The 72,089-nt window shown below is 41.0% G+C and overlaps 3 protein-coding genes and 1 long non-coding RNA gene across 4 annotated transcripts in view; all 4 read left to right on the top strand.

Moving 5' to 3' along the window:
* Window positions 1-56, top strand: part of LOC146220788 (uncharacterized) — a 1,984-nt gene extending 1,928 nt beyond the window's left edge. The window contains exon 5 of the long non-coding RNA XR_014750888.1: window positions 1-56. This exon is cut by the window's left edge and continues 67 nt beyond it. This is a non-coding gene — a long non-coding RNA (uncharacterized LOC146220788).
* Window positions 57-195: 139 nt separating this feature from the next.
* On the top strand, window positions 196-2,770 carry LOC146220787 (uncharacterized). Its single transcript, XM_084693217.1, has 8 exons — window positions 196-493; window positions 677-795; window positions 884-1,003; window positions 1,079-1,144; window positions 1,253-1,690; window positions 1,771-1,850; window positions 2,012-2,090; window positions 2,173-2,770. The coding sequence occupies exons 1-5, from the start codon at window positions 196-198 to the stop codon at window positions 1,361-1,363; spliced, it is 714 nt and encodes a 237-aa protein (XP_084549343.1). The 3' UTR covers window positions 1,364-1,690; window positions 1,771-1,850; window positions 2,012-2,090; window positions 2,173-2,770.
* A 20,076-nt stretch (window positions 2,771-22,846) lies between these two features.
* pofut3 (protein O-fucosyltransferase 3) lies at window positions 22,847-28,340 on the top strand. The gene is made up of 4 exons (XM_084694129.1): window positions 22,847-23,100; window positions 23,802-24,078; window positions 26,699-27,534; window positions 27,689-28,340. Exons 1-4 carry the CDS (start codon window positions 23,020-23,022, stop codon window positions 27,929-27,931), a joined length of 1,437 nt encoding a protein of 478 aa, XP_084550255.1. The 5' UTR covers window positions 22,847-23,019; the 3' UTR covers window positions 27,932-28,340.
* Window positions 28,341-37,171: 8,831 nt separating this feature from the next.
* Window positions 37,172-71,695, top strand: slc38a9 (solute carrier family 38 member 9). The gene is made up of 15 exons (XM_084693283.1): window positions 37,172-37,325; window positions 37,836-37,971; window positions 38,991-39,120; window positions 40,782-40,903; window positions 49,491-49,554; window positions 49,662-49,755; window positions 50,277-50,447; window positions 50,558-50,617; window positions 50,791-50,997; window positions 52,053-52,160; window positions 52,441-52,547; window positions 58,008-58,121; window positions 58,403-58,551; window positions 69,968-70,057; window positions 70,708-71,695. Exons 2-15 carry the CDS (start codon window positions 37,874-37,876, stop codon window positions 70,871-70,873), a joined length of 1,680 nt encoding a protein of 559 aa, XP_084549409.1. The 5' UTR covers window positions 37,172-37,325; window positions 37,836-37,873; the 3' UTR covers window positions 70,874-71,695.
* Window positions 71,696-72,089: the final 394 nt, after the last annotated feature.

The raw sequence follows: 72,089 nt of genomic DNA, 5'->3' as shown, positions 1-72,089 counted from the left end.
AAGATGTGTACCCTAGGGTGGAGGCGAACATCAAAGAGAGAAAAGACAAGGTGCGGAAGAGGAAGCTGTCAAAGGGGGAAGATTACAGCTTTATGGTGGGGGATAAAGTTCTGAGAAAGAACATTCGTCAGGAACAATGAAAGGGGGGTAAATTAGAGGCAGACTTGCTGGGTCCATTCACTATAACCCAAAGCAATGAAAAGTGTTGATCTAAAAAACGACAAAGGAAAGATCCTTGAAAAGATCAACATTGACCACCTGAAAAGGTATGTGGAACCACAGCCACGGATCCCATCAAAATGGATTGCCACCACTGCCACTCCACCTGCAGAACCACAGCCTAGCCCCTTCAGCTCCTCTACCGTTCCCCAATCCCCCACTTTCACTCCTGCAGAACCACAGCCTAGCCCCTTCAGCTCCTCTACCGTTCCCCAATCCCCCACTTTCACTCCTGCAGAACCACAGCCTAGCCCTTCAACGGTTCCCCAATCCCCCACCTCAGTGTCAGTCTCTCCAGAGGAATATAAGTATAGATGCAATTTATTTCTACCGACAACATACTGAATATATGCAGGACTGTCACATGCCACAGGGGCACTTGGGATTTTTCAGAAATCAATGCTGCATGCAATTACAATTTGAGGCTTTGTAAAGAACTCTGTCTTTTACTTTTCAGTAATAACTGACATCTGGTCAGGTCAACGGCAAGGTGTGCTGTGGAGCAAAATTGGCCCATATAAGATATTTTCTGCAGACCTGCAGAATCTGGCCCCCGGAAAGGAGGTAGAGAGTGAGGTAAATGCATGCTGCTTAAAGCTTTTTCATTGACATGCTTGGATATATTTGATGGCAAACATTCAACTCTACACAATTTCCACTGAAGGTTCTGAATGCATTCATTCATAACATCATTGGGATGCGAGATCCAACAGAGAAGGTCTATCTGGTTGACTCATTTCAAATGACTGCGATGTGGCAAGGAGCATACAGGGGACTAACCAAGGTGAGTATTTTCAAAATCGGTTGATGCATCATTACAATACACAAGTATTCATTGATTATGAGTGTTCATTTTCAGCTTGACCCAATGGCCTATGACATACTTATAGGACCAGTCTGTGACAAGCATCACTGGACTCTTGTGGTGAGAATTTACATGCGCTACCAAGGAGCAAAGTATAGAACCATGGGTGTTTCAAATAGGTGTGCTTGATTTTAAAGTTTCTAATCGTCCTCTTAACATCTTGTAAAGGTCATCTATCCAAAGGAGAAAAGGGTCATGTACATGGACCCCCTTGGTGAAACCCCTAACCACATGATAAAATGCAGGGATATAACAAGGCAAGTCATACACCAGTGGTAATATCATAACAAGTTGTAGGTTACAAGTAGCAACAATTTTGCTGTTCTATAGAGCTTTCATGAGACGCAAAAACATCCACGTCTCACAATGGGCTTGTGACAAAATAAGCCTCCGTGTCAGCAAGACTCTACATCCTGTGGGGTATTTGTCTGCAAGGTATGAGTACACCCATTTCTTGAATACAGCTATTGAACATTATTGATTATACTTTCCTTGTGTAGTTTGCAGAGCTAATTCTGTCTGGTGGGGGCCTGGATTTCCCAAATGATGAGGAGGCTGTCACTCGGTTGAGGAGAGAAGTAGCCTGTAGACTGATCACTGAATCAGGTTAAATTTACTTTATTGTCTAAAAAACATGTGCATTAAGGTATCATTGAGAAATTGACAAAGACGTGTGTTATATCTAGACAACTTGTCTGAGGTTTGCCGAGCATGTGGAAATTCATAGCAAAGTCCAGAAAGAAAAAAAGAGGACCATGATGACTGGGTAGGTACAAACTGAAAGTTATGTTACGTATTGTGTTGTATTACCAATATACTTCATGTTTCTCTTTAGATCCAGTGTACAGCATGCAGCCTCTGGTTTCATTGGCTTTGTGTCTGGTCCTTGTGCTAGCATGTTCTTGCTTCCCCCTGTCATCTATCCAGACTTCCGGGGGATCTGCTTGAGCTGCTGCTCCGCCGTGACCCACTACAGGACTCTGCCACACCCCGAGTTCAATGCCTGGTAAATTTGCATGCACCTTTCACATCATCATTCATTCCTGTGCATCCCAGTAATCACACTCTTTGCTTGGCTCTGCTACCAGGCTCCACCAACTGCTCCAGGCTCCAACAAACTGCATCAGGCTGGTGGACATAGGTCCCTTCCAGTCCATCTATCTACCTGGCTTCCCTGTTATGTTGCGCCGATCACATTGCACTAGCACTGTGGCTACATGGCTTAAACTGGCATTTGCCAACCTTTCTTTCACCAACCATCTATGGAGGAGGGGATCCCTCACTGAATTGTTCCTCATTTGTATTTTTGTAAGATTTGTATTTCTTGTATTTTTATATTGTAAATTACGGCAACTTATATTTTATTGTATATTTCATGTTAATTCTAATTCCACTTAGTAGTGCTAGTTTATGTACCCTTAGTATAGTTGGAGCACATATTTAAATTTAAGGTTCCTATATGTTTATTGTATGCACCTTCCTGACAAAGCAAATTCCTTGTCTGTGCAAACTTTCATGACAAATAAATCCCATTCAGATTCTCTGAAGGTTTCTTCCATGTTTTTAACCTCAAGTAGAGTTGTTCTTGATAATTGGTTGAGGGACAGTTCTATGGGCACGTGAAGTTTGTGACACAGCTTGTCAAAAGGGATATTCGAAGGAGATTTGATCATTGTTTATCGTACTTCACACAAACATGTGTAGTATCACATAATAAAGGAAATACGATGGCAATACATGTGTTGTGTGTTTGTTAGACACAAAATACAAATGTATGTATCATGGGAACCTCACAAAGTTACCTGGATGCTTTTGACAAATCCATGCGACACTAAAAAGCCTACTGTGTTGCGGGTAGAAGTTTACCCCATTTATAGACTACTACTCGGCAGTGTTCGCATTTAAACTGATTGTATTATCTGGGTTAACAGCAACGATTTAAGTATACTTTGCAATATGTGGTGTCATTACGGGGCTGTGATATCTTGGTAAATATGTCTATTGCCTCGAGTTAATCCCCGAATATGTTTTTAGTAGCCTACATTCGGGTAATGTGTCAACGGTAACAAGTTGTTTCAGAAGAAACCAAAACAAAATGTTTCCTAAATTTGTGACTGAATATTTCATTTTCTCATCAGCTTCAGAAGCTCGCTGTGTAAGGCAACGGACTTCAATGATGGATGTGTTTTTGCTCGTGGGATCGAATCCCACTCGAATCTTTTATTTTCTTAGCTTCCATTTATTTTGTTCTGGCGAATGGCTGTAATGTACGCTAGTGCTTGCTACATATACAACTATGAAATGAATTGATTTCAAAAGATACTGTAAAGAAACACTCAGCCATACACGAAATCGCATAGGAAACAAATGGACACATGTTATGTTTCAAAGGTTTACGCGTAGCCTATTTTGATCGTATTATCTGGGTCAGCAGCAACGTTCTTAGTATGAATTTTGAATAGGTGGTGTCAGAAGGAGCTGTGATGTTGTGGAAAATACGGCTATTGGCTTGAAACAACCCCAAATACGTGATTAGTAGCCTACATTCGGGTGCTGTCTATGGGAACCAGTTGTTTTAGAAGAAGCCAAAACAAGATGTTACCTAAAGGCCAACGTAGTTAATGAATACGTACTGATTTGGAAACATTTTGTGAGCTAAATAGCCCTCAGTGTAAGGCAACGGACTGCCATGACAAATGAGTTTTTGCTCTAGTGCGTTCGAATCTCAATTCATGCGAGCATGCAAATGTTTATTTTTGTCTCCATTTATTTTGTCGTGAATGGATGTAATGTAGTGCGCACGTAGCCTATACGTTCATACTTTCATATTCGCCACAGCAAATATGAGATCCGACTTGAAAATCGCCAGTAACATGTTTGTGAATTTGTGACAAATCTGGTGATGGAGGAAGACTGATGCGTGAATGCACAGCTGGGGAACCAGTTAGCGTGGTAACCAGTTGGGCGACAACACCGGCGCTGCATGAAGTGGAACACACCTATTGATAGCTACGTAAGAGCCCGCATGATCACAGTAGGACTACGTACAGCGTAGCGCAGACACTAGGTCAAAATTGGGGGATGGCTATGTTGGTCCCAACCAATAGCATGGAAGCATAGATGGTCCAAATGTGTAAAACGGCGTGTAAGACGTGTAACACTTTAAAAACGGCAGTGTACAGACATCAAAACGTGTACAGACATTAAAATGTAACTTCTGTACACAAATGACAATTCAGACGTTTTGGCACAGTTGGCGTTCAATACCCTCGGCTACTGTCTCGCCTGTACTAAAGTCACGCTCGATTTCCATGGGCTTCGTGCGCGGAGATCACACATTTAGTTCTGAGTTGGTCGGAGACTCCCTTTCGAGAATCCCCGCACCCAACCAACCACGGTGTTGTAAACGTCACTGGGCTTTCAATATAACATCAAGGAATCTTTATTGCAGCAAATGTTTTTGGCATTTTATGGCTTTTATCGGCGTGGGGTGCTTTGTGCGTCTCTCAGATCCGGGAGGAGGGCTCACGAGGGAGGACGGACAACGACTTTCTTTCAAATGTTTATTGTCAAATATAATAAAACTGAAAAATAGTGAAACTATCTGGTGGTTGGGTTAGTTCAAAACACTGTGGGGAGTCCGGTCAGAACTCCGTGTGGTCATGCAAGGTTCCAGTGATCAGACGTTGTATCCAGAAATGTATTCTTTATTTATTAACTGACAGGATTGGAGCTGGGATAGTAGTTTCTCTTAGATTATTTAGTATGTGGGTGTGTATGTGGTTTCTGAGAATACAAACTTAGATATATATATATATATATCTAAGTAATGCAGAATAAAATATGCACGTTCTCCTAAACCGAAAGTAAACAGCGCTAAGCTCCGTTAGTAGGCTAGCATTGAACTGTAAACCATACATTACATACAATTTACTTTACTTAGGCTAACACGTTTTGATAAACGGACAACACAGAGTCAACTTACATTTAGGTGGACGCACACGATTCGACGTATCCTACTAACTAACTTAAACTTAACAGCTCTATAATCCTGTCGAACTCTTTCTGATTTATTGCGGGCTCTAGTAAAATAACCGTCAGTAATCTCGTTGAACGCTCGCGCAGTCCTTCTTCTTTAAGGGGCAGGCACCCTTTTCAACAGCAGCCCCCAAATTCACCATGTGAATTCAAACACCTAAAAGAGAGAAAGGGCATTGATCACACCTCTTCAGGAAGAGCAGGGAGACTGATAAGTCTCACTACTGGCCGGTTGTATGTCCGATCCTTGACCAGCACTTCAGCTGACCGGACTCGACCATCAGTCCCGGGGAAGACTTGAACCACTTTCCCAACAGGCCAGAGGGCCTGAGGCAACTGCTGGTCTACAATCATGACAACATCGTCCACCTACAGGTCCGCTGCTTCAGTCCGCCATTTCTGCCGGGCCTGGAGTCCTGGAAGATAGTACCAAAGGAAATGTTTCCAGAAGTGATCAGCTAGTATCTGACTGTTGCCATCTTTTCCGACCCAACATCTTAGAGCTGTCATAAACGACCTGTGGTAGGGAGGCGTCCCGCCACCCCATAAGGAGACAATTGGGGGTGATCGGGTCAATTTCCGCCACATCTGACGAGGTGTACCCAAGAGGCTTGGAATTGAGGATCGCCTCAATCTCGATAAGGACAGTGTGTAGCCCCTCCTCGGTGACTGTTTGGGTCCCTATGGTAACTTGGAGTGCAGTTTTGAGAGAGCGGATGTCTCTTTCCCAACATCCTCCGAAGTGTGGCGATCCTGGCGGGTTGAAGCTGAACCTAATCTGTTGACCGGCCAGTTGATCTTGAAGCTTGGGATGTAGGTCCTCAAAGGATTGCTGGAGCTCTCTCTCTCCTCCTCTGAAGTTTATGCCTTGGTCGCACAGGATCTCGTGAGGCCTTTCACGTCGGGCTATAAAGCGTCTCAGAGCCAATAAGAACGCATCCGTGTCTATACGGGTTAGAAGGTTGACATGCACTGCTCCTCAGCGTCCTCCCGGATGATGGAACCCCCCTGATAGTCCTTGGGGACTTCAACATCCACCTCCAATGAAAGCAGGCCGTCGACTTCTTGTCTCTCCTGACGCTGCTGAGCACACCGGCGACCCACAAGGCAGGCAAACAGCTAGACCTTGTCCTGACACGTAACTGTATCACTGACTTAACCCCTGTAACCCCACTGCACATTTCTGATCACTACTTTATCCAATTCTGTCTCTCTCCCTCCAACCCCTCCTACCTCCCCTCCCCTCATAACTTTCCGGCGCAACTTCCGCTCCCTATCCCCCTCCCATTTTTCCTCTATTGTAACATCCTCCCTCCCTCCCATTGACAAGTTCTCGTCCCACCCCACTAACACTGCCACCGACATCCTGTTTACCACTTTAACTGCATCACTCGACTCTCTCTGTCCCCTGTCAACCAGGCCTGCACGATCTTCTCCCTCCTGCCCATGGCTTACGGATGTTATTCGTGAAGAACGGTCCACCCTTCGAGCAGCTGAGAGGAGATGGCGCAAGTCCAAAGACGGTCTGGACCTTGATAAGTTTCACTCCATCCTTAAATCCTTCTCTTCTCACATAACTGGTGCTAAAACCTTCTACTTTCTTAACAAAATTAACTCTGCCTCAAACCCCCACAAACTTTTCTCTACCTTCTCCACCCTTCTTTACCCACCTTCCCTACCCCCTCCCTCCACCCTGACAGCAGACGACTTCTCCTCCTTCTTTGAGAAAAAAGTTGCCGACATTAGCAGTCGGTTCCCTAAACCCACCTTTCCTACCCCCTCACCCTCCATGACTGACCCAACTAAATGTCTAAACTCTTTCTCTCCCCTGTCCGAGGCAGAGCTCTCTGACTTCATTCTCTCTCATCGCCCCACCTCCTGTCCCCTTGATCCTGTCCCCTCCCCTCTTTTTCAAACCATCTCCCCCTCTATCATAACTTTTCTGCTCCATGTCCTAAACTCCTCTCTTACCTCTGGCACCTTCCCCTCTGCCTTCAAACAGGCCAGAGTTACCCTTCAACTCAAAAAACCCTCCCTTAACCCTGCCGTCCTCCAGAACTACAGACCGGTATCACTGTTACCCTTCTTCTCTAAAACAATTCAACGTGCTGTATCTAACCAACTGTCTAACTTTCTTTTTTAGAACAACCTGCTTGACCCCAACCAATCGGGCTTCAAGACCGGCCACTCCACAGAGTCTGCCCTCCTTTCAGTCACCACCGCCCTCCAGTCTGCCAGAGCGGCTTCGAGGTCATCCGTCATCATTCTGCTGGACCTTTCTGCGGCGCTTGATACGGTTAACCACCATATCCTGCTCTCCAGACTTTCTGAGATGGGCATCACTGGCACTGCACTCCAGTGGATCTCATCCTACCTGTCGGGAAGATCCTACCAGGTCTCCTGGGGAGGCAAACTGTCAGACCCTCGCCAGCTGTCCACGGGTGTCCCACAGGGCTATGTCCTTGGACACCTCCTCTTCTCCCTGTACACCACCTCACTCGGACCAATCATCACCTCCCATGGCTTCTATTACCACTGCTACGCTGACGACACGCAGCTGTACCTGTCGTTTCCCCCGACCGATCCTGGGATCTCAGTTAGGATTGAGGTCTGCCTCGCAGACATCTCCGCCTGGATGACCGAGCACCACCTCCAAATGAACCTTGCCAAAACGGAACTTCTCATCATCCCGGCTAAACCCTCCATCTCCCACGACCTCTCAATCACCCTGGGATCTGCAACGGTGACCCCCTCATCCTCTGCCAGGAACCTTGGAGTTACCATGGATGACGAGCTCTCCCTCACGGCCCACATTGCTTCGGTCTCCCGGTCGTGTAGATTCACCCTCTACAACATCCGGAAGATCAGGAGATACCTGTCTGACCACTCCACCCAGCTGCTTGTCCTGTCCAAGTTGGACTACAGCAACTTGCTGCTTGCCGGTCTCCCAGTATGCGCAACCCGCCCTCTTCAGAGGATTCAGAACGCGGCGGCCCGCCTGGTCTACAATCTACCCAGGCGCTCCCACGTTACCCCGCTCCTCATCTCCCTCCACTGTCTACCCATAACGGCCCGCATCAGATTCAAGACCCTGGTACTGACCTTCCGAGCAATGAACGGGACTGCACCCGACTACATCAAGTCTCTCCTGCAGCCTTACACCCCACCCGCCACCTACGGTCTTCTTCAGACAACCGCCTGGTGGTCCCACCGCTCAAGACCGCCCGGTCCCAACACAAGCTCTTCTCCTGCCTGGCCCCCCAGTGGTGGAATCAACTCCCCACCTCCATCAGAGACGCAGACTGTCTCTCCACCTTCAAGAGAAGGCTCAAGACGCACTTGTTTCGGGAGTACAACGGTACTTAGGAATGGTTTGCTCAACCCAATGCTAGTTTCCTCAAGGATCTGAATGACTTGCTTAGACTGTTGCTCTTGTTGGTTAGTGGTAGCTGATTTAAACTGTTGTTTTCTATTTTAGTTAATCCTATTTTTATTGCTTTCCTACAGGTACACTGCACTTAAAGATTCATGTTGTTTAATTGTAACTTGCTTAACTACATGCTCTTATGGTTTCTTCCCTTTAGCACTTATTTTTTGGTTGTTCACAATATGTACTTCTTGTTTTGGCTACCCGCAATGCTATGGGGCTATCTTGTTGTTATTATCAGTGACCTGTGCACTTTGTAAAGCTCTCTCACAAATCTTTGACACCAAGATATTAAGGCAATGTGGACATTACATAAATACACCCCTTTCAGACATTTTGTATTGCATTTCTTATTCCATTTTACCCTCTATAAAGACACATCTGCCCTCACACTATCCCCATCCATGCTGTTTCCCTCTCCCAGCGCAAGTCACGCCAAAGCAGAAATGCAGTTGCAGCCGCATGAGGTTTAAATGTCAACCAAAAATTGCCTTCCACAATCAGAAGATTAACAGCAACACTTACTCAGAATTTCTCAAACACAGCTTGATAACCAAAGATATTTACTCTCTCAGTATGTTTTTCTAGGACCTCAGTCAATCCGCAACCCAGGATTTCCACGTTGGCACCTGGGCTAGGGCGCAGCCCACAAATGAGTCCATACAGGTGCAACACTGGTGGTTTTAAAGGCCGAGTCTCTGTTCCCATTAAACGACACAACATGCACACTCAGGGTGACCAACAAGATTATATTAACTAACAAACAATATCATTACAAACATCTAACTGAACGAACACAACAACTGAAATCCCTCGCATGGCTGTTGTAACTGAAATATTTTCCACAAGTCTTTGCGTTTTTTTACATGCCACACTGCATGGAGGGTACCCAAGAGTGCTGACGCTGATTATTTAGCTGTGCTCCGACTACGTGATATGATGAGATGCTAGTGGCGCAGTCTCCTGCAAAGTTCTGCCCGATTAGCAGGCTATTTTTACTAATGTTTTGTTGAATTGTAATGCAAGCTAGCTAAAAACAATGTTAGTTAGGTTGGCTAAACTGATTTTCATATCAACAGAAATCAACAAATCAGATCAGTCGAATTTTATTCAGAAAAGGGGGGATAGCGGGAACATTAAAAGTGTAGGGTACAGTAAAAGTGAAATGGAACGCGTCTTTCTGCCTTGAAGCTGCGTGCGCATCATCATCAAGACCCAATGTATATTGTCAAGATAACATCCAAGCTAACAATTTCACCAAATCTGACTGCAGCTTTGTATACCATATGTATTGTGTTATGATTGTTTGAGTTAAACAACTTGCTAATGAATTAAATGTCTGTTAAATGTCAAATCCAACTATACATATATAATAGAGAGAGTTCCAATCATATCTGATTCTTTTTAAACCTACAGGTTTAAAAGACTACCTTTGCCTAAACTGACATGCACCAACTCAGAGAACTGAGTTTCAACATTCATTTACACATTTAGTCTAGCTATTTTTTACTCTACTCTAAAGCCATGACTACTACTGTTTAACTTAATGTCTGCACCTCTCTGTCACCAACTGTCTCTGGAGTGTGGGGTGGGGGATTCACATGGTGTCAACAGGTATAAACAAGGTAAATTTGAGACTTTTCAATACCTTTTAATACCACTTTCAAATGAAATTAAAGACCAAACTATATCCTACCAGTGCATATTGCAGTCCCTTCTGCCTGGATCTGGAGGATATCGCGGAGGTATTACTCCAAAAATCATCCCTCACACTGACAACTATGGCGCTTATTCCTGTACTCGCTATGGCTTTTGGGTTGACAGTTCCGGGAATTGTGTCGGACGTAGAAAAAGTAACTTAGGGGGCGGGGCACTGGGGAACTGTCAATTGCACACGCTCCTTACACATTCAATTAGCCTTTGCACATTTAGAATTGCCATCATGTATATATTTTTACAGTTGTTATACGCATGTCTACCTCGGGGACCCTACGGTGGCAATCTCCGCATCCCGGTTGCCCATGCAACTTTTGCCTTCATTTGGCATCGACAATGTCACTTAGAATAACCATTTGCATATCTGTGTATTTCACTTGTAATATACATATACTTAATGTACTTAATACTTGTAAATACTATTTGGAATTCTGGTTAGATGCTAATTGGATTGTGTTGTACTGTAGCCTACCTTTTACTGTTCAATTACAAAGTTTAATCTAATCTTATAGCTAATGTGAAAGAAGTTCAAGGGAATGTTGAATCTGTAAGCACTATTAGTTGCTAACCATTTACAGCAACACCACCATACCTACAGGCCAATAAAAATGATAATTGCTGTGATCTTATAATATTACTAGTGCTGTCAAACAATTAAACTATTTAATTGCGGTTAATCGCATTAATGTCATAGTTAACTCACGATTAATCGCAATTAATCGCACATCTATGTATTTCGCGACCTTTTACAAGTACAGTCGTATGCAAAAGTTTGGGTACCCCTGATAATCTCCATTCCTTTCATCTATAAATTGTTGGGTGTTTGGATGAGGAACGTCTTTGTCATATATATACACACACATACGTCATGGACAGTGATATTTTAGCAGTGAAATAAGGTTTAGTTGATAAACACTAGTGCGAACGATTTAAATATTTAATCGCGATTAATCGCATTAATGTCATGGTTAAGTCACGATTAATCACAATTAATCGCACACTTTTATCTATTCTAAATGTCTCTTGATTTCTTTTGGTCCCATTTTTTTCAAATTGTAATGCTTTTATCAACATGGAAAAGTGGTTCCTATTGCTTAGGGCAAATATTTTTTTTACTGAAAACAACATTGCGATCGCCTGGCTTTGACGAGGGGGCGGAGAATTCGCATCAGCTGTGTGCTTGGCCATCAAGTTGTATTTCAGACTGGACGTGCTGCGATGATAGCTCAGTTTACAACGACAAAACACACAGATCACTTTGGTCTTGTCAATGGAACCATTTGGCAACTTTTTAAAAGTAAACCGTTCAGAATCTTATTGGCATCCATTTCGGCGTCTCGCGCTCGCCATCCACTCAAAATGTAACGTTAGCCTACTATCAGAGAATGTCTAATATCCGTAAACGGGCTCTGCTACTACTCTTTAGCCGGCTCGCCAGCCAAACAAGTGTGTGTGTCGTGCCTGTTGTTTTATTTCCGGTCTAGCTAGATCCGGTGTGGTGTTGTAGTTTTTCTAACTTCGGTAGTTGTTGCAACAGCATGTGAAAAAAAACGTTTGCTTGGCCAAAAAGAGCGTTAATCGCGCGCTAAAAAAATTGACGCCGTTAATTTGGGTTTGCGTTAACGCCGTTAATAACGCGTTAAACTGACAGCACTAATAAACACATAAGAGAATTAGACACGTGCATAAATTTGGGCACCCCAACAGAAAAATCACATTAATATGTACTAGAGCCTCCCTTTGCAAAAATAACAGCCTCTAGACGCTTCTTATAGCCTCTGATGAGGGTCTGGATTCTGGATTGAGGTAATTTGGACCATTCTTCCTTACAATACGTCTCCAATTCAGTAAGGTTTTATGGGTGCCTAGCGTGGACAGCCCGCTTCAAGTCACCCCATAGATTTTCAATAATATTCAAGTCTGGGGACTGGGATGGCCATTCCAGAACATTGTAGTTGTTCCTCTGCATAAATGCCTTAGTGGATTGGGAGCAATGTTTTGGGTTGTTGTCCTGCTGGAACACCCAACCCCGCCGTAACTTCAGCTTTGTTACAGATTCTTGAACATGTAACAAAGTGATGTCACATGTGATGTGAAAGTGTTTTTCTTGGAACGCTGTGTTCTTTTGCCTCCATGCGTAAGGCCTCTTGTTGTGACCAAATAACTCTCTGTCTCATCAGTCCACAGCACTTTGTTCCAAAATGAGCCTGGCTTGTTCAAATGTAGTTTGGCAAACCTAAAGCGAGCCTGTTTGTGCGCGTGTGCAGAAAAGGCTTCTTCCGCATCCCTCTCCCATACAGCTGTTCTCTGTGCAATGTGCGCTAAATAGTCGAGCAATGCACAGTGACACCATTTGCAGCAAGATGACCTTGCAGGTCTTTGGAGGTGGTTTGAGGGTTGTCCTTGACCATTCTGACCATTCTTCGCCTTTGCCTCTTTGTTATTTTTCCTGGCCTGCCACTTCTGGCCTTAACAAGAACTGTGCCTGTTGCCTTCCATTTCTTAATGACATTCCTCACAGTGGAAACCGATAGCTGAAACCTCCGGGATACTTTTTGTCTTTCCCCAAAACCATACTGCCGAACAATCTTTGTTTTTAGATCATTCGATAGCTGTTTTGATGCCCCCATTTTGCCACTGTTCAGAGGAGAATCAAAGAGAAGCACAACTTGCAATTGGCTAACTTAAATACCATTTCTAATGATTGAATGCACCTTTCTATGTAATTGAAGGCTTAACGAGTTAATCAGACTAATTATGTGTTGCAGTTAATCAGCATTTAGTAGACAGAGGTATTCAAATCAAATAAATGATTAGGGTGCCCAAACTTTTGCACAGCCTATTTTCACATTTGATTTAATTTCACACAACTAAATACCCCCGGGGAAGACCCAGGACACGCTGGAGGGACTATGTCACTCGGCTGGCCTGGGAACGCCTCGGGGTCCCCCAGGAAGAGGTGGTGGAAGTGGCCGGGGAGAGGGAAGCCTGGGCCTCCCTGCTTAGGTCGTTGCCCCCGCGACCCGATCCCCGGACAAGCGGCAGATGACGACGACGACGACGACAACTAAATACTGCTACACCAAATATGTTTGTCTGGAAACACCCCAGCACTCAGTGTTAACTAGAAAAGGAATATTACAATATTATATTGATCTTTTTTGGTGAAGACAGTAAATTATCATGCAGCCTCAGAGAGGTGCATAAACTTTTGCATACGACTGTAAATGTTCCATTCAAAATTTTGTTGGCATCTATTTTGGCATCTCGAGCTCGCCATCCACTGAAAACGTAACGTTATGCTGGGGACACACTACAGGATAATCTGGCCGATTTCGCCCCTTCCGACAATCCTAAATAACGTCCCGATTATGTTGATGGTTCTACAGATTATTTTATCAGATGTTCCCTTGGTGTGAGGTGTGTCAAAAGTGACCGAATCTGCTCGGAAGGACGTCGAAGGTGCCCCGATCGCAAATCCTAAATATTCAACATGTTGAATATTTGTAAGTTAGCGAGAGGTAGAGGGACCATTTTTTTACTTTGTTATCTAATTTTTGTAGTTCGTCATTGTTATCATAATGCTGCGAGTCCAGGATACCCTAACCATCTCAATTCATTCTCCGTCCTTGCGTCCTTGCAAGATCATTCTCGCAAGGAGCTTGCAAGAATGTTCTTCAAAAGAATGTACTTGCGTTCTCAGCGTTCTTCGGATTGATAAATTGATAACTCGGATGGCGAGAACATCACCGCTCTCACTTTCGTCTTTTTTCTGCAATCATACCGTTAGAAAATCACGGTTTTGGTGATCGACTTTTCCTGCCTTTTGAAGTAGGACGTGCTCGTGCACTTGCCCTGATGAGTTTAGCCAGAGCCTGTTTAAGGAGAGCCTTGCCACTCCCTATTAAACCCCATTGTACCGAATTTGGCTGCAGTTCCACCACAGTTCCACTGGGGGTGATCGCGAGCGAGTGCATGTTGAATGGGAGTCTATGGAGCTAAACGGCTAAATTTGTCTCTTTCGCCTGATTGTCGTTGAAAAATCTCCGATTTGATTGTAGTTTGTGCATTTTCAACATGGATTATAGGTCGAAAATTGAATGAACGAGTACTTATGTCCTTTAGATTTCTTACATGGTGAGTCGTTGTTGCCCATAACACGCTAGCATTCTGCTACTGAATGCTGATTGGTTAGTAAAGGACTGATACGACCAGAGCTCCCGCTTGATGGCATCCGAAGCGGAATCAGAATGTCGGAGCATTAGCAACATTAGCAACAACATTAGCAAGCCAAAACTCTTTCAAGCATGTGTATTGACAGGGAGAGCCTAACCTGTCAGCTGTGTTGTCGATGCCCTGAGAGAAAAAAGTAAGTGACCAGAGCTTGCCGTCAAGCAGTAGCTCTGGTCGTACGATGTGTATGACGTCAATGACATTTTCTAAAGCTTTTTAGAACAGAAAGGCGACTTTCAAAAAATCTAAAACCCGGCATTGTGTATTTATTTGGCCTCCCCTTTCGAATTCAGAATTCAAATTACTGGACAAAAAATTATATCCTGAGAAAAGTGGATTTTGAGGGGTACCGCTCCATAGACCTCCATTCATTCTGCACTCGCTCATTAACGCCCTCACATGGAATTTCAACCAGTTCAGAACCCGGAAGTTTCCTGAGAGTGGCAGTTCTCTCTATATTAGACATTCTCTGGTTTAGCCTGATTGAAATTAACCACATGATTTGGATGCGGATCAGCCGTCAACAAACCGATATTTGCGGTTCTCAGTTATGCTGGAGACACACAAAAGATTTTTTTAATCTTATAAGATTTTTTAAACTGTGATAGACCACAATCCTAAATTTAGCCGTTTTGCTCCTACAGTGTGTGGTGTGCCATGATTTGACAAAGACAGCACACCAAACACAGATTTCCAACCAGTGTCCCTGTTAACAAAATAAATCTTGCGAAACCTGTCGAGATTTAACAATAAGCATGGTGGACGATATGCAGGTAGAAATTGCGATGATAGTATTTGGAATGATTTTCACAGAAAATTCACGGCAAAAAAGAATAGGGTTTGCTGTTGCCAAAAATACATTCCATTTCACTTTGTGCTACGCCGTGACTCAGTTTGTTATGTTTCCGTCTTCTCTCAGCTTGCTTTCTGACTGGATATTGTTTCGTTTCACGTGATAAACTCGGCGTATGTCGTCGGGGTTCCCCCACACATCAGGATTTCTGATCGCAAATATTCAACATGTTGAATTCGCGATCGGGACGCCTCCGACGTCCTTCCGAGCAGATTCGGTGGGCTCGCTTCCGGGTATTTTTGGCGTTCTTGGTGACTTGTGTTCTTTGGATTGGAACCGTACTTGGGCAATGAAAGATGACGTCAAACGAGTTCGCAAGAACACAAGAACGGAAAAAAACGTTTTTCAAACACCGCCACCGCTGCCAGAGCAAGACAGGCAGCTTGGCAAACAATTTCCGATAAGCTAAATGCGTATTTTGGTCAAATGTAGGCTAGGCTCATCTTAAGTGCCTTATTACCCCAATCAAACAGATCACATTTCTTTAAATGTGCCTGCTGGCAGTAGGCTTAATTCAAATTAATCATCGAATGAGATCTTGTTAGCGAAAATAATTATATCAACTCCTTCAGAATAAGTAGTATAAAAACAATGCCAAGTAGTATCTAATTTATACGAATTCATAGACACTTATGAGTATATATGTAGGCCTACTTATAAAGCGCTTATATCATGTACTATTTTTGTGTATATGCATGTAGGTCTACGTGTAAATCAATCTTTGATTTCATTGACTGGGACAATGGCCACGGAATATGATGAATTGATTCATCAGCTGGTTAAGCGCCAATAGCCTACACCTTTCTTACAGCAACGCATGCTGCAGCTTTGCCAATGTTTTCTGTATAAAAACCTAACGCAAAAAAACTCAAGACGAAAAAGCTACTTGAGAAAGAAGCAGACAGAAGGTTTTTTAAATGTGTCTGCTTAGAATGTAGTGTTTTGTTGTGTGGTAATTGTCATTGTTGTGCTGGTAATTCTATCAGTGTCTGCACAATTTGAAGGAGCGCCATGATCTGTGATGCGTCTTCTAAAGACCCGGCAATTCAATCAATTTCCCGGCAAATGTTGCCATGTAATGCAATGCGTATGTGTACACCGCCCCCTACCGAACAAGATGGGTAGCTCGGTCAGCAGGGAGCTGAAGAAGAGAGGCTACTGACGTCACTCTGCTGCGCCGCTCAGAATGCATTTTCGTTTTCGAATTATGGGCAGTTCTTTGCGGGCAGAACACAAAAACGAAAATGCATTTCTGGAAATGCATTTGAATCTGAATTGTGGTCACAATTTTGCAGCCATGTTCTTGAAAATGAAAATGCATTTCTGGAAATGCATTTGAATTTGAATTGTGGTCACGATTTTGCAGCCACGTTCTTAAAATGAAAACGCATTTCTGGAAATGCATTTTCATTTTCGACTTTTACATTTCAAATTAAATTTTGGTATCTATTTGCTGGGGCATATTTTGAAAATTAAATTTCAAATGTCTTTTTCATTTTCATTTTAATTAATTGAAAGAATGAGCAGTCTTAAAGAATAAAATTAAAATGCAAATAGGATGATTGATTACTAATTTTATTTATGAGTCAAATAATGCAGCCACATTCTTAAAATGAAAAAGCATTTCTGGAAATGCATTTTCATTTGAATTTTGGTCACGATTTGCTTCCATACGTAACCAGGGTTCGGAACTAGCCTGATCCGTGTCAGGCTAAAAGTCAAGCTAAATTAAAATGTGTTGCAAATAATTTCAAACAGGCGGAAACAGAATCTCAAAAGATAGTTCCGTCGAGTAAATTCCTGCGCGCAAAGCACTTTAGTCCGTAACGTAAATTCAGCCAAATGACGTTGTGTCCTTGGGCAAGGCACTTCATCCTACTTGCCTCGGGGGGAATGTCCCTGTACTTACTGTAAGTCGCTCTGGATAAGAGCGTCTGCTAAATGACTAAATGTAAATGTAAGTGCATACATGAATGATTAAAGTGTTTAGGCCTACTTCATCTCCCAAAAATATATTAATTTAAATAAACAAGTTAAGAAATAATGTCACTTTATCTGATTTCAAAAGCCATTGGTTAATTGACATAAAATAAGGCCTTAGAAACTAAGCAGAGCGTCAAGACAAGTTGCAATCAATTATGGCGTATCCGTTCTTTGACAACCCTATGGTGGATGAAGGTGCTCAGATTATACAAAGAGCATTTAACCCACAAGCCCCAAGGGTCTTCAGACAGAAATAATGCTTCCCTGATCAGTATCTGTGGAAGAAGTATAGGTTCAGCAGGCCCAGCATAGTTTATCTAGATAGACTTAATTGTCATTCTTAAAAAAAAAGGAGAGTAGACTATAATAGTAGAAAGGAGGGTAGTAGACTGCAGTCTATGTAGGTAGGCCTAGACTATGTAGTCTGCTGGAATCACACACAAGGAAGCAAACCCACTGTAGCCAGGCCTTGACACTGTTCAGTCTGTCTGCATCTGTCTATGTCTTTGCATGTGGGACATTCTTGAACGGGCAACTATGCCAGGAAAAATGAAAGGCATACCTTGCTCCAAAGCAGTACCTGAATATTATCATCAGTTTTTCAGGGAATCTTGAAACACCAAGAATCAATTAGACTTTTTATTAAATTGTTTAAAGTATTTTCATTTTTAAAAGTAGCCTATATGTTGACAAGCCTCAACATTACCTCTCTTCTGGCTTCCCCAATATTATAGGTGCATTATACTGTCCCCATGGGTGTATACAGACCCACTGGAAGACTCGGGGTAACTACCTGGTGTCCCCATGGTTGAAAGTGTTTCTAAAATGCCCTCAAGTGTGACAAAAATAAGACCAAGTGCCCTACTGTCTGCCATTCACATTGTGAAATATGCTTGAGTGCATAGGATGCCCCATGCAAAAAATGACAGTGTGCCCTCTATAAATGTAAAAATATGTCTTAATGAGTTTCTTCATAGTATAGAAAATGTGATGCAGTACCCTATAAGGTGCCCTTACAATGGCCTAAATTGGACTGTTCCCATGCCCTTACTTCCAATGGAAAAGGGTGCTGTTATGAAGTGCCCTTCATACAGGGTCCCAAATGTTGCCCTTTCCGATGAAGACAATTAGATGCTGTGCCCAACAGTCTCCCCTAATGTTCCCAGTAGCATGCTTTCCCAAAGTGAGGCTTTGACAACACTTCACAGTCTGTCACTGTCCAAGCCCCCTCTGGATCTGTGGAGGAAGACTATGTTAATTAGAAATATGCTAATATTATAATGATAGTCATGCTGAGCAATTTTAAATGACTGTTCTGCCAAGTAAAGTGTGCAGTTTGGGTCACCTTCTGAAGTAAAAAGTCAGTGCTGAATCCCCATTTAAGTCATGGTTACCTTTCCATTTGATCTTAAAGCTCAGCATTTAGCCTAGCCTATCACTTAATAAATGTGTGTGGCAAAGTTATTTTGAAGTTATTTATTGATTTTGTTCAAGATGTGAAGACAAAAACATTATTATCCCACATCAAGTGCAATTACCCTTACAAAAAAGAAGTATATTAAAGTATACTATATGTATACTAAAATATGGATGGTACACTTTTAGTTCACTTTTGATATACTTTTAAGAAGTATGCTCAGAAAATAGGTCACTTTTAATATACTTTTAAGAATTATACTTAGAAAATAGTTCACTTTTAATATACTTTTAAGTATGCTTTGAAAATAGTTCACTTTTGATATACTTTTAAGGATACTTAGAAAATAGTTCACTTTTGATGTACTTTTAAGTATGCTTTGAAAATAGTTCACTTTTGATATCCTTTTAAGAAGTATGCTTAGAAACAGAAAATGGTATACATATCTTCTGGAGTAAGATGTACATTTTCTATTGTTATACAGCAAAAGCAGTCAAAATAATTTTAAAGTACATTACAGGTTACATTTTTTAGATCCATCTCATTTTAATTATTCATGTCTATGAAAATCTATTATGCATTGACCATTGAATCTTTTTTTGTGACTGAAGCTGTAACCTTAATTACTGCCAAAACATTCTGAAGCCCTATACTCTTATACTAATAATTATCAATTGGAGTTTTAATGAAAAAATGAAGATAGTGTGGCTCATTGGCTAGTCAATTCCCATGATGCAAGGCGGTAAATAGTGTAAAAAATTGATGACAAGTTTGCCGTTTGTTCGAAATACAAATGTAACTTCATGAATTTTGTTTTTTAAATGTGTCTGCTTAGAATGTAGTGTTTTGTTAAATTGTCATTGTTGTACTGGTTTACCATTGTAACCATGAGGTCAATGACTGTTACGTTTCATCAGAACAGCTGGATTCGTGAAACGTTGATGCCTATGCAGTAAGTAGCTTCCTTCAGAATCTGCAGTGTGACTTTGTGGAGCCCCCGTTCTCGCCATGTGCCGCAAGATCTGATCTGAGGCGTCTGAGGGTCCCCTAAACATTTTATTTATTAGTAAGTAATAGTGAAATTAAATTTATTAAGTTTACTTCTTGAGGTACTTACATTAATTGAAAGTGCACTTGAAAGTATTGCAAAGTATACTTTGAGGCTCTTTAGGAAGAATACTTCATAAACTGAAAGTGCACTACACAGGTTACTTTAGAGTATTCCAAAGTATACTTTGAAGTACTTTAGGAAGTACACTTGATGAACTGAAAGTGTACTACACAGGCTACTTTACAATATTCTAAAGTAAACCTTGAAATACACTATAAGTATACTTTAAAGTGTACTAAATGACTTAAAAAGTACAATACAAAAATAGTATATAAATCAGTACACTGCTAGTATACTTTAAGTAATATGATAATAGTATACTTTTTATACTAAGTATACTTACAAAATAAAGAATTCTTATTTTTTGTAAGCGTAACCATGGCCTTCTTCAGTGTTTTGAATTGTATCCTACAATTTTCAATTTCTGCCACATTGTTTTTTGGGATATTATTCTCTATCTCCTGTTGAGAATATCGGCCATATGCTCCCTTACAAAAAGAAGTATGCTTCAAGTTTATTTTGTAAGTATACTTAGTATAAAAAGTATACTATTATCATGTTACTTAAAGTATACTAGCAGTGTACTTATATACTTTTTTTGTACTAAGTAACTTTTGTAAACTAAGTTTACTTTTGAATACTGCAAAGTAGCCTGTGTAGTGCACTTTCAGTTCATCAAGTATACTTCCTAAAGAAACTCATAGTATACTTTGCAATACTTTCAAGTGCACTTTCATTCAATGTATATACGTCAACAAGCAAACTTCTAAATGTAATTTTATTATTATTTACTAATGTTAAAATGTTTATGAGCCCCTCAAAACCTCAGATCTTCAGTCACTTGGCGAGAACGGGGCCCTCGTAACAATTTAATGCAGATTCGATGCTCTTCACTACATACTCAATAACATTTCTCGAATCCAGGTCTTAATTAAATGTAACAGTCATTTAACTCATGGTTACAATGGTAAACCAGCACAACAATGACAATTACCACGCAACAAAACTCTACATTCTAAGCAGACACATTTAAAAAACGAAATTCATGAAGTTACATTTGTATTTCGAACTAACAAACTTATCAGCAAATTTTAACACTATTTACCGCCTTCCATCATGGGAATTGACTAGCCAATGAGCCACACTATCTTCATTATTTCACTTCGTTATTTCGTTCTTCAGTCAGTTTGACAGTATAACCTTCAAATTCTCAAGTAGCTTTTTCGTTTTTTTCCATTAATACTCCAATTGATAATTATTAGTATAAGAGTATAGGGTTTCAGAATGTTTTAGCAGTAATTAAGGTTACAGCTTCAGTAACAAAAAAAGATTCAATGTGCAATGCATTAGATTTTCATAGACATGAATAATTAGAATGAGATGGATCTAAAAAATGTAACCTGTAATGTACTTTAAAATAATTTTGACTGTTTTTGCTGTATAATAATAGAAAACATACATCCTACTCCAGAAAAAATGTATACCATTTTCTGTTTCTAAGCATACTTTTTAAAAGTACGTTATTGAGTACGTAGTGAAGAGCTACGAATCTGCAGTAAACTATTATGAGGGCCCCGTTCTCGCCAAGTTACTCAAGATCTGAGGCGTTTGAGGGGCCCATAAACATTTTAATACATTAGTAAATAATAGTAAAATTACATTTAGAAGTTTACTTGTTGACGTACTTACATTAAATGAAAGTGCACTTGAAAGTATTGCAAAGTATACTTTGAGGTTCTTTAGGAAGTAGGTTATACTTGATGAACTCAAAGTGCACTACACAGGTTACTTTAGAGTATTCCAAAGTATACTTTGAAGTACTTTAGGAAGTATACTTGATAAACTGAAAGTGCACTACACAGGCTACTTTAGAGAATTCCAAAGTATACTTTGAAGTACTTGAGGAAGTATACTTGATGAACTGAAAGTGCACTACACAGGCTACTTTGCAGTATTCAAAAGTGAACTATTTTCAAAGCATACTTAAAAGTATATTAAAAGTAAACTATGTACTAAGTATACTTCTTAAAAGTATATTAAAAGTGAACTATTTTCTAAGCATACTTCTTAAAAGTATATCAAAAGTGAACTAAAAGTGTACTATCCATATTTTAGTATACTTATAGTATACTTTAATATACTTCTTTTTGTAAGGGCTAGCCTACTGTCAGAACGGTTTCAGACAGCTCATCAAATTGTGCTAATTAGTACGCCTAAATACATATGTTAAGTAGACTTGGTAGGTCTACAATTTACGCATTTTAACGGTCGTAATGGTTTGACAAGTTGCCTCCCTTGCCATGTTAATTGCGGCAACATTGCCCTTTTTGAGGACAACTCCAAAAAACCCTCAAAAAATCAATTTACGCTGCTGAAACAACACCTCTCTGCTGCTTTACGCTTTGCTTTTTGAGACATAACTCCTCTTTTCGACTATCGTCTGATCTGGGCTGCAGAGTCTAAGCTTATTGAGGTCTAGCTTGAATTAGCGTTGCCTGTTAGTGGAACGGAAAATTAGTGGAACGGTTTGAGGCTTAAGTCGTAAGATGACGTTTACCCAAGTGAAACTTATTTGTGTTAGTGCGACTTGCGTTAGCGATGTTGATGGAACACCCCCCAGGGGACTGTCCCCAATTGTTTCCTAAATTTTACAACTTTCGACCAAGCGCTTCTAGGGGCTGCCATAGACACCCACTCCTAAGAATAATAATAATAATACTACAGCTTCGCTGCTTGGCCCCTAAAAATAAGACAAAATCCGTTTATCGGTTTTTGCAAAAACAACAAAAACTGATTCTCAAACGCTTTTCTCATTCCTGCTTGTTCCGTTTTGATGGGATAAGGAATTTAACTCACGTACACATTAAGGGTCCGAGGATGTCCTAAAATGAACACCGTACAGTGGGATAGCCCAGAGCCCTACGGACTTGGCGAGAACGCACGAGCCTACAAACAAAACGGAGACCCTCCCACTCTGCCAATGACGTGGTCAGAGAATGTCTACAAATGGCCGCGTAGTCGCTAGACAATATTCTGCTTCAAAAGAAATAGCAATCCGTGATGCAGAAAAAACAGGCATTCTACATTTTAATAGACCGAATTATGCATGTAATATGAATTTAAACGTGAATTCCCCTCTGTGCAGTGCTATATAAAAATGCCTCGATACACTTTGAGAAAACTTTTTGTTTTCGGTCTCTGCTTATCAGCAGTGCTATTTCTTATCATCACCCTGCAGGTATGTCGTATAAATTATCAACGTAGGGCCTACTGATCAATATCTGTAGAACTGTGAACATTTCTAATTGTTTTTAATAATTATATAATTACAGTAACCAACTAATAGCCGTTTGCACAACGTTCTGCCCAGATATTGGCCTGTGCATTGCACACTTGCAAATTAATACATGCGAAAAATGTACCTAAGGATAATTGTCTTGACGACTTTCCTTTCATTTCAGGCACAATGTGTAGAACTGCAATAGATTCCCAAACATATGTACCCTTCTTGGTCTAGTTACTACTGTGAAGAAAATATAGGCCTTCCTACTTCTTTCCTTCCATACTGGTATTTCTTTTATATCCCTTTGTATAATAGCATGAACACTCCATTTATCTTCATCCCAATTCATGAAAGCACTTGAAAAGATTAAGAATAGCAATTCTCTCAAAGCAAACCAAAACATCTATGAGAAATCTTGTTATCCCACCATTGGGAGTCAGTACATTTACAAAGTGAATGCATGTTAAAGTTGTTATATGTTTTGTGAAGCCTATGTCAATGCATGCATTTCACATTTTACTAAAGAAAAGTAACCCTGACCACCAATATCATCTTTCACATGCCATACTATGAAAGGTTCCGTCATGATGGTGTCATGTGAAATGTTTGTATTTTTTTTTTTTAATGATTATTGCATATTGGTTGTCTTTGTGCAGGTGGTGGTGGAGTTAAGCCAATTGGAAAGGAAGCTGTACAAACTTCCTTTACAGGAGTTAGAAAACAAAGCATCGAGATATGGGTTACAGAACAGTGGCCAATGGGATAGTGAGAGGATCCTGGCAGTGGCAGAAGTTCAGTATCCATATGTGGTGTGGTGGTCCCCACTGACGGGAGAGACTGGCAGACTAGGAGAGTGTGGGACAAACAAGTGCTTCTTCACCATCAACAAGACCTACTACACACACCCGTCTACACACGCCTTCCTGTTCTATGGTGAGGAGCTATAAAGGTTTGATGATGTGATAAGTTTATGTGCTTTGTATCGGCACATGATATTTTTTGTCTTGCTGCATAAGAAAAGAATAGGTGTATGCTATAGTTTTGATTATTGAACACTAGAGCCCTTATACAGGCCTACAGTTAGGAGTGTCAAGTAGGTTTTTGTATCTATCTAACTAATGCACAGTACCCATGATGCAGTCAGTGATTAAGATGTCGGTGAGAAGAACGAGACAGACATTTTTCAATAGGGTGCTGCGCTCCGTTGAATGCCTACAGCAAGACCCAGGAGAATATATATTTTTTAGAGTGCTTGAGGACCACATCATTACCCTGAATTCTATGCTGTCTATGGTTCACTCTAGGGAAGGACCTGATGGAGAGACAGCTGTTTTTTTGAAGTCAATATGTTTTTGCTTGAATAGATTTGGTAACTTTAGAACAAGAAGAAGAGTTCAAGAAAACCGCCTTCCTCCGGTTTCACCTACAGCCAGGAATAGCCTTCCATGTTGCCCACGATATAATGCCCACGATAACAATTGAGCAATTTAACCAGTGCATGCGACTCGGTTTTAACTGGCAGGAAATTGCTTCTTTTTTCAGAATTAGCCGTTGGACTGTGTTCAGACATAGGCAACGTCTTGGTGTCGGACATTTGGAATACACGTCCTTGATCAATGAAGAACTGACATCAACCGCTCCCAAAAAAAACAACTGTCTCTCCATCAGGTCCTTCCCTAGAGCGAACCATAGACAACATAGAATTCAGGGTAATGATCTGCCTCTCTAAGATACTCTTTTTATACACAATCATGTTATTGCCCCCATCCCAACTTTTGCTGCCCTCAAATTCAAAATTACCTTATTTTTTCCTTAAAATTTTACATTTCATCAGTTTAAACCAGTCGTTTTCAAAGTGTGGTCCGCCACTGGCCCCGAAGTGGTCCGCGACGGCCACAAGTAAATTATTGCGACATTTCTAACATACAACTCAGAAAGAAGAAAACAGTCAGTAGTAGCCTATTAAAATGGACTACACACGTTCCGCATTCTGACATCGCAGCCTCTGCATGGGTTGTACCAGAGCCTCTCTGGTTGTACAATGTGAGTTGGTTAGGTCCACAGCCCGTCTTTTCTAAAAGGTTTTCTCAAATTGGCTACCGATTGCTGGGCCGGGCGGCCCAACCTTAACGATACGCATCAGGGAGGATGGATGGGAGCAGGGCCGGAGTGATGGCATCACTAGACAAGGTTTTACCAATTGGAAAAACTGCAGTTTTTTTTTTTACATAAATCTCCAAAAACTATTTTGCGCTCAAATAATGGAATATAACTAGAATATTTACAACGTCTGGCTCCGTGCTTGATTAACACTCGGATCGTTATGCTGTCTCAAAACTTCTTAGCGGAAATTATAATTAGCAGAAGAGCCTACATTATCCGTTAGAAAATCAGCATTTAAAAATCTGCATTGTAACGAGTATCCAGTCCTACCATAGTAATCACTTTTGAGTGCGGGGGATCCAGTTCCAACGCGCTGTACAGAACCAATGTCCACATTGAATTACGTTCGTTTGGGGTGTTCCCATTTATTAAATATAAAATCAAGTTATGAATGATGGAGTCCAGGATCCGGGTGGTGGTTTATGGCAGCAGGATGGATGGATGTGTTGTGGAGTAAAGCCTGTAACATTAAAGCGGAAAAAACTGTGTGACGTCCCATTAACCTAGCCTCATGTACAATGGTGCCTGTGTCCCTATATAGGCTTTGACCCACCACCGCCACCTATGGCCGAGCCGCATATAGGTCACCTGTGCCCAAACATGAATGAATCATCACAAACCACACGCAAATGAAACAAGCCCCCTTAACCCCATAGGAGAACAATAATGGCTCCTACATGCACACTTCTGCATAAGTCTGCACACATTAAAACCCATGCGTATGCTGTTTTGAGTTTGTATGATATGGCAACACCGTGTGACCGAAAGGCGAAAAGATGACAAATGACAGTTTGAGGAAGATAGCCAGTACCTCACCAGTGGTCGTAACACTGGCCCAATGTGTGGCAATGCGCTTGTTTGCCTGTCATCACCAGCTGCATCACAGGCACACATCACCAGCTCCATCACAGGCACTGTGCACTATCAATCTATAGTTCCAGTAATCTGTGTGTTACTCACCAACATCTTAATCACTGACTGCGGCACTGTGCACTAGTGCTATGGACAATAGATCAGCCTTTCTCAACCCTGGTCCTCAGGGACACCCTGCCCTGCATGTTATAGATGTTTCCTTCTTCCAGCACACCTGATTCAAATGAATGTGCCTTTACCAGGCTTCTGCTGAGCATGATAATGCCCAAATCATTTAAATCTGGTGTATTGGAGCAGGGAAACATTGAAAACATGCTGTGTGCAACATGTTGTTTAAGGTTCCTTGAAATTTGTGTCAAAGAACAAGAAGGGAGTGAATATATAAATCTGTGCATTTTTTAAATTATCCTGGCTTTCATGGAATGTCACCATAGCTGTGCACACTCACCACTTCCATCACACAAAATCTGTATTTAGATATTATGCTTTCTGTCCAACCCCTCTTAAATAAAACCAGGCACTGACTTCAACATCGAGAGTCTTCCACTACCTAGGAGTCCACACCACCATTGGGCCCTCATGCATGAAGAGTCACCCAAAAACAATTACAAGCTCTTCCATGAGCCCGTCATCACTATCTTCAACCACACAGCCACCTTTAGCCACCAGTCCCACCTGCCCCTCACTACTCAGTATCTGGAGAGCCTGGTGGTTCTGACCTCTCACAACCACCTAGTGCCACTGGCCCAGAAGAATCAGCTTAGGAAAACTATAGCCCCAGTGGCGTATGTACAGTCTGATTGTGATCCACCTTCAGACCGGGATTCCTATGTTGGTGAGCTTATGAAGCACATCAAGGTGGATTCCTATGGACAGTGCCTTCATAACAAAGACCTACTGCCTCATCTGAGGGACTCTACAACCATGGAGGATAAGGGCTTCTACCAGATTCTGGCGCAGTACAAGTTCATCCTGGCCTTCGAGAATGCAATCTGTGATGACTACATCACAGAGAAATTATGGAGGCCTCTCAAGCTTGGTGTGGTTCCTGTGTACTATGGGGCTCCCAATGTGAGGAAATGGCTGCCAGATAATATGAGCGCAATTGTGGTGGACGTAGACACACCCCCGGAGAAGCTGGCAGAGTATCTGAAAAGGTTAGATGAAAATGATGAGGAGTACCTGACTTACCTTGGATGGAAGCTGAAGCGTGATGTCTCCAACCCGGCCTTGATTAATGAGCTACAAGGACGCCAGTGGGGAGTGCAGGATCTCACTCAGGAAAACTACATAGACGTGTTTGAATGTATGGTGTGCAACAGGGTATGGGAAAATATCCACAGGTGTAAAAAGGTAATACTATGATTTTTAAAATTTACATATTTATTTATATACTGTAATTATTGTTATGATTGAGTGATACTCTTTAAACAGTAAGTAACATTTCCAGAAATCCAATTATGCCGATCAATGGGAATAGATCCACAAAAATGTGTTCCTTGAACAGGGCCTTCCACCGAAAGCTTGGCAAGGGGAAGAAAATCATCTGCAGTGTCCTCCTCCACGGAGATTTGACTTTTCCACATCGCCTGGAAATAGGACCTCTATGCGAGGAATTTGGAAGCCTAGCTATGAACAGTCAAAGAAAGAGGCTGGAGCTTTGCGTCGATTAACTGAGAGGAACAAGAATTTTACTGTAGCACAATATTGGAAGGAGGTGTTTAGTGATCAAACGATGATTAATGAGTAGTTCATGTAAGGTGTTCATCACTGAAATTGCTGTATATGCTTTTTACATGTATTTCATTTGGTTTCACATTTCATAATTAAACAAATATTACCTTTAGAGATAATACTATATCAAAGTATTTATAAGGCGTATTATGGCCTACACATCAGCTCTTAACTATCATTGGGTGTGCTCAAGCTTTCGGCGAGAGCACAACCTTTGTTCTCTCTCATATATATTTGGTGGCCAAGCAGCAAAGCTGCGGAGCCACTTAGTTTTCTACAATCGCTATTACAGTTTTTTCGATACCTTTAACAAGTTTCCTAAACTCTTAACACAGTTAGCACAACATCCGTCTGTGTAGGCTATACAATGAACACATTTATTGTTGCTTTGACACAAAATGCATAGAGTAAACATACATTTTAAATGCTTCAACTTCTTTTACACACAAGCTCAACCAAGACCAAAACAAGAATTTTTTTACTGCCCAATTTACCAATGCTTTCACACTGTCAGCAAAACAGATAACATCATGTTCAGAACCTAAATTATTGCCTGAAGTCAAAGTGAACAGCTTTTTATATTGTGAATTGAAACACAAATTTAAAAAAACTGTATTTTATTCCATTGCTACTGAGAAACAGCTGAAGTTATGCAAATACTGTAAATCACAGCTGATTCCCAACTCAGAAACACTCAGGTGTTGAGATTCTTTCAATCGCATGACCATATGGTATATGAACATTATAAAGAGGACCTCTTTGGGCTGATCTTGTGTGGAAAAAGAACAATATAGAGCAACACGAAGAAAGTAAGAATATAGTAATGCCTGCACGAGGGAGAGGAAGACGAGTACCAGGACAAGGGAGAGGAGTGGGACAAGGGCAAGGGAGACAAGTACCTGGATAAGGGAGAGGAGTGGGGCAAGGGAGAGGGAGACAAGTACCAGGACAAGGGAGAGGGAGACAAGTACCAGGACAACAGACAGCAAGAGAAGTACCAGGACAAGGGAGAGGAGTGGGACAAAGGAGAGGAGTTCGAATGTGTGTTGGCGCCCAGAGAAGGGCTAGTGCAATACTGCAAAAGGCAGCTATATTGCATATTTCTTGCAGTAATGTCCTGTTGCAAATGAAGCCTGCAGCAATGATGTTTCTGTGACGGGTATGTAACGGACGTGGTCTTGCAAGCAAACTCCGTCAGAGGTATCTGGCCACACCGACCAGGAGTCGAACTCACCACCTCTGACTTGCCAAGCGCCACCACTACCAGCTACGCCAAAGAAAAGCTAGCTATTCATTGACACAGGTGGCCCATTACATACCTGAGGAGTGTGTTTCACCGATTCACACCGGTTACATTTCTGTCTTCTTTTTTTCCACAATTTTTCAATACAGTAATCATACATTCTATAATACTACTCTGAGATGGGTCATTCTTTTTTGTTCTGAATTTCTGCAGCAAAATAAATAAAATGCATGCATTTACTAAACCCAACAAAACTAAAATGTAGACAGGCTTCAAAAGAAACTGCATTGCAAACACAATTTATAATCTATATACTGTGAAACCCGACACGTATAAAAAAAATGCAGTTTCTGTAATTCCATCTGATGTTAGTGTTTTTTATGACATTGTGCTATGAATGATTAAATGTTCCTGTTGAAAGAGAACTTGTGTTAGTGTTTTGGTAGACATAGTGTAATGTTTAGTGTATTTTTGTGTTATGATAATTTGTGTTTGAGTTTAGTTTAGATTGTGTGATTTTGAGCATGAAATTAACTGTTTTGCCAATTGTCTGTCGTAGGTGTGATGGCGCGTTAAGAGTTTAGGAAACTTTTTTTTACTACTAACCAACTCAATGACATCACGGACATCCTGGTCCATGCAGTCAGATAGAGTTATTGTTGCCGTCTCTTGTTCTCCGCCAAACAGTACGTGCATGATAGTGGGGCTTAGACCGGTAAAATGTGGGCCACCATTTAAAAAACAGTGCCCAATCATACGGCCAGCTACAACAAAAAGTCACTTTCTAATAGTGTCTGAGATGTCGATGGAATTAGATGGTCTCTTTGTCCTTCAAAGAGCAAGGTCTTGATTTCTGAGAAGAAGCAGATTTAATTGTTACTGGCTAGGTGGATTTATTTTTCAGACACATACATAATCATAATCAGTCTATAAATCAATAATATGAAATACCTTTCTCTTCATCAAGAAGGAATCATTTTTGCAGTTGTTCCATGACAGTAGAGAGCACATACCTGGTGACGCCCTCTCCAATGGCAGTCACCTAGTAAAAAATATTGGAAATCAGGCTGTCCAATGTTACACATGGATGCCTCAATGGAGACCCCTCTTGTTTTGAATTATCTGTCAAAGTTCTATCTAGTATCTGGGACTGACATCTCAACAACTGTACAACCACTGTACACTAGGTGAAACTTCCCATTTCAAATTCACTCCCCCTCACCACCAAAATGGAATATGACAATGTACTGGTTCTGTCTATTTTGACACGTCATTTAGATTTTTACCAATCAATCTGCATTGCAGTGGATTAACCCACTCCACCCTTGGCCTTTTGTAAAAAAGCTTGATGGCCCTGTTCTTTTCCACTATGGAATCTCTCAATCTTAGTGTGAAGGCAAGGGGGTCTTGTCCTTGTTGGAGTCAAGTGTCGTGTGTGTGAACAATTCCCCTGCCTTTCCTGGGTTTGGTTCTGTGACCAAAGCTTAACAGAAACACAAAATGTTAAATACATTTCACTGCTACAGTAAATATATGATATTATACTATATTATACTTATTTCTAAATAATCTGGAAATCAATAAATCATGAAGTCACCTGCCACATCCCCCCTAAAATACTTAGCTGTCTAAATGAGGACCGACTATTCTGTGAAACGTTATTTTCAGAAAGGTAAGTTGATACCAATGTTTATATTTATATAAACATAATTCATAATAGGTTCTTCTGAACTTTGTTTGTACATTTACTTACCATCAAGGATGTCTACTGGCCCACTTGCTGCTGATATTGACAATACAAAATATTCATAATTATGTTCAAAGCATTATGTCACTAGGTGGGTGTGTGCATTTAATGCAAGTGTTTGTAATGAATGGAAACTGAGTACAAGTAAATGTACCCTCTTAAAGTAATACAACATCTGAAAATAGCCTAATTAATCATAAGCCCTAAATCTCTCATCCCTTAGAACCGATCTGTAATCTTGGTGAGTACAAACCTTCATTGGAACCTGTCTCCAGACTCTCCGCCATGAGCACATTTTACAACTTGATGCTGTAAGGTGGTGTCACTTGTCCCACTGGCTCTAGGGGCAGCTGCACCATTCTCCACCTCCCTTTCAACCTGTGATCGGCTTGAAAAGAGTCAGTTGAGGAGATAGTTTGCCTTTACGCAGTATCAATTATTCAAACAAGCATTTCACAAAAGACCTCTACATCTGGATGTAGATATGGATAGTTATGATTACTGGCTATGTTATAACAAACATACACCAACATTGAACCAAAGGGAAAATGGAACACAGTGTTAAAATACATTTAAAATTTAGAGCATTACCTTGAACAGGCATCACTGTGGGTTCTGATTTGTGCAAAAGGAAGTTGTTCTCCACAGTGAATGCAAGATGTCAGGGGTCCAGTTTGAGCAACTGAATTATCCACTTCCTAATTGTTGAGACAACAACATAAATAAATATAGCTGCAAGCAGCGATGCGGGTTCCTCTGCAAAATCGCAAAATATTATAAACATACACTGCAGAAGATCGAGACTTTTGACAACAAGAGAGCAAAACGACTTCATGTTTGGCCACCATTGATTCCAGATTCTCAGTCAACGCACAACTAACTAAAATCATGTGATCAACTGGGCAAGACAGCGTTCATATTTAGTTTCTTGCAAGAAGAGCTTGCAGCAATTTCGCAGCCGACTCTGTAGTCCGATTAAACTATACAACATACACAATCAGGGTGACCAACAAGATTATATTAACTAACCAACAAAAACATTACAAACATCTAAATGAACAAACACAACAAGTGAAATCCCTCGCAAGGCTGTTGTAACCAAACTATTTTCCACAAGTCTTTGGACATGCCGCACTGCATGCTGGGTACCCAAGGGTGCTGACGCTGATTATCTGGCTGTGCTCCGACTGCATGATATGAGTATTAGTTTTTTGTCAGCTTTGGGACAAAGGTTAAGAAAAGTTTGACATTTCAAGGTTAAATTGCATGAAATTGTGCATGGTATTTCAGAATGATGTCTGCCTGTTTAACTAAACAAGCAATCAAAATTATGACAGGCCAAAAGACTGTACCTGTATTCGAACCTGTGGCATTACACTTTGCAGTATAACGCTTCAACCCATTGAGCTACCCGCAAAGCTGAGAAATTCAGATCAGTTTCTGTCCCCCCCCCAAAAAGATGTATATCCTGTAGCATGGCTTGTTCGATTCGGCCAAAGCTTAAACAGCTGTAATTCAATGATTTTTTGACATATCAAGGTGAAATTGCGCATGGTACTTCAGAACGATGTCATCCTGTTTAACTAAACATGTATTCAAATTTAAGACAGATTCAGTGTTGCTGGATTTGAACCTATGACCTTGTACTTTGCAGGTCACCATTCCAGCTCGTTGAGCTATTCTCATGTTGAGTATTGACATGTTCAGTTACTGAACAAAAAAAAGCTGTTTCTCCAATGGCAAGCATTGTCAGATTTGGTCCAAGTTCAAACAGCTGTAATTCAGTCATATTTTGACTTATCAAGGTGAAATTGTTTATGGTACTTCATGGGCGTGTCACCTTAAAGCCTATTAGGTTTGAAAACCCATCATTCAAAATGAACTTTGATTTAGTGACACAAACATATTGAGGAAATGTGTACATTTACATAAATACACCCATTTCAGCCATATTGTACTTGATTCAATTGCCTTAAGTAAAGTTTTTAAATACGTCAATGATACATATCTGTACCAAATTTCAAGTCAATTTCACCTTTGGTTCAAGAGAAGAGGAATTTTGAAGGTTTTCCCAAATTATCACAGTACAGGAAAATCCATCATGGCGGACCTTATGGGTCCTTGAGGCTTTTTTGTTCCTTATGAAAAATGAGGCATGCACACCAAGTTTCAGAAGAATTGGAGCAATGGGGTGGAAATGCCATCACTTTGAAAATGGGACTTTTGGGCGTGGCCTGTGGCGCCCTCTATGGTCCGATGTGGCCCATATTTGGTGTGGGGGTACCCACTTGGATGTAGTATCAATGTGCCAAATTAGAAAATGTATGAGATGCCCAAGGAGAAGAAAAATAATAATAAGAATACCAACAATAACAATAGGGTCCTCCTGACGGAGAAACCCTAAAAATTCCTTTATAATAACTTTGATTCTTTGATACACTTGCAGTCCAAAACCAAGCCTTTCTATACATTCTTGTTCTGGTTTAACTTATCAAAATCATTTATGCAAATGAGGCTGTTTTAAATTAAATCTATAAGCTAATGAAGCTTCTCTGCCTAAGCCAGGCACGCATGAATGATGGCAAAAGCACCCTTTAAAAGTTCAGGCCCAAGGCCATGCGTAGCAATATTATACTCTGACCAGTTGGCCTCCATTGCCATCTTGATTTTGATTAGTGTCTGCCTGCAAAAGTATTGAAAACAGATGTTATTGACATATAGAAGGTATAGGGGTATTATAATACAGTATTGCATATGTAGATCTAAGCCTTTTTAATCTTGCATTGGTAACAACAGATAAATGAACCTGCAGTGTTGGGCCTTGACGATGGCCTCAACGTGTGGGTCCTCCTCCATGCAAGCTTGGCCAATAGCTTTCACGGGTATGTATTTAAAACTCATGTAATTTACATCTTCCGCAAGTAAGTAAGTAAGACTTTATTTATATAGCACATTTCATACAGGAATTGCAGCTCAAGGTGCTTGCTCAGACACAGTTTATGCATGCCGCCAGGCGCTTGACCTCCTCCCTGTAGTGTGTCACTGACACAAAGTTTCATGCATTCAAATTCCCCCCCAGTCATCTACACACCATACTCAAAAATAAGTTGCACTATTACTAATACAAAAGCTGTGTCAAGTTGCATGGGTAGTTTTGATGGAGAGCAATCTTCAAGACATGCCACACATCTTTCATTGGATATAGGTTGGGGCTCTTACTGGGTCACTCAAGGATATTGACCTTTTTATTCCTTAGACTAACGGTTACCAACCCTTTTGCTGGAGAGCTCCCTTTGTGTATAGGTTTCACTCCACACGGCCTTAGCTGCCGTTAGTGAGTGGTTGCACAACTAACTAGCACACACATGGTGTACTTTTCTCTGTTCCTTTGGGATGCAACATTCAAGTACCATACAAAGTCAAATACATTTCAACACCTAACTGCACCTTCTCTTTCTGCATGAAATACTGTATCTTAAATATATCCAGATACATGTGTTAGTTATACTACATTCATTTAAGAACTCTGAAATCCAAACAAACATTCATGCACTTAAACTTGATTTAAAAAAAAAATTCTGAAGAAGGGTCATTTCAGGTTTCAAATCAATTTTATTAAAGACAAATGCAAAAGGGCAACATGACGTTAAACTTGGAGCTTTTTTGTATACAAACTGTATATGTCAACACTTAATAGGGCAACAAGGAACAGAGAAAAGTACACCATGTGTGTGCTAGTTAGTTGTGCAACCACTCACTAACGGCAGCTAAGGTTGTGTGGAGTGAAACCTATACACAAAGGGAACTCTCCTGCAACAGGATTGGTGACCACTAGTCTAAGTAAAAAAAGTCAATATCCTTGAGTGACCCAGTGAGAGCCCCAACCTATATCCAATGAAAGATGTGTGGCATGTCTTGAAGATTGTTCTCCATCAAAACTACCCATGCAACTTGACACAGCTTTTGTATTATTAATAGTGCAACTTATTTTTGACACTTAAAAGTAACCATTCAATTAGTGGAGTATGGTGCGTAGATGACTGGGGGGACATTTGAATGCATGAAACTCTGTGTCAGTGACAGACTACAGGGAGGTCAAGTTCAAGTCTTTTATTTGTCAGGTACACAGAACAACACAAGGTTAGACTGGGCACTGAAATTCTTAAGACAAGACAACGCAAGCACCTGGCATAACATAACATATAAGTACACGTAACATAATTTACATCTATGCTGAGCTTAAATAAGTGAAACTTCCTAAATATACAGATAGCAATAAATAATCGACTATACTAATCCGAATACTAAAACTTCCTAAATTACAGATAACAATAAATAGTACACTATACTAACCCTAAATGCATAAAACCTATTTCAACCCTATAACCTATTTTGACCTAAGTGGAGTACAGTACAATAGTGCAAATTTGCAGATCAGTGACTAAGTCAATGACCATTCAGGAGCCTGGTGGCGAGGTACAGTGAGGTACAGCAGTGCAATGTTACTGATAGTGCAACCAGTAGCTGAAAGTGACAGAGTATAAGTGACTAGTGTGCAGTAAATGTCCATATCAGTGTCCATTCAGAAGCCTGATGGCCCTTGGGTAGAAACTGTTGTCCAGTGTGCGTGTGCGCGACCGGATGCTGCGGTAACGCCTGCCAGAAGGCAACGGGGTAAAGAGACTGAAGGATGGGTGGGAACAGTCTCTTAGAATCCTGCCGGCTTTCCTTAGGCAACGTGTGTGGTAGGTGTCCTGCAGGGCTGGGAGCTTCCTGCCGATGATGAACTCAGCAGAACGGACCACACTTCGTAGGGCCTTGCGGTCCCTGTCTGTGCAGCTCCCACACCACACTGTAATACAACCAGTCAGAATGCTCTCGATAGTGCATCTGTAAAAGTTAATGAGGATGACTGAGTCCATACCAAACTTCTTCAGTCTCCTCAGGAAGAAGAGGCGCTTACGGGCCGCTTTGACCACCTTGTCCGTGTGAACAGACCAGGTGAGGTCATTGCTGATGTTCACCCCGAGGAACTTGAAGCAGCTGATCTTCTCCGCTTCGGATCCATTGATGAGTAGGGGTGCATGCTCCTCCTCCTGCCGCCTATAGATCAAGCGCCTAGTGGCATGCATAAACTGTGTCTGAGCAGCGTGCACAGGATCATCAGTGCATAAGAACCTCACATGCTGCTATCCCTGCATTTCAGTTGCACATTCCATTTTCCTCTGCATATTTATATTTTTACAGTTGTGTGAAAGAAGTTCAATGGAATGTTGAATCTATAAGCACTATCAGTTAGCTAACAATTTAAAGCAACACTACCACACTAAGGGGCCAATAAAATGGATTGATGTGATCTTATAATGTTATTAATACAAATGGAAAAACACGACTAAGCCTACAGCATTTTGACATTAGTTTATTTAGCCTGTAGATATCAGAAGGCCCTACAAAATTAGATGCATTGAATGAAGTTAGAAGAGCGAACTCCCAAGTCAATAAAGATTAATTGGCAAGTTTATAAACGTGAATACCCTAAAATGTAATAGATAACCCATATTAGGCTAATCGAGTTATATGGGGGAAACTTTTACTTTGAAAGAACAGGTAGTGCTGACGACACATTCGGCCAATGTCAGGCATTTCACGCTTACCTCCACCCACGTGAGAAAAATCCAAATATAAAGTTGTTTTATGGTTTGTGTTTAAAAAGCGAGAAAACAAAATAACACGTCAAAATCCGTTTTTCCGTTTTTGCAAAAAAACGAAAAAACTGACTCACAAACGTTTTTTGTATTCATGCGTGTTCCGTTATAGTGATATAAGGAATTAAACTCACGTAGGGCCCACACGGAACATAGAATAATCAAAACAACGATTAATGGCTCGTTATACCCTTTGTGTTATATGGTTATTTCATTATTTCAAAAAACGAAACAACCAAAAACAAGCCGTAGCCTAAAATGTGTGTTTGAGTTACTAAAATGACAAAACGATATTACGGCCCTATTTAGCGTTTGTCCACACGGGTTGATAAATAGAAAAACCAATGGCCACAAGGTAGGCTACACGGACCGTACACGGATTATTAAATCATTTTGACATCGACGTTTTGAGTTGTATGTATAGTTCCGTCTTTGTTAGAAGCGACTACATATCCCAGTATGCATCGCTTTCTTAACGCACGTTTTGAACCTTTTTTTTTTTACACTAGGCGTGTTCGACTTCATGCAGCAAAGGCGGCGCCGATAGTCGGCTGCAGCCGGCTGCCTTGGAGCTGAGAATGCAATTGGCTGCTTCAAGTCAGCCGGGCTGCAGGCGGCTGCCGGCGACGCCGGCGCTGCATGAAGTCGAACACATCTATTGGTAGACTTTTCCTTTCGGATTGCCATGACGCGCAGTCAGTGTCTGACTTGGGTGGTGAGTTCGTTTAATTGCTTGTTTGCTAGCTATCTAGGATTGTATAATTAAATAACCTATCGAGAGACAAATGTGTACATTTAATCTTACTACCATGTAATTAGCCATGTCGCTGTAAACGTTACATTGACTACCCTCGATAGCATTATCTCGTGCGAACTAAACAACCGATGACTAAAATAAAGTAACAATAGAATAGATATCCTGAATGATCCTTGTTGCTGTAGTTTGCTAGCTTACCTTTTATTCTTCTTTGCTAAACAGTAGCTAATTGTATAAGACCAACAGGGTGAAGACGTATGTGTGATCGCCACACCAAAAAAAGAAATCTGTCTTTCAATAGCCTAAATATATAAAGTTCAGGATTTGCCTAGTCAACGGATTGTCTAATCTAAAGGATGCAGATGTTTTCCATGTGGACTTAATTAAGTGGAGTACAACACATCTGAAAAGGTTGAATCTGTTAAATGCAGGCTATACTGACGTTGCTGTATTCTTCTACTTTTCAAGTAAGGACTTTACCTCACTGATTCATACCACCAAGAATCATGGAGGAAGACTGCAAACCTTTACTGGGCTCTGTCCGAACAGGAGAAAGCTACACTCACAAAGGGTCTACGGATTCACTTGATTCAAGAGCTAAAAGGTTGGTAAATTGATATTTTGACTTGAATGGCACTCGATAGGAGTTAATTGGAATTTGATGTTTTGGTTGTTGGTAAACCAACAAGTCTCATGGCATGGCTCTACTGTTCAATTTTCATAAATGGTCAATTCTACATTATCATAAGAAGAAGTTGGCCCATTTAAGTTAATCACTAACCATTTAACTCGGGAAGACACATCCTGAAATGTGTTATTCTGTCTGAATCAGCACTGAGTTCACATGACGCATCCACCAAATGTGTTTATAAAGCCACAATGCCTTGGCACAACTCAGTTTCATATGGGTCTGCTGTCTTTTGGAATGCCACAACACAGACAACATTAGTTGTTTATTGTAAGGAGAAGCACCCCTAGTTCCTACTTCCACAGAAAATCTATTATCAGCGGGGTCTTAGCTTCTGAAGTCTTAAAATGTTCCTTGCCCCTTCACCCAACCCAATAACACATTTCAGGCTGCATCCCCACGCTAGATTAATCCAGTCTGGTATTTCACAAACACCAACGAGGTAGCAGCAACATTATTGGAATATGTGTTTTGGCAGAGGTCTTTTGAAAATCAAGAGGGCCCCTCTACCATGTATTCATATACAATTTATTTTTTGATGTAAATGTAAAAAAGTAGGCATTTTTGGTGGTCTTTAAAACTCTTAACTGCAACTTAATTGCTTTCACTCTGCATCTTTACAATGCACCTTCATCAATATATAAAGCTGCAAGGTTCAACAGGTAGTGTCTGAGTACTTTTAACAAGTAATTTAGTTTCAACAACCAAGGTTAACAGCTTTGGACACTGTAGTTCTGAAGTCCATTGAAACTATTCAATTGGGCGTTGAAGTGACTGGGACATTTGGACTTTTACCATTTTATTTACTACAATTTTAGATGCCTATGTCTTGGTGTGTGTCAATACGAATGTAATAAGGAAATTAACACATCAAATTCAGTAGGCACAGCTACTTAACCATGTAGCTCCTTCTTTCTCTCTCTTACTTGCCCCAGGCCGTTCCATGTGGAGCCCCGGAATATAGTTGAGAATACCCCCCAGGAGAGAGTGACTTCTGAGGCCTCTGTCCTGAGCAGCCGAGTTCACTACTACAGCAAGCTTACTGCATCTTCTGACAGATTACTGGTACAGTAACTACTGTCAAGGACACACACTCTTATGCAAAAAATCTATAAAGCACAAATTGATGCCAGTATTTTACATACATAAATGTAGCACCTGTTTCAGAAAGCCATCACTCACTTTGTGTTGCAAATTGCATTCCAATTGAAATTATATGCATTGAGACTGTTAGATAAAACAAAGTCTGTGACTTCTTTTTTCTCCCAATGTTGTGAAGTTAATGGATTTAATACACCAGCTGTCCTTTAGCGAAATGAAGGCTCTTCTTTGTCATTCACTGGACCTTTGAGCTTTCATTGGCCATATCAACATGCCTTTACACTTCTATATAAAGGATTTAGTTTGGACCAGACCTTAAACAGATAGGCCTCTATGACCAAGGATATTTCACAGACATACTGTTAAAGGTCACATGACATGAAAACTTCACTTTAGGAGGTTATTTAACATTTAATATGAGTTCCCCTAGCCTGCCTATGGTCCCCCAGTGGCTAGAATTTTTGATAGGTGTAAACCAAGCCCTGGGTGTTCTTCTCCGCCTTTGAGAAAATGAAAGCTCAAACGCTCTGTTTGAAAATCTGCTCCTTGTGACGTCACAAGGAGCCTCTGCACATATTTTCGCTGGAAATGCTCCGACACAACCTCTCAAAGTTTTGCATGTCTGCGCCAAACATTTCAGCCACCACTGTTTCCATAACTTGAGCCAATACAAAGTTGGCCTTGCTGACCGTCTGAAATTAAATTCTGGATCAGTACTCCTTGGTCCAGTTACAAACCTCGGACATGTAAGTCGACTAACGCTATATCATTTTGTTGCTTTCGATATGGTTACCTAGCTTGCTACCCTTAGAATCTGTCTATAACATTAGCTCTGCAGCTATCAGCTGAGGTACTGTCGCTAATGTAAAGGTAGATGGCATCAAAAATGTGTGAATACACATTCTGTAACGTAGTGTTGTACGCTTCGTTGTTATGTGGATAACATTCTGCTGTTAGTGTTATAGCGCGTGCTATATCCGCCTTTCCCCACATTGAAATTACTGAGTGTGCAGCTCTGCAAACCAGGGTTATCAGATGAGAATGGGCAAATTCGAGGCATCTTGCAGCAACGGGTCTACGAGCCATTGCGATACATCCACTGTAAACATTAGTGCATGGTGCTGCCTCCCTCCTTCTCATTTAGAATTTAAAGCTACAGACACAGAAACAGCGCGTTCTGAGGAAAGCTCATTGTGGGACTACTCGTAGTGGCTATAATTCTGCACCAAGGCTGAATTTCAGGAAAGAGACTTCAGATACAGTATTAGGGGACCACTAATTCCTAATATAAAAGCATCCAAAAACAGCATGTCATGTGACCTTTAAATTCAGGATATAGAACATGCACATGATATATCAACTGGCCATCATTGAGTCTAGGCTCTCAGTAATGGTGTCAGCCAAGTGTAAAATCAGTGTCAGTATTGACCTATTCACTTGTAAAATAATTATGTTTATATGTTCTATGGCTTTCAAATCCCAGGTTAGTTGTACTTTGGTAAGTCACAGCCATAGCAGCCTTTACTAAATGGACTGTTGTAAACTAAGCTTTGTGGCTCACCCACTGACCTTAATATAGAATCTCATTGGACTGACTTGACCCTGGTATTTTTTCTCTCCCTCAGAGTCCTCCAGACCACGTGATCCCTGCACCCCAAGAGATCTACGTGTACAGCCCACTGGGAACAGCCTTCAAAGTATCCAAAGGAGGGGATGTATCGTCCAAAAATCCTAGTATTATCACTATGTAAGCATCTATTGCAGTTTTTCCCATTGATTTATTTGTGGTGGCCCACAAGTTTTTATTTTTACTGCCTAACATGTCGTCCCCCCCCAAAATATGGAAAAGCTGCACGCAGCGCATTAGGTGTTTGACTTCATGCGGCGCCAATATAATCTTTGTCCAACTTGAGACGGCGCAAACGCCATGTCACTGTGACATATGTCTTTAAAGAACCGCAAGAGAGATTCGAGAGCAGCCGGCTGGGTCAGCCAGCGCATTTTCTCCAGAGTAATTGCATAAGCTCTGATGACGACACAGCTATTTCATTGGCCAGACTCATACACAACAACTTTGACGTGCGTTTTGTGTTTATTCTGACATCTTCAGTTTTGCCTATGCTCAAATCCGGATCAAACTGTACAATGGAATGACACATTTGCCTTATTGACAGACTGCCATACTGACGTTGAAGAAAGTGTCTAAGTCTGCCTCTTCAATAACGGAAAAAACTCAGTTTAGTTGAGTTCTGGTTGTATTATCAAAGTTCAGATTGCAGAGAGAGTTTAACATAGCCCAATACATAAACTGAACAATTTCAGTGCACAGGTTAATGCAAGTTCTAATGCGAAAACAATAACATTTGCGACCAGTTCGTCAGCAATTAAGTAAGCAAACAGTGCTTGATCAGCCATGGATTTGAATTTTTATTTACATGGGCAATGCCCGTTATTGAACATGACTGTAAATGTACCAGAATGATCAAATATGGCTATTTTTCCATCTGTAGACCCTTGCCAGAATGTTAAAGGAGTCATTGATTGCAAAACCGATTTTACCTTGTCATAGTTGAATAACGATAGCCTGGCTCTGCCCTCCTATGTACTTTCGCTCAATTTTCATTTTTCCTCTGTACTAGGTCTGGCTCTGAGGTACGTAAGTCAGATGTCTCAGGTACATTTTGTACTGGCCAATCAGCGAACAGAGGTAGTGGCTGAGAACGATGACGTTGATGTTGTGCGCTAGTTTGTGTTGTAGTTCCGTCATGGCGGCGGAAAAAGATGCGAGCGAAGCCATTCGGTCCGTTGTGGCAACGCTGCCGAATGTCCATAAGCTAAAGCCAGACCAAGAACAAGTTTTGCGAGTTTTGTTGGTGGCCATGATGTTGAGGCCCTCCTCCCCACGTGGTTTCGGGGACAGTTTGATTTTCCAGCTACGGCAGATAGCTCTCTTACAGTAGTGGTGAAGGAATTGGCTAAGGCGAACGCTAGCAATTGGTTAAGGCAGATCAGAGTGGCTCGAGGCAGATCCAATAGTTTTAAACTTCAACAGACTACCCGCCTACACGGAAGTCAATGCTTGTCAATGGAGCGAGCCCAGACTCTCTGTACAAATTAAATGTACGAGAGTCTGGTTAGGACCAGGCTAGAATAACGACAGTTCGGTGGGTAAAATGGACATACAGTGAACCTCAAAGTCCATTGACACCTATTTCCTATGCAAATCTCAAAATGATTTTTTTTTGCTGTAAAACGGTAGTTTTTGAAAAAGCTAACTGACGTCAGTTCGGTGGCCCGCCTTTTTTGGCTCTGGTCTGTATCTTAGTCACGCCCCCAAATTTGCTGCGCGATGCTCTGTGTAATTCCACAGAATTAAAAAGGTTTTTCTAGCAAATTGAAAATGGACTACGGTGGCAGTGTTCCAGGCAGTACAGGGAATGCTGACACTTTTCTTCCCAAGAAACCAGACACTCGACGGGCATGGCTGATTTTTTTCTATGAGAAGATCCCTGTGAAATTTGACACTCATTTATTCATTTGCTCAAACCATTTCACCAAAGACAGTTTTGAATGAAAGCCTTGGACAGTTTAAAGAAGGATTTGCTAAGCCGCTGTTGCTGAAAAGAGGTGCTGTTCCAACCGTATGCTCATCACAAAAGCAAGCTCTAAGTATGATTTTGTCGTTAACAGTTAGCCTATTAGCAATGCTAACGTCTCCTGTATCTAGCATAGGTAGAATGCTAAATACGTTTCTAAACACATCAACATACTTTACTTAGCAAATGACTTGTATTTAATTATTGAAAGACTTTCCTTTCTGTTGTCTATCCAGTCAAGGTTTATAGGGATTGTAAGAAGTAATGCATTACATTACTTATTCAGTAATTAAATTACTTTTCAGACAGAGTAATTACAAAAGTAATTTAAATACAATATGGACGAAGTAATTAGTAATAAATTACTTTTTTGAAGTAACTTACCCAACACTGATTATCCGTTATTTTCAGTTGTTTACTTATCGACAGCTAGCTACTATGGCCAATAAAATGCCATTACTTGCTTTAGCTTTGGCGTTTGAGGAGCCATAGCCCTAGCCATAGCCTGGTAACTAAGGTAGGTTACTAGGGAAGGTACACTCGTACCTACTCTCCACGTCCTGATTGGTCAGCTGTCAAAAAGGCGCTTGACATCACTCAGCTTTTTTCTGAAAAGTTGAGAAAATTGAACTCAAAAAGGCGTCGGGCTCAGCGCTTTTTTTAGATGTTTTTTGTTTTCCAATAGGGTTGCATGTAAAAAGGGGCTGAAGGCAGCGCTTTTTTCTAAAAAAAAAGAAGTCAAGGGTGAACGCGGCCTTACATTGTCCCAGGTTTTCAAAACCGTCCTTGGTGAAATGGTTTGCGCAAATGTGTCGAGGGCCGAACTGCACAGGGATCTTCTACGCTACGTACGGTATAGACAAACATCAGCCATGCCTGTCTAGTCAATGTTAGCTAGACTCTAGCTCATCTGCTTTTTATTAACACTGATTTGCAAGGAATGCAAGAAGAGCTAGATAGCGAAAACACAGAGACGTAGGCATATCAACTAGTTAGAGTTCCTCCGGTAGGGGGACCCTATTGTAAATGTTGGTATTATTAGGGTTCCTCCGGTAGGAGGGAACCTATTGTTATTGTTGGTATTCTTATTATTTTTCTTCTCCTTGCGCCCCAATATCTCAAAAAGGTCCCGGTCATAAATCTTCTAATTTGGCACATTGATACTACATCCAAGTGGGTACCCCCACACCAAATATGGGCCACATCGGACCATAGGGGGCGCCACAGGCCACGCCCAAAAGTCAAATTTTCAAAGGGATGGCATTTCCACCCCATTGCTCCAATTCTTCATGAGGAACAACAAAGCCTCGAGGACCCATAAGGTCCACCGTGATGGATTATTATTATTATTATTATTATTATTATATATATGTTTTTAATCATTATATATATATTTTTTTTTTTAATAAATTATCCGGTTACTGAACTGTGTAATCCATGCCTGGGAATGGCTCAATTGGCTGAGATGTTGTGCTTTTAAGCAAAGGGTTGTAGGTTCAAAACCAGTCTGAGGCATAGTGTTTTTTTCTTCTTTTTTTCTGACAAAACGGTTTCCAGTCTTCCGATCAAACCTCCGGTTGTAAAACATAGCAATGCGTGTTTATTTAAGCCCATCACAACATTCCAATCATCTGTTTAGCGAGACTGTGTAAACCACTGCCAAACAAGCCAGGTTCACCACAGTAGCTAGCTACTTGTAGTCTCTGCATGGTAGAGATAACGCTAATGGTTATCTCTGATGAAGTAAATTGATTGTTCAGGTGGATCCCTTGTCTGTTGCACAAATTCATTTCAGTAACCTAAGCCAGGACACTGATGCTAGGCATGATTGGAAATTTCCTTCCATGACAAATTATGGCACTTCAAACACCCTTTTTTTTTAACTATAAGTAAGTTATTCTTTACAGCAGCAACCCAGTCATTGTCCCATTTTCATTGGAAATGTACAAGCAGTTTCAACTTTGGCTGAATCTATCAACGCTTACCACAGGAGAATCAGTTGACTTTTTAATACAGTTACTGCACATGACACTATTCAACACTGAGAATAGCTCAATGGGCTGGGATGGTGACCTGTAAAGTATAAGGTAGTAGGTTGGAATCCAGCCATTATCTTTTGGCCTGTCATCATTTTGATTATCTGTTTAGTTAAACAGGCAGACATCCTTCTGAAATACTATGCGCAATTTCATGCAATTTCACCTTGAAATGTCAACAGTTTCTTAACCTTTGTCCCAAAGCTGACCAAAAACGAATACTCATATCACGCAGTCGGAGCACAGCTAGATAATCAGCGTCAGCACCCTTGGGTACCCAGAATGCAGTGCGACATGTCAAAAAACGCAGACTTGTGGAAAATAGTTTGGTTACAAAAGCCGTGCCAGGGATTTCAGTTGTTGTGTTCGTTCAGTTCGATATTTGTAATGTTATCGTTGGTTAGTTAGTATAATCGCGTTGGTCACCCTGATTGTGCATGTTGTGTAGTTTAATGTGACCAGAGAGTTGGCTGCTGTCCTGTCACAGGCTATTCTCGCAAGGAGTTGAATATGAGCTCTGCCCTAGCCCAGTTGCCCACATGACTATTGTTAGTTGTGCATTGACTGAGAGTCTGGAAAGAGATCAACTCAAGAAGAGTTTCAATATCCTATGGAAAGTTAATAATCAGCCCTTACTAATCATAAAATCTCAGCAGTTGGTGTGTAGCAGAGAGGCTAGAGACGCTGACTTGTAACCTTATGCTCATGAGTTCAAATCCCCGTTCAGCCTACTGTTGTTGGCCAAACATGAAGTAGTTTTGCTCTCTTATTGTCCAAGTCTCAATCTTCTACAGTGGACATGTTTATAATACTTTGCCATTTTGCGGAGCAACCTGCATCGCTGCTTGCAGCTATATTTTAGCTTGCTAACGAAAGAGCATAGGTAGAATGTGTGATGATTTAGCCTAGTTTATTGGTTTATTGGCTAACCCTAACATTTTTTCATGTTCCTGACATGTTCCTAACCCTGACCCACCTAAGGCATTCCTGTTTGCTTTGACAACAGAAGTGTAAACAACAAACGTAATCATTTCAAATGATGTCTAGTCAATCTGTTGAAAACAGTGTTGTGTAGACACAATCGATTTATATGATAATTTTTATTTCAAGTCTCCACCTTCGTTGTTTCAGTGAGCTTAATTCGTTGTAAACCAACCAATCAGCGCACAGCTCATCTATATATTCATGAGCATACCATAAAAGGAGAAAACCAAGCGTTTATTCCCGGGAACATTTTACTGGATGTATCAGGGGGCATATAACAGAACCCCTTTAAAGGGGCAATTAACTGGGTTTTTGGGGTATTTTACACTGTTCCTTAAGGTCACCGAATAGGGTATGTAACATTGGTTGGGTTGAAAATGGCCCGGGTGCTCTTCTATGCCCCCTGATAGATCCTCTGAAATGTTCCCGGGAAAAAACACTAGCTTTTCTCGTTTTATGGTATGCTCATTAATATTAAGATAAGCTGCGCGCTGATTGGTTGGTTTTCAACGAGTGAAGCTGGGGAGCAAAAACGCAACGCGGCCAACAGCAGCACTAACTGAAACACCGAAGGTGGAGACTTGAAATAAAAACGCGTAAACAAATCTATTATGTCTACACAACACTGTTTTCAACAGTCAGGAACATGAAACAACGTTAGCCCCATTGCCAATAAACTAGGCTAAATTATCGTTAGCAAGCTAAACTAGTTTACATGCCTACTACAGTCTAGTAGTAACAGTTACTAGCAATGCTAACGTATCCTGTATCTAGCACCTGCCTTTCTCCATTTATTTTAAATAGATTATCTAGACAGGCGTTAGCAATAAGCCAGACTGCTGTTCGTTTTCTGGCTATTTTTTCGAAAGCTTCCCTTCAAATGCCGACTACAGTTAGTCTTGCTAGAGTCATTTGATGTGTGTAGAAACGTATTTCGCATTCTACCTATGCTATATACAGGACACGTTAGCATTGCTAATAACTGTTAGCACAACATCATACTGTCCTTACAGCTTGCGGTTGCAAAGAGCATACGGTCGGAACAGCACCTCTTTCCAGGTTCAGCTTCCTAGCAAATCCTGCTTGAAATTGTCCAAAGTTGTCAAAACTGTCTTGGGTGAAATGTTCAAAGCAATGAGTCTGAAAACTCTCCGTTGGGCTGTCGAACTCAAAAAAAAAATGCCTCTTCGCTCAATTGGATAGACCTACAACCAATCAGAGCAACATAATATGTTTGTTGAAAACAAATTCAACCCAAGGGCTCTTTCGTGACGTTGTTGATTATGTTGCTGTTGATCATCTGTCCATCATCGCATAAAGCCCGCCCTGGCAATTTCATTGGTCCGCCCAGATCCTGGTTTTGTGTAGTTGTTCCCAATAAGAGACCCTCCAGACCCAACTTCCCGAACAAATTTTTTTGTGGGCGGGGAGAAGTTGGGCTGGCAGCCAGGCTAACCATTTACGACCGTGGTCCATTTTCAATACCCTTGTTATAATTCAAAACGTTCTTCTTTGTAATTCCTTATAAGTAGCCTACACAGTGCAGCGCGCAGCTAAACTAGTATTGGAGATAGACGCTACCTCGGGCTGTTCTGGATGTACATTTTGGGGCGTGACAAAGATACAGACCGGAACCAAAAAGGGCAATCCGCGGTCCTACGTCAAACCGGTGGCTTTGTTGAAAACTAGCGTTTTACAGCCAAATTTTCAAATTCTTTTTGAGATTTGAATAGGAAAGAGGTGTCAATGGACTTTGATATTCACTGTATGTTCATTTTACCCACCGAACTGTCGTTATTCAACTATGACACGGTAAAATCGGTTTTGCAATCAATTGCCCCTTTAAAAAGTCACCATGAAAAACAGTACATCTTATTAAAACAAAAACACGTTAATTAACCTAATAAAAAAAGGTACAACGTCATTGATTGATTCCAAGCACACTTCATCATTTAAATACATTATATAAGTAGGAAATGTTATCTAAAGTCATTTGACTGATGTGAACACAGCGAACCATGGAAAGCAGAAAACGTCCAACTTGATGGCTCTGTTTTCAACTCCTCCCCCAACTGCAAGTGGCAACTCTCGCAGAACGGTGCATCCAGCCACAGCCGATGTTGAACACACCTATTGATTTGCTCAGCCCCTTCTTGCCCCACTTGCGTTCAGTCTCGCTTACTACAATGGACCCGTCTGTGAATAGCCCCCTCTCTCCGTGCACGCTCTGAATCAATGCATGGGACAAACAGCTTTTTCCCTCGGCAGGAGAATCAATCCGGAGTTTACAAACGGTTAGGCCCAATCCCAATGTCCACCCTCACAGACTCATGGAGTTTGAGGTGCGTTCTCGCCAAGTCTGTAAGGGCTTAGGGCTGTCCCACTGTCAAATCGTCAAGTGTGCGAGGGCTCTTTGGCAGACATTTTGAGCCCTTTATGCCCCCTTTTCGTTAGTCTGTATGTTTGCAGACTTTGGCCTTGGGAACTGCACACACTTCACAGCATTGTCACGTGAAACACAAAGGATACCAGGGAAAGCCCGGAAGCGAAAAAGAATCCCGTCAAACCCGCCTCATAAGACAAGAAAGAAGAAGAATGGTAAACAAACAAGCATGCTTGGCAGCAACCAACCCTGACGAACACATAGTTGGAAATAAAAGTTGGAAGTTTAAACACAAAGCTCACTGATGGTTAATGTAGCCAGAACTGTGTGTAGTTTGTCCTTTGATGATCATTCCAAATATGCTTTCAACAGATTTTATCTGACAACATTACTAGTTTGCCGATAATGCAGCAAAGTGCTGTCCCATTCCAATTTATAGCATTTGCAGCCTCTTGCACTCAATTACTTACTAGTAAGCCTGAGGATTTAGGGGGGGGGGTGGCATTGGGATTGGGCCTTAGTATCTGCACATATTTGTCCAAAACTGATACATTCAAGTTAAAGATAATATTCATAGTTAAATACATTTGGCAAATATAACAAAATGAGTCCATTGTAATGTTTGTTAGGCTACATAAAGCTCAAAAAACTATTTTGCGCGCTCGCATTGCTTGTCGAAGTCCCTATGTACATTCACATCAACCGATACTAGGACCTCGGTTTGGCGTAGCCGTTTACAAAGTCTGGCTCCACCCCTGCTTACCACCACAAATATAATCTAATTACACATGCACATTTAACCGATGTGATGTATTTTTACTATGGATATAACATGCAAACTTGCAAAGGCTCAAGACGCACTTGTTCCGGGAGTACAACGGCACTTAAGAATGCTTGGCTGGACTTGTTAGTTTGCCCCAGGATCACAATGACTCTTATTAAGTGACTCGTTTTCTCTTTTAGGTTAGATATAACGAAGCTAAGTCTTGTACTCGCTGTGAAACATTTTACTGTTGATTATTCTTCTACAGGTACAGTCCTGCACTTTTGTGGTTCATGTTGTTTTAATTTGTAACTTGTATAACTGCATGCTCTTATGGGTCTTCCCTTTTGGCACTTGTTTAGCTTTTTCACAATGCATGCTTCATGTTTTGGCTACTTGCAATGTTTGGGACAATCTCGTTGTTATGATCAGTGACCTATGCTCTTTTGTAAAGCTCTCTCTTGGAAGTCGCTTTGGATAAAAGCGTCTGCTAAATGAATACATGTAAATGTAACTTATGTATAACTTTGATCATAATTTCAGTTAAGATGCTGTTTTAATTTTCTCCCCAGTTTTGCCATATGGAATACAATGATGGGGACATCTATACTCAGCATACCATGGGGCATAAAGCAGGTTTGTAGTAAAAAGCACAGTTTTGTGTATTTTTATTTACTCTAGGTTGATCAGTGTTTTTGTTTCAGTTAAGTTTGAGTCCTGAAACCCATTTGTTGTTTTGACAGGCAGGGTTCACTTTGGGGATCCTCATCCTCATCTCCATGGGCCTGCTGACCCTCTACTGTTGTTACAGAGTGCTCAAGGCACCTCAATCAATACGTAAGTCCAGCTCACAGGCTATGGTTATTAAATAAACTCATACATGATGATCTTATGTTGGTTTATGTAATCCTATGTTGCTATTGTTATCTGAAATAGAGGTTTAAAGTTTACAAACTAAGGGCTTATTGACATCTGTCCATTGTAAGAACTACTCATGTTACATAACTGAGAGCCTTGCGCTGCCCCACTCCCTGTGTACATTGTGTAGAGTAGCTGTTATCTACACATGCTTAAAAAGGAGAGATTCATCTCGCATGTTTTTGCTACCTTTAACAAGTGTGTTGGCACCTCTGAGCAACGTGCAGGAACTGACGAGGACAGTTTAACACTAGGTCAGGAATCTATTCCCTGTTGGTTGTTCTCAGGAAAAACAAACCCACTTGTAACATGTTTTAGACAAAGGGTATTTCAATACGGTCCAACATCCAACAATAGGCCTCTGAAATTGTTTAGAAATGTTCACTTGTCTTTTATTTATGTTTACACTACCTAGTAACAGTTGTTATTTATTCTTTTAGCGTACATTGACACCTCTGACTGGGAGTTTCCTGACGTGTGTAAATACTATTTTGGGAAGTTTGGCCAGTGGTCCAGTCTGGTGTTCTCCATGGTATCACTCATAGGTGCCATGGTGGTCTACTGGGTCCTCATGTCAAACTTCCTCTTCAACACTGGCAAATTCATCCACAGTATGTCAGAACGGTTTTAACTTAACATGGCATTGTTTGAGAATTTGTGTAAAACTGTTAAGTCCTAATTCTTTTTTTCCTGTTCTTTTTTTTTCGAACCCTTTTGCCAGACTATGCTAACAATGTCAGCATGTCAGATTCAGATTTTGGGACCAATGGCTCAGAAAGAGGTTCGAACAGTCTTTTTGTTTTCATGGTGTTCATGCTTTTTAATCTTGTGATGTAGTTAATCGTTGCTGTAGTCATGAGACAAAAGGATGAATGTTGGGGTCTCGTCAACAATGTACATTCCCCATGCTGTTCTTGTTCTTCATCTTGTTCTTGTTCTTCATCTTGTGCCCAGTGATCTGCCCATTCCCAAACTCCATCCCTGGAGGAAACTCCAGCAGCTTCAACATGAATTATCTGAGTGCCAGCAACTCGTCAGACACAGCCCTGTTTGATCGCTATTGGAGCAAAACCAACACCATTCCTTTCTACCTCATTGTCTTGCTGCTGCCGCTGCTCAACTTCCGTTCTGCATCCTTTTTTGCCAGGTTCACTTTCCTAGGTAAGAAAAGACAAGGACTTGCCAGCTGGAAAAACTAAGGAGAAATGGGAATTTTTGTACACAGCAAGAAAGAACTGGGAAGCGTTAGCGCTGTTGTGGAGAGTTTGGAGGAACTGTGATTGCAGGGTTTCCCGCAGCATTTTTCAGTTAAGGCGGCCGCCTAAGCAACATACGCCTGCCGCCTTAACTACGTTGGCAAGAAAGAAAAAATATATAGCAACATTTTATAGCAATATCCGCTTACTCTGTCCTGTTTTCTCCCTCCCATTCCAAAACGCCAGTCTCCCTTCTCTAATGCAGAACGCATTAGTCTATCGCACAAACTATCCCCCACCCTACCACCTTAACTGACACATTTTCTATGGGAAACCCTGGATTGTAATATTGAAAAATCAGGAAGAAATGGAAATGTAAAGATGAGAATCTAGGGATGAGCTGAGAGGGCTCCCTTGAGTAGTTAAGGGGATAGTCATAAGGGGGGAACTGGGATTATGACTTTGTTTCAGAATGGCTAGTAGGTGGCATTTAACTCTGTATAACTCGAAACAGCCTATCAACTCAGCAGAAAATGTCCCTCTGTATGCACCTCGTCCGTTTATTTGATATGGTTGGACAAGTTATCTCTTACTTCTCAACGTTAGAAATACAAGGTGTAGCGTGATTTGTATTGACTTTCCTGACTGTTGCGCATGCCAGTCTACAACTTCTCTCGCTTCAGCTTTTGCTTCTCTCGCTGTCTTCTAACATGCATTCGAAACTTTTGCTTTGATGGTCTGAGTTTTATGAAGTGATTTAAATAACACATATGATTGGACAACACATCGTAGGATGGAGCGCTGTCTGGGACTTTCCCAGCTGCGCTGAGCAACCACAGCATGTGTTCATTGAAAATAACGGTTACTTCATCAGTTAGTAATTTAACAATTATTGTGCACCCCAGGTCTAAAGCATTAAATACAAACGAATAAGGTGCCAGCCAATGTTAAGTGATTAGTTCACTGTATGACACTGTATGATCAGCAGAGTTAATCGGCCTGGGTATCTCCTTTCTTTAGGAACCATATCTGTTATCTACTTGATCTTCCTGGTCACGTGGAAAGCTTTCCATCTTGGCTTCCACTTGGAGTTCCACTGGTTGGATTCAACACAATTCTATGTTCCAGGTAAATTATGGTTGTTGGGGTGGTTGTCATTGTTTACACAGAGGTGTCTCTGAGTTTTTACATACTAAGCACTCAGATAAGCATAATAAAACAACAACGTCATCTTTACTTGCTATCAATATTGATCTCAGATCTTCCTTTAGACTTTTGATAGACTGGGAAAATGTATCTGTTAAAATCTGGTGATGTCAAGCTGATGACTTAGCTTTATGCGCTAATTGCATAATCAACATGCTAATGTTATATTTTCTCCTTTTCTCTGTATGTGTCAATACTTAAGAGTTCCGGCTGCTGTTCCCTCAGCTTACTGGTGTACTGACGCTGGCTTTCTTCATCCACAACTGCATCATCACACTCATGAAAAGCAACAAGCACCAGGAAAATAATGTGAGTGTGAGCTATCTTAGCGTTTAGCTTACTCTGCCAACACGTGACTTGAAACCTTTGCCGTGTGACTTACGACATTGGGCTTGGCATTTACTGTGTAAACCATGACAGAAGGAATTCTAACTTCCAACTAAAATACAGAATAGGAAATGCTTATAGTTTCTGTTTGTTGAGTCTGCAGTTTTCAATCTCTCCTGCCACACTTCCTTTCCTCATTTTTTCACATGACTATTGTCATGAAATCTGTTTGGGTCAGTTACGACTCTACTGGAATAGCTGCCATATAAGCTCATTTCATCTGACCTTGTGGATAATAATAATAATAATAATAAATATAGCTGCAAGCAGCAATGGAGGGGCCAAGCAGTCCAGAGCAGGACAAGGCCTCCATAGCACTTGCGCAACAATTAAGTCACAGCAACCTTTTGCACTCATGCAACACACCAAGTTTAGTTGAAATATCTGTTTGCGTTCAAGAATACTGAGTGTTCAAATGTTTTTTTTCTGGTATAAAACCACAGGCCTCCTCTGCTCCTCGTGGGAACGAAGGAACCAAAGTTTGGTGATGATCGGACACATTTTTGTTGAGTTATGCTCTCACGTGTCTTTTGCGGCTTCGCTGCCGCCTTTGTAGATCAGCTCTACCGAACAAACGGTTTTGAAAATGGAAAATCCATCTGACATCTTTGTGAAGCTTGGTCTGAAGATCATCTGTGCCAAATTTAGTAAACATTGGACAAAATTTGGGGCGTGCAAAAGGTTTTTCCTCTTGTCCATTAAATCCAAAATGGCGGCCGCGTCAATTCGGTCGTTATGAAACATGGTCAAGCTTGATATCTCACAAGACATCAACAGACAATAAATTACTTTATTAAGGTAAACACTTCAACAGTTATTAGCCGAAACACGTTTTTGTTTCCTGCCACGCCCCATTTTAGTCACATGACACAGTCTTTGGAGGACATCCTCAGAATAAGGTTCCGAGGCGGCGGTCCAAATTTGGTGTCACTGCCTAAAAGAACTGCTGAGATATGACTTCACTTCCTGTTTGGTGGCTTTTCTGCTGAACTTGATTGGCTGTCACGGACAAACGGTTGTGAAGATCAATATTTTCTACCATACATTTTGTGAGGCTTGGTCTGAAGAGCATATCTGGTAATTTTGAAGAAGATTTGACAAAAATTGTAGGAGGAGGAGGCTTTCAAAGGTTTTTGATAAAGCCGGAAATAGCAGAAAATCTATATAACCGGAAATTGACCCCATAGGGTGTGTTGAACTCGTCTTAATCCAGGGAATCCAATGGTACCTCATCTTTGAAAATGGGTCATACGGTTCAAAAGTTGCGTGTGTAAACACAAGTCCAACTTTGACCCATTGGTGGCGCTAGAGTACCCTAGTATGAGACATGAAACTTTTTGCAATGGACCAGGGGACCTTCCCCAATGAGTGTCCAAAATGTCTCAACTTTTGACCAAGCGCTTCTAGGGCCTGCCATAGACACCCATGGCGGAAGAATAATATATAAATAAATATAGCTACAAGCAGCAATAGCGGATTCCTCCAAACATTGCGAATCATTGAAAAATGTATATTCTTCACAAATTGTCACTGTATAGAAAAATCCATGCTACAGACTTACCAATGGGATACCAAATCAGAAATGCAATACCATCAAGATCGACAAGGGCATTCGCTTCAAGCCAAGGAGTGAAGGGAGGGGGCTTGGTCAGCCCACAGTCTCCTGAAATGTTGTGTGTGCGTCTCGCCAAGAATGCGTGTGTGTCAAGGGGCCAGAATGTGTGTGTGTGTGTGAATTTGGAGGATGTGCGCTGAGGAGCAAAGAGAGACTTTTCTTCGTCCTATTTATATATTGGACCTAAAACGGGACAATGGGATGACAGGGTTGCTCCTGTAAAGAATAGCTTACTCGTAGCGCTTTAAAAAAGGTTGAATGGGGTGTAGGGCTGCCGCGATTCTTTGACAACGTCTACGCTGAAAATGCGTCGACATCAATATTTTAAATCGCCGCATCTTTTTAATTTTTTTATTATAATTTAAAAAACGCTTCAATTCATTATAACAAATGTTCTTCTTCAATATCACAACGTAATTGCTGCTTTCATGACGTCAGTCGTTGTTGGCTCGAGTCATTGGTCGGCTCCAGTTAACGGTCAAAAATCATGGGAGCTGCAGCAGAGTCCGACTTGGTTCCGAAATGTCCTCAAATACCCAAGGCTTCAAAAGTATGGGAATACTTTGACGTATCACCAAACAATAAGGTGATTTGTACGCTGTGCAAAGTTGCAATGGCATACCACAGCAGCACTTGCGCTATGCACGAGCACCTGAAAAGAAACAGAGGCGCTATTCTGGATGATGGACCGCCAGAAAAGGCAAAACCACCGTTGTCTGGTGTTGTCTATTCATGTTTATTAGACCATAAGTAGGGAGAGCCTTTTTAATATATGTTGTCATTGTAGCTGCTAAATACACGCATTATTAAAGCTATAAAGTTGTCTGCCTGCTACCTTAGAATTTCCATTGAATAAATGTTTAGGTTGACTAGAATCTGGGTTCATTCTACGTTGGTATTTAATAGATTTGTTGTTGCAGCCCTAGTACTTAACTTTCACAAACTCCTCAAATGTTGTGTGTGCGTCTCATCAAGCTTGCACGTGTCAAGGGAAAGGCTGAATGTGTGAGAAGGTGGACTGCGCGCGCTGAGGAACAGAGGGAAACATTACTTTGGAAATTTCCTCAGCAATTAGCCAAGCATGCATGTTTCAAATATTCACCAAAAATCGACTTTTCATCTTACAGTCAACTTTTTGTGTACTAAATATTCTCAAGAGTCTTCATATGAACTTGTGATTGAATCAGAGTAGCAGTTTTTGACCAGCGGATGTGTAAAGCATTATTTTAGCGTTAGCGATAAATTCGATTCGCTATATCAATTATTTTTGGAGATATGAAGTTGCCTTTGCATATGAGAACATGTTGTAGTGTCTTCCACGTGACATACAAGTTTGGTGTTGATATGTTAAAGATTTGCTGAGATTTGAGCCAACTTCCTGTTTGGTTGCTTTGTTGTTGTTGATTGGCTGTACCGGACAAACGGTATGGAAAATCTCAAATCCTTTGATAAATTGAGTAAGTTGCTCACTTTTTACGCTACTGGTCAAGGGGCTGCCATTGACTCCCATTGCACAAGAAAAAAGCCAACAATAATAATAGGGTTCCCTCCTACCGGAGGAACCCTAATAAAACTAACAAAACAATAGGTGCCTCGCAGCTTTGCTGCTTGCTGCTGTTTAACATAAAAACTAAAAATATTTCATTGTAGATTTCCAGACAGAGCACATTGATTCTCAGCCCCTTCTTGCCGAGCTTGCGTTCTCTCTCACTACAACAGACCCGTCTGTGAATAGCCCCCTCTCTCCGTGCACGCTCTGAATCAATGTGCAGGACGAATGGCTTTTTCCCTCAGAAAAGACATTTGGAGAATCAATCTGGAATTTACGAACGGTTAGGGCCCATCCCAATTCCCACCCTCACAGACTCATGGAGTTTGAAGAGCGTTCTCACTAAGTCTGTAAGGGCTTAGGGCTGTCCCACTGTCAAATTGTCAGTGCGATGGCACTTTTGCAGACATTTTTATCCCTTTATGCACCCTTTTTGTTAGTCTTTGGCTAAAGGAATTGCCCACAATTGACAGCCTTGTGACGTGAAACACGAGGGTTACTAGGGATGGAGATTTGAACTGATTTCACTATTCGAATAGTATCCGAAATTATTTTCGAATGTCCGGATAATCTATTTTGTTAATGTGGTTCCGTTATGTAATTAGCCTGACGTGACGCAAAGCATACAGTAAACACATGAACCACCACACATTCTGGCAATAATTGGGACTGTTAAACTATTAGATTAAATAAGGGTTGAATAAAGAAAACAAATGAAAGATCAATTTATTAACATGACGAAAAGACAATGAACTTGAAAAAACGCTGCGTCTTCAGACTTAGGCTCTTAATTTGGCGGAAAAGCGATTAGCCTATTATTATGTGAAATAAAAAGTAGGCTACATTGGACTAAATTAAACACATTGGGTAGGCTATCCTCCATAAAAACGAAAGACACACGGAGAAATATTGCATTTTAACTTGGATATTAACTTGGAACCGGAATCCTATAGGATACGGTGCGCCACCACACAATGCAAACATAAACAGACGATTACGCTAGCTCTACATGGCTACTGGTAAGAAAATAAATAAGCCACAACTGCCTTATCCATACGCATTTTTATTCAGGAGAATTAGCATGTAAACATGCTCAGGGGAGAGGCGAGTACGGAGTCGATTTACGAGCAGGCCAGCGTAGAAAAGACTGCAGGAACTGAGGTTGCTGCGAGGTACTGCTTAGCCAGGACACTATGCTTCTTGTAGCGCCAAATGAAATGAAAGGAGACTCGCAGCAGAACAAAGGCGCAGCCTATACCTTTTTTGATGGTTTTCATCATTTTCTAACGTCACAACTATTAGAATTCACTACACGACGCGACGGTTTTTCAATAAATAAATAAAAAAATCAAACTACGCTCATAAGTATTCAAAAAAAGTATTTGAATATTAACTTACTTTAGGATATCCGGATATTCGATTAACCATGCCAATCCCTAAGGGTTACCAGGGAAAGCAAAAAAGACTACCGGCAAACTCGCCTCATAAGACAAGAAAGAAGAAGAACGGTAAACAAACAAGAATGCATGGAAGGAGCAACCAACCCTGACGTAAACATAGTTGGAAATAAAAATGAACACAAAGCTCACTGATGGTTAATGTAGCCAGAACTGTGTGTCGTTTATCTTTTGATTCCAAATATGCTTTCAACAGATTTGACAGCTTTGACAGATTTGATTGGACTATTTTGCTGATAATGCGGCAAAGTGCGGTCCCATTCCAATTCATAGCATTTTGAGTCCTTGCAGTCTCTTGCACTCAATCATTTACTAGGTGACATTAAGCAAGTCTGTGAAGATTCAGGGTTTAGGGGGGAAATTGGGAGTGGGCTGTGATTAGTGACTTTAGTGATAGCTAGTTAGCCACCGTTAGCTTCACTTTTCTCCACAAATACTAAAATGATGCCTTCAGGGATTAAAGTATTTTGGCATCAAGTATTCTGGCCCCTAAAAACTAGCGAAAACAATAGGTGCCCTAGCTGCTTCGCTTCTTGGCCCCTAAAAATTGATATATGAGATGGAATATGTTTTGCCTTGCCAAAGGCCAGCACACCCAATGAAAAATCATGTTAGAGCCTTGCCTCATACCAAGAATAATACATGACTGCAACTTGATCTAGTTGTTAACCTGATCTATTACTTTTTCCCCCCAAGAACCTCTGCTGTGACGATTTTGGTGATAAAGACTAATAAACATTACACTTTTGTTTTGATTCTAGGTGCGAGACTTGTCTGTGGCTTATCTATTAGTGGGACTGACATATCTGTATGTGGGAGTGTTGATCTTTGCAGTCTTCCCCTCACCACCATTGTCTAAAGACTGCATTGAACCGGTAAAGCTCTCACGTATATCACTCACTCATTGAAAAAGATTCTTGATTTGACCATTAAACCGGTTGATTTGGTCATGATTAAACCTTTCTCTTTTCTACGCTATACTCAATACACCATTTCATTAGTCAGATCCCTAAATTCCCCTCCTATTAAAGCAAGAGTTGATTCTCAACACACTTAGAAATGAGAAATTAAGTAATACTATTTATTTGTATTTTATATAAATGTAATTTTTTAACTGTTAACCAAATCTGTGTGTATTTCAATCTGGCCTTTGCAGAACTTTCTAGATAACTTCCCTAGCTCTGATGTGCTGGTGTTCGTAGCTCGCACCTGCCTGCTGTTTCAGATGACCACAGTCTACCCTCTGCTTGGCTACCTGGTGCGTGTTCAGATGATGGGACAGTTCTTTGGCAAGCACTACCCCAGGTAAAAAACCACTGTTAGTGCTTTGGGACACAAACTGCACAGATACAGTGCATCTGGAAAGTATTCACAGCGCTTTACTTTTTCCACATGGCATATTCCAAAATATGTATTTATTTTTGCAGATCTATCTATTTGTAGATTTGCCCACTGACAAATAAATGATCAGTCTATAATTTTAATAGTAGGTTTATTTGAACAGTGAGAGACAGAATAACAACAAAAACATCCAGAAAAACGCATGTGAAAATTTTTATTGATTTGCATTTTAAGGAGTGAAATAAGCATTTGACCCTTCTGTAAAACATGACTTAGTGGCAAAACTCTTGTTGGCAATGAGAGGTCAGACATTTATTGTAGTTGGCCACCAAGTTTGCACACATCTCAGGAGGGATTGTGGATGGTGTTCTTGGGGTCATAGCCAGCATTCCTCCTCCTCCAAACTCAAATCACGAGTTGAGTTGATGCCAAAGAGCTTGATTTTGGTTTCCTCTGACCACAACATTTCATCCAGTTCTCCTGTATGGAAGCGAATCGTGACCAAAATTCAAATTCATTTCATTTCATGCATTTCCAGACATGCATTTTAATTTTAAGACGTGGCAGCAAAATCATGACCACAATTCAAATTCAAATGCATTTCCAGAAATGCAAAATGAACAAAAAAGCATTCTGAGCGGCGCAGTAGAGTGACGTCAGTAGCCGCTCTTCTTCAGCTCCCTGCTGACCGAGCTACCCATCTTGTTCGGTAGGGGGCGGTGGCCTACGCCAAACAGCTCCGCTATTTCCTTTATTTTTAAACAATTTAATAAATAGCTTTCAATGGACTCGAACGGGATGTTGATGGTTGGTTGTTTGAGGCTCCACAGCCTCAAACTATGACAACCTCATTAATGTGTAAATCTGTGACGGCAGAGTATGCAGCCAAACTCTCTATGACTTGTTCTACTCGGTCACGGGCATCAGACTCAGATATATTATTAGATTCTACCGGCTCAGCTAATTCTGATAGAGTTTGCACAATTTGAGGGAGCGCCATGATCTGTGATGCGTCCTCTAAAGACCCGGCAATTCAATCAATTTCCCGGCACATTTGCAATGTATCTTTACTTTAGATTGTAAATTATGGCTACTTTATATTTTATTTTTTATTCTAAATCCCCTTAGTATTAGCTAGACTTTGCTCATTTTGTATAGTTTGTCTACATATTTAAGTTTTAAGATTCCTAAATGTTTAATGTATGCACCTTCCGCCAAAGTAGATTCCTTGTCTGTGCAAACTTTCATGGCGAATAAAACCCTTTCTGATTCTGATGTAATGCAAGCGAGTCCATTGAAAGCTATTTATTAAATGGTTTAAAAATAAAGGAAATAGCGGAGCTGTTTGGCGTAGGCCACCGCTCCCTACCGAACAAGATGGATAGCTCGGTCAGCAGGGAGCTGAAGAAGAGCGGCTACTGACGTCACTCTACTGCGCCGCTCAGAATGCTTTTTTGTTCATTTTGCATTTCTGGAAATGCATTTGAATTTGAATTGTGGTCATGATTTTGCTGCCACGTTCTTAAAATGAAAATACATTTCTGGAAATACATTTGAATTTGAATTGTGGTCACGATTTGCATTCAGATGTTCATTGGCAAACTTCAGACGGGCCTGTACATGAGCTTTCTTGAGCAGTGGGACCTTTCTTGCAGGCGCTGCAGGATTTCAGTCCTTCACGGCGTAGTGTGTTACCAATTGTTTTCATGGTCCCAGCTGCCATAAAATCATTGACAAGTCATTGACATCCTCCCATGTAGTTCTGGGCTGATTCCTCATCGTTCTCATGATCATTGCAACACCACAAGGTGAGATCTTGCATGGAGCCCCAGGCCCAGGGAGATTGACAGTTATTTTGTGTTTTTTCCATTTGCGAATAATTGCACCTCGTCCCCACCAAGCTGCTTGGCTATGGTCTTGTAGCCCATTCAAGCCTTGTGTAGGTCTGCAATCTTGTCCCTTACATCCTTGGACAGCTTTTCGGTCTTGGCCATGGTGGAGAGTTTGGAATCTGATCAATTGATTGCATCTGTGGTAAGGTGTCTTTTATACAGGTGTCTCCTTTTAAGAATGTGCTCCTAATACAGTGTTTCCCACAGATTAGGAAGCTATTTGTGGCGGCGGGGGGAGGGTTGGGGGCTGTTTCATGTCAGGCGGGGGGGGGGGGGGGTTCAAAATAATTCCTTTGTTAATAATTTGTTACACAGAACTAGTGTTGTTTTTGGCGGCCTGTTTTAATTTTAGTTTTATTCTAGTCTTTGTGTCAAGCTGTTATTTTAGTTTTTATTAGTTTTAGTCATGTTCATACTCTTTAGTCAAGTTTCAGTCGACTAAAAGTATTTTAGTCTTATTTTACTCAGACTTATCCATGACTATCAATCAATGAAAATGTTATTTTAGTCTCTTTTTAATCAAAACAGAAGTAGTCTAAGCAGTAGTCTAAAGAAGCATGTCAATGCCAAAACCATTTGTTTAATGTAGGCCTATTAGTCTAGAATAAGGTATTCCAAGTCATGTTGTTGATGCCAAATTCAGTTCACTGTGTTTGCTATGTGAATGACAAAACTAGTTACAGTATTTGGCCAACAAGGGATGCTTAGTACACATGCAGTCAGTCAGTCAGGAAGAACCCACTTTAGACTCTCTCATACAAACAAATACACCCGCGCACACACAGTAGCTACACACATTAGTCACACATGGTAACCCACTTTACACTCTCTCACAAACACACATGCTACTCACACACGTTTGTTTCAGACTGTCTCAGTCGGTTTCAGCTCCAGTGGCTAACGTGATGAGACACCTGGGAGACAGACATCTTTCTGATTTAGAAGGGGTCAAATACTTATTTCACTCATGAAAATGCTATTCAATTGAACAATTTTGAAATGCATTTTACTGGATTTTTGGGGGTGTTATTCTGTGTCTCGCTGTTCAAATAACGCTACCATTAAAATTATAGACTGATCATTTCTTTGTCAGTGGGCAAACGTACAAAATCTGTACAAAAACCGGGGATCAAATTATATTTTCCCGTACTAAGTATTTACAACCTTTGCCGTGACACTCAAAATTGAGCTCAGGTGTATCCTGTTTCCAGTGATCATCCAACTCATCATACAACTTGATTCAGTTGATAGGACATTATATGGAAATGCACACACCTGTCTATATAAGGTCCCATAGTTGACAGTGCATGTCAGAGCACAAACAAAAACAGAGAACCACCAAACTTTTTCAGTTTTCCTTGGTCGCTCAACCAAACTGAGCAATCGGGGGAGAAGGGGTCAGGAAGGTGACCAAGAACCTGATGGTCACTCTGACAGAGCTTGAGCATTACTCTGTGAAGAGAGGAGAACCTTCCAGAAGGACAACCATCTCTGCAGCACTCCACCAATCAGGCCTGTAAGGTAGAGTGGCCGGACGGAAGCCACTCCTCCAAAAGGCAAATGACAGCCCGCCTGGAGTATGCCAAAAGGCACCTGAAGGACTCTCGGACTATGAGAAACTAAATTATCTGGTCAGATGAAACAAAGATTGAACTCTTTTGCCTGAATGCCAAACATCATGTCTGGAGGAAACCAGGCACCGCTTATCTCCTGGCCAACAACATCCCTACAGTCGAGGTGTTGAAATTAATCGATGCATCGCGATGCGGACATGGACGATGCTGCATCGATGAGGTGGCTGACCATAATTGATTACAACGCAATGATGTCGCTCATTAATTTTCCGGCCGCGGCATAAACATTCAAATGAAAAATAAAATTCTCAGTAGCCTAACCCGTTTCATCTAGACCTATGATCGACTCTAGTCTCATCTAGGTCTCATTTACCTGACGTCATTCGTCGCGATTCGCATACGTGCCACAGCAAAATGGCAGAGTGTGGTTGTGAGATCGTCCTTAAAAACGTTCCAAGCGTTTTAAAAGTTGAGATATGGAACTTCATTTCGGATTTTACCAACAGGCTGGGAAGCACAAACTGGATACATCTCATGCGATATGCAAAGCCTGTCACACCAAAATTAAATATGTTGGGAACACTACCAACTTTAGGAATCACGTTAGCCGTTTCCATCCTGAGTTGCTAGCAACAACACCTGCCGCGGAAAACGCAAACTCAGGGCCGGCAACTCCGAGGATTGATGCAACTCTGTTTTCAATACTGCTAATAATGCTGTCTGTTGTGTTCAGACTTTGTTAAATAATAACGAGTATATCTTACTACAACGTACTTGTATTTTTGGATGAAAAATAACTGTTGGAGCCAAAACTATGATTTCAATGTTAACCTTTTACCTTTATGAAATCGTTATGAATTGTGCATGTTAGTCAGTCTTTACATTTACACATTCAGCAGATGCTTTTATCCAAAGCCACTTCCAAAAGAGAGCTTTACAAAAGTGCATAGGTCACTGATCATAACGAGATAGCCTCAAACATTGCAGGTAGCCAAAACATGAAGCATACACTGAAAACGAAATAAGTCCCAAAGGGAAGAACCATAAGAGCATGTAGTTGAACAAGTTACAATTTAACAACATGAACCTCAAAAAGTGCAAGGGTGTACCTCTGGGAAAAAAACTAAGCAAGCAGAAAATTGTCTGTTACAGTGTCTTTAAGCGTGGCATGTCGTCACAGCATTTTGTCAATAATTAATATAGAAATAAGTAATATAGAAAACGGTATTATATTGAACTATACAGTATCTTAATGCATTCTGTCAAGTCAAATATCCTATATGGCTTAATATAAAAATTTATTTTACGTATCGTGATGCATCGAGGAATCGAATCGCTGACATGATAACCGTAATCGAATCGGGAGATCAGTGTAAATTCACACCTATACCCTACAGTGAAGCATGGTGGTGGCAGCATCATGCTGTGAGGATGTTTTTCAGCAGCAGGAACTGGGAGACTAATCAGGATTGAGGGAAAGATGAATGCTGCAAAGTATAGAGACATCCTTGATGAAAACCTACTCCAGAGTGCTCTGGACCTCAGATAGGGGCGAAGGTTCATCTTCCAACAGAATAACAACCCTGACAACACAGCCAAGATAACAAAGGAGTGGCTTCGGGACAACTCTGTGAATGTCCTTGGGGGGCCCAGCCAGAGCCTAGACTTGAACCCGATTGAACATCGTCTTAGAAGGGCAGCTTGAGAAGTGATCATACTCATCAGCTTGAGAAGTGATCATACTCAAAAAAACTGTAACTTCTGCCAAAGGTGCTTCAACAAAGTATTGAGTGAAGGCTCTGAATACTTATGTAGATGTTACATTTGTTCTTAATTTTTGTAAATATATATAAAAAAAATATGAAACAAACTTTTTTTCACTTTGTCATTGTTGTGTGTAGAAAGCTGATGGAAAAAATGAATTGAATCAATTTTGGAATAAGGCTGTAACATACTTTTTGTTTTTAAGTGAAGCGCTGTGAATATTTCGGATGCACTGAAGTTCATCTATTGTATATTACCACATCAGTTTTTTAGGTATGAAACACTGTGAATTTTTCAGCTCTGTAGACAACTTTCGATCAACATTTATTTTCGCTGAAGGTTTCATGTTTTACATAAAAAGTGAAAAACGGGTGGACGGTATGAACAATATAGAAATATACTGGTATGAATTTGCCCTACGATATGAATTTGGACTATACCATGGTAACTGCAGACTATACCATGGTAATTCCATTCTCACTAGGCCCAGCACAACATTACTGTACAGGACTTTAACGTAAATGTAACCCAGTAAAAATTATGTTTTCTTAAAATAAAAATATATTATTTGAACTTAACCAATCATTTGTTAGAAATTGAATGATGAACAGGGTAGTTTGTGCCAATCAAAACTCAGTATGTGTAATAGGTAATGTGGAGTCAGATGGCTGAGCGGTGAGGGAGTTGGGCTAGTAATCAGAAGGTTGCCGGATCTATTCCCCGCTGTGCCAAATGACGTTGTGTCCTTGGGACACACACACTTCACCCTACTTGCCTCAGGGGGAATGTCCCTGTACTTACTGTAAGTCGGACTCTGGATAAGAGCGTCTGCTAAATGACTAAATGTAAAAGGTAATAGCGTGACCAGGTAGAGCTGGAGAACAAAGCGAATGCCATGCTTGAAGAGAAACCTTGAAGATTGGTCTAAAGAAAAAAGAAGTTGATTTGAAAATTGCTGATTTGGTCAGGTTTTTTGAGTGCACGAGTTCTGTGCCACCAAGGATGGCAAGCCGCCCGAATTCAGGACAACAATAAGAAGATGGCATGTAAAGATTCATTTTCATTGGAAGTTACAGAATTTACATTATTATTGAATTGAGAATCTAATATTAAAACTGAAACTTTGGTTATGTATGGACAGAATATGTGGCCAGTATTCTAGTTCATTGTTATAACTCATGTGAACTGCAATTGATTTAATAAGACATAGCTAATCTCCCATAAGACTTCCATAAAAATATTTTATTTCTAAGGGAAAAAAGGAATAATAATACAAATTCACGTCAATCATAAATCATCTGGTTGTTGACTCATTATTCAAATCTAAGGGCTCTGTGGTCGAACCATAGAACGTATAAAGATGGACAAAAAAGAGACTGATAAAGATCCACTTTCTCACACTGTACAAAAATGAAGCCAAAATATTCCGGATACGGGTGCTGCATATCTTGTGCTGGTGATGTCATTTGGAGCCAGTGTCTGTGCAGTAGTGATCGGGTGGTGGAGCCGCGGTATCGAGGTCCCACCTATACACTCGCCCGACCACACACTAAACCATTTTTATATTGTCAAATAACTCATTAAAAACAAACTGATCAGAAAAATGAGCACTTGAACAGACAAGCATGATAAGAACTACAAATGACAGACACCATCTTTGGAAAAAGTGATTTTATGTGAAGCCTACTTAGATGTGTTTGTTTGGCTCATGTCCCATCCGATAACATGGAGGGGGTGGGACCTATCACCTATACTGCAGCCAGGGCAATCGAGATGTTTTGGCTTCACTTTTGGGGAGCTGTTATGCTGTCCATTCTTTTTACAGTCTATGGGTCGAACCTCGGCTGAATACTTTAGCAAATTTTAGTTAAGACATTCTCCTCTCAAGCATTACACCAACTTCGCAATCAATCTACGCAAACATCGCAATCAATATGACGCAATCCAAGCAAACATCACAAGCAATCTTCCGCATCCTCATAACCAGTAGTTATTGCACAGATGGAGGAGAACATCTTTGTGGGCTTTATTGTTCAGTTTTATATGACACAACTTCTGACTTTTGCAGAGACTTAAAAATAAAAAATGCAGTATGGAATAGCTATGCAATCAAAGATTCCAGGTTGGTTGGAATTGTGAAATGTTTATTGTAGGCCAACAGCATAGAGTATCAAATTATGTAATAATTAGTTAAGCTAGCTCACTACAAATATTGGGAAGATATATTGGAGGGCTCACTGAACAAATCCAATGTAAAAACTAATCGTTCGCCAAAGAGAGAACCACCGGATCCCGTTTGCAAATGAGAGAACCATCTCGTTCTCAAATCGGTAAACATTTCATTGAACAACTCTTTTTGGTGAACGGACTCAAAAGATTTAAGTCTCTAAAAGGAATCAAAACGCCCATCACTACCACACACCTGTCGTACCCCATTCAAATCTGTCCGAGTGTGGTAGATTGGGATTGGATTGCATTCTATTGAAATGAATGGACTACATATTTTAAAGGTCACATGACATGAAAACTTCCCTTTAGGAGGTTATTTAACCTTAATATGAGTTCCCCTAGCCTGCCTTTGGTCCCCCAGTGGCTAGAATTTGATAGGTCTAAACCAAGCCCTGGGTGTTCTTCTCCGCCTTTGAGAAAATTAAGGCTCAATTTCTCTGTTTGAAAATCTCCTCCTTGTGACGTCACAAGGAGCCAGGATACCGCCCTTCTCTCTGCTTTGCCCGCCCATGAAAAACTGAGCTACGATCGTGCAAAGGCAAGTGCGATATCGGTTTTTCCTGGAGAGACATCATGGCTAGCAAACAAACGAACCATAACAGTTGCTCAGTGTTTGGATGTACAAATCAAAACAAAAGTATTTTTTTAGTTCTTTCATCCAAGCCTCTGCACAACCAGTATCTTTTATTTTCGCTGGAAATGCGCCGACACAACTTCCCAAAGTTTTGTATGTCTGCGCCAAACATTTCAGCCACTGTTTCCTCAACTTGAGCCAACACAAAGCTGGCCTTGCTGAAATTAAATTGTTTCATTACTGTATCAACTCTCCTTGGTCAAGCTACAAACCTTGGACAAGTAAGTTAACTAACGCTATATCATTTTTTTGCTTTACTGTATATGGTTACCTAGCTCGCTACCCTTAGAATGTGGCTGTAACATTAGCTCTGCAGCTAACAGCTGAGTTACGGTTACTAATGTAAAGGTCGATGGCATCAAGTGTGTGTGTGTGTGAATACAAACGCTGTAACACGAGTGTTGTACACTTCTTTGTTATTTGGATAATCGTTCTGCTATTGGTGTTATGGTGTACGATATCCGCCTTTCTCCTCATTGAAATGACTGAGTGTGCACCTCTGAAAACCAGGGTGATCAGATGAGAATGGCTAAATTCGAAGGCATCTTACAGCAACAGGGGCTACGAGCCATTGCGATACATCCGTTGTAAACATTAGAGTATGTTGCCGCCGCTCTCCTCCTCATTAGCATTTAAAGCTACAGACACAGAAACAGCGCGTTTTGAGGTAAGATCATTGTGGGACTGCTCATAGTGGCTGTAATTATGCACCAAGGCTGAATTTCGGGAAAGATACTTCAGATACAGTAATAAGGAACCACTAAGGCCTATATAAAAGCATTCAAAAACAGCATATCATGTGACCTTTAAGAAAAACTAATACCGTCAGTGCTTCCCAAAATGTATATCATAGTATAATTTGAAGTAGGCTACCGACAGTAACTATATCACAATATGTTTGTTTTTCTTAATTTCTAGTCCATTTGTTTCAATAAAATACAGTCTGCACCACTGGGGCTACCTCATTTGGCCATTTCAACTACAACAGTGACTTTAGAGAACTACATTAGAAATGAATTGCTTGCATCTGTCCATTGCATTGTAGTTCCCAATGCACAAAAGCTATCACCTCGTCCAAATAAGTATGATGTTTCCTTCTGAATAGGCCCTAATCAAGGCTATGTATTTTCAAAGTCTGAATGCTTATTACAATCTGGTAATCCTGGTTTAAAATTAGGAGTAGGCCTAGGCAGCCTATTTCCTTATTGCTGAATTCTATTGAAAAGTGTAATTCTTACTTTTTTTCTCGCAAATTTAGGACTTTAATCTCAGAATATTACCCCCCCCCCTCCCCCCCCCCCCTCCAACTCAGAATTTTTTTAACGTGCCTGGCCCTAATACGGCATCGTAGAAGTTTACCTCAGTTAAATACGTAAACATATTTTTGTCCGCCATTACAAAGATTCTCTCGTGCATAGTCTGGTGGTCAGTCTGCACACCACTAGTAGGGGTGTGCGCACCCCAGTTTGGGAACCAATGCTGTGGTTGGGGACTCCATCTGGTTGTGAGGATGCGGAAGATTGATTGTGATATTTGCGTTACAGTTCCGTACAGTCATTTTGTGCCGTGTCTGGTATGAATGACGCTGTGACCAGAAGACGCAACGAGGCTTTTGAATATGTCTATAAGGGAGAATACAGTGTGCTTGTTCGAGAGATGAGAAAATGGACGAAGAGATGCATTTCAAACTTGCCGGAAATCCCAATTGTGCCTCCTGAAAGACAACGTCAAACGAGTTTGCAAGAATATGTTTTTCTCATAGACTTAAATAGTAATAGACACAGCTACTTCTGTCTTCCAAGATGACGTCCCCATTCATTTCTATGAAAAGTGCTCAGTGGCGCAGTGAGGCAAGCGAGAGCGCGAAACTGGACTGCGCCATCTTTCCACTTCCGACTCTTCCGGTTTAGCGTTAAACAGTGGCTCGCTATTTTTCCTACTCGTGCACGAATGCAACTAGCTGTACACGTCATACTTTGTGACAACCAGTCGCGAGCATAGACTTATATGGTTGCCAGCATAGACATAGGCTGTTTATCAATCCACGTTTTTTTCCCTTCTTGTGTTCTTGCGAACTCGTTTGACGTAATCTTTCAATGCCCAAGTACGGTTCCAATCCAAAGAACACAAGTCACCAAGAACTCCCAAAATACCCGGTAATGTTCTTGATCCGCCCATTTTATCGAGGATGCATCGGATGGTGACCTGGTCAGCGAGAACGCATCTGATTTCCCAGAAGTCATTGCAAGAACACGCATCTCAAATCGTTCCCCTTCCTTGCGGTCTTGCAAGACCGTTCTCGCACTTGGCAAGAACATTTTTCTCAAGAATGTTCTTTTCAAGAACACAAGTACTTTCTTGGCGTTCTTTGGATTGATACAGGCATTTACATTTATATTTAGTCATTTATCAGACGCTCTTATCCAGAGCGACTTACAACAAGTACAGGGACAATCCCCCCCGAAGCAAGTAGGGCGAAGTGCCTTGCCCAAGGACACAACGTCATTTGGCACGGCCTGGAATCAATCCGGCAACCTTCTGATTACTAGCCCGACTCCCTCACCGCTCAGCCATCTGCCATTATTTGTGCGGTTCTGCAGTCTGCATGCGCGTAGCTACGCACTTCGAGATATTTAAGCTGGTGCACATAGCCTGTGCAGCCTTGCTGTGCGGCTCTCTGCGGCGTCTGCGGACCTACGCAGACGCGTTTTACATTGAGGAATAAACAACGCTTAAGATAGGGACTTGTACATGTACTGCGAGCGCTCTGGGCGCCTGAGCAACATTTCTTAGCATTCATTTGAGCGCAAAATACTTTTGAGCTTTATGCAATATGAACATTGTTGGGTTAGGGCAGGGGTGGGCAATCCTGGTCCTCAGGGGCCACTGTCCTGCATGTTTTAGATGTTTCCCTGCTCCAACACGCCTGATTCAAATTAATGGTCATTACCTGGCTTCCACAGAGCTTGATAACAACCCATTCATTTGAAACAGACATTCTGGAGCATGAAAACATCTCAAACATGCAGGACAGTGGCCCCTGGGTTAGGGTAATATTTGCCAAAAATGACAACCCACATTTTAACCTAAAAGACCCCAGAGGCCCCCCCCCCCGGGCTGTTACAAATCGTATTTCCGGAAAGTTCTTCTGTGGTTAGCACAGTGTAGTCAAAATTCATATTGTAGACCAAATTCATTCATACCGGTATATTTCTGTATCTTTCATACCATCTACTCCTTGCCCAGTCCTACCATCAATAAATATACAATTTTCCACTTCATTACAGTTTCTTCCACGTCCTCACACTAAACATATTTATTGTTGGAGCTGGAGTCCTCATGGCTAAGTTTTACCCAAACATTGGTTCCATTATAAGGTAAGAAAGCCCTTCGGTTGTCATTATTATCCTCCTCTAAATTCCTAATGTGTTTCATAAAGATTGTCATGGAATACCTAGAAAAGTATGGGAATGAACATTCATGTTTCCCTGCCTGGAAAGATCATACAAATAAACACAGTTAATATCATACTATGAATATCATACTATCAAATGACTAATTATAAATCATAGAGGAAAACAATCATTGTAAATTGTGAAACAATACCTAATTGACATAGTGCTACTGTAGTGAAGATAGTGCTACTGTAGTGAAGATACTGAATGAGTTCTAACCCTGGGCATTAGCTCAATATTATCTCTGTGTGCACCCCGGTGTGTCGGACAGAACACCACTTAAGGCCATTGTGTCCAGGGCATGTAAAAATAAAATGAGCTTAGAGGGTTGTGCATGCCAAGGAACATATGTTACTAGCTATGTCTTACCTTTATAACTGATGGCCACTTTTAGATTGTATATGTTATATTTTTGGTTGTGGATTGTTTCAAGTCAATGAAACACATTTGTCAAAAGGTGGTGGAACCCTGTTTAACTAGGTATAAAAAGTATAATATGTCATGTGTTATTCCATGGGCTCCTTCAAGCCCCCAAAAATGCTAACCAAACCGCATTCCTTTTACCCCTCAAGGTATTCGGGGGCTACATGCGGTCTGGCCCTGGTGTTTGTTTGCCCCGCCATGGTCCACATGATCTCTCTAAAGCGTAGGGGTGAGCTCCACTGGCCCTCTGCCATCTTCCACAGCTTCCTCATCCTCCTGGGTGTGGCCAATGTGTTGGGACAGTTCTTCATGTAACTTATTTCTCTGGGTGCTCACAGAAATGCCAGGCCAGTGTTCCACCTTGAACATTTTAGGTGTTGCACACAAAAAATGTACAAACGTAGGGGCAACACTGCTGCTGTGAGTTTAGGTGACATTGTAGTTATTGTCACACTATGGATGGACTGTATTTATGAGTGATCTTACAATCTGCATAACACACTGGGAAATTATTACAAATGTCTGTCTTCTAAATATTTATTGATTTCCTCTATCTTTGCACTTTCATTATCTTCATACTGATCTGTACTTTAATCTTGCAACAAAGTCACACTTAAAGTCAATGACATTAATCTAGATATTTTGGCTAAACCTTTGTCCATACATAATTACAGCCAATACAAATGTTCCCAAAACCTTGGGCAGGATTTTTATTTATCTGCGATTGGTTAAAACTGCCAGTTTGCACAGCTATGCTCAGGTGTAGGCCTGATATAGACATGATATGGAGAGGTTCTTGACTATATTTAAGAGAACTATAGCAAAGTCACTCTTTTATACATTAGGACTCTCAATCCCAAAACCATTTAGTTTCCCTTATTTAGATTTGACTTTAGCTTCTCGCCCTACTGCACCTCTGGGTTTTGTAGTTGCATGCACTCATGACCAAGCATCATGCCACTGTTAGGATTCATGTGTAATCACAGAAACACTACTGACTGGTGGTTACTGGGGGTTCTAGAAAACTCCTATAATTTTTTTTCTCCCCATTTCAAGCTAAATGTAGACAAGGTGAATCATGTGTACATTTTCTTACAAATAAATAATTCCAAAATAAATATGTGATGCATACTTACAGTGCTGAGTATTGAGTCATGTTGTTTGGATGGACTTCCCATATCTCTGACAACTTAACATTACATTGTATTTGTAACTTGTCTATACTGTACACATACAGTCCTTTCAAACGTTACCAAGCACCAACTATACTTTAGTGAAGTTGTGGACATTTTGAACTATTGAGAATACCAGTATCTTAAAATTTGTTTCTGATTGTTCCGTTTGTAAATGCAATGCAACCAGGGATGGATTAACCAACAGGCCTACCGGGCCAGGCCCAGGGGCCCATGAGCTCAGGGGGCGCCTAACCCGGAGCCTCTGCGTATCGTGGCTGTTATTAACTTGATATGTACCAGTGTATTGATATGATGATATGCGCCGTAGATGCGTCCGTATATGCTAGGCTTAAGTC

The sequence above is a fragment of the Hypomesus nipponensis genome, chromosome 27 (genome assembly GCF_054491055.1).
Source record: "Hypomesus nipponensis isolate SF chromosome 27, ASM5449105v1, whole genome shotgun sequence".
Taxonomy (NCBI): Eukaryota; Metazoa; Chordata; class Actinopteri; order Osmeriformes; family Osmeridae; genus Hypomesus; species Hypomesus nipponensis.
The sequence above is the reverse complement of the archived record's forward strand: the minus strand, read 5'-3'. Positions and strand labels throughout refer to the sequence as shown.

Bases quoted from the DNA above. Each gene is read 5' to 3' on its own strand.
- pofut3 (XM_084694129.1), top strand. From the start codon at position 23,020: ATGCCTCGATACACTTTGAGAAAACTTTTTGTTTTCGGTCTCTGCTTA. The intron at 23,101-23,801 runs GTATGTCGTATA...GTCTTTGTGCAG, and splicing joins TTCTTATCATCACCCTGCAG to GTGGTGGTGGAGTTAAGCCA. The intron at 24,079-26,698 runs GTGAGGAGCTAT...AAATAAAACCAG, and splicing joins ACACGCCTTCCTGTTCTATG to GCACTGACTTCAACATCGAG.
- LOC146220787 (XM_084693217.1), top strand. From the start codon at position 196: ATGAAAAGTGTTGATCTAAAAAACGACAAAGGAAAGATCCTTGAAAAG. The intron at 796-883 runs GTAAATGCATGC...TTTCCACTGAAG, and splicing joins GAAAGGAGGTAGAGAGTGAG to GTTCTGAATGCATTCATTCA. The intron at 1,004-1,078 runs GTGAGTATTTTC...GTTCATTTTCAG, and splicing joins CATACAGGGGACTAACCAAG to CTTGACCCAATGGCCTATGA.
- slc38a9 (XM_084693283.1), top strand. From the start codon at position 37,874: ATGGAGGAAGACTGCAAACCTTTACTGGGCTCTGTCCGAACAGGAGAA. The intron at 50,448-50,557 runs GTATGTCAGAAC...CCCTTTTGCCAG, and splicing joins CACTGGCAAATTCATCCACA to ACTATGCTAACAATGTCAGC. The intron at 70,058-70,707 runs GTAAGAAAGCCC...TTACCCCTCAAG, and splicing joins AACATTGGTTCCATTATAAG to GTATTCGGGGGCTACATGCG.